Source organism: Mytilus californianus, unplaced genomic scaffold (assembly GCF_021869535.1).
Source record: "Mytilus californianus isolate M0D057914Y unplaced genomic scaffold, xbMytCali1.0.p SCAF_2, whole genome shotgun sequence".
Classification (NCBI taxonomy): Eukaryota; Metazoa; Mollusca; class Bivalvia; order Mytilida; family Mytilidae; genus Mytilus; species Mytilus californianus.
This window is the reverse complement of record NW_026262668.1, coordinates 88340783-88412871: the sequence shown is the minus strand read 5'-3', so window position 1 is coordinate 88412871 and position 72089 is coordinate 88340783. Positions and strand designations below refer to the sequence as shown.

Genomic DNA, 72089 nt, shown 5'->3' with positions numbered 1-72089 from the left:
TCAACTATTAGATTAGCTAGCACAGTAGCCTTTGTCCAATTTCTCAGGGTATTTTATAGATTATGTAAACTTTCATAATCTATAAATTAACCTTTTTTTTTGAAAAAAAATGGGGCTTCTTCTCTTCAGGTTGCTGTATCTGCTGCTTTACATATTTATAAACAAAGTATTGTATATTTTACCAGAATAATTGGATATTAATCTCAGAAATGAAAGTTGGTATGACAAATCTTGTGCATTTTACTTTAATAATGATCAATGATGATTAAATTTGACAAGAATTTGCCATTTGAATAAATTTAATTTTGTAAGTACACATCTCTATGGATTAATTTCTTGTTTGACTTGAAAAGCTAGTGTTTGCTCTCATTAATGTAGCTTACTCAGTAAAGAGATAATTAATAAGCAAGGTTTTTAACTTATAAAATATAAATATAATTAACTGACCTTCATTTCCTTTTTCATATGTTTTTTCCTCCAGAAATTTTCTTTGCAATGCATTTTCTATTGCTATGTTTGTGCTTTTGTTTATCCATAGGCCATCATTAATTTGTCATATTTGCTTCCAGTATAGATGAAATTTTCTTAGACCTATAGTTTCAAACGCCATAAAGAAGAAATTTGTTTGTTGTTTCACTTGTCCAATGTGTAAATTTTTACTATGCACATGACCCTGACACATATTTTGTAAACGTTATATGACGTATGTTGAAAAAGAAAACAATGTCACCGTCAATTTGTGTAGGGGATCAAAAAGGGTTTTAATTACTTTAAAATGGAGGTATCGTATGGAATTGTGAAAAACAGCAATTTTCAATCACAATTTCATTCATATCTATAATAAAATCAGTATTAAAGAGTATTTTGGAAACAGGTACAATGAAAAGAAGTTGAACTTTACTGTTTTGAAGTAGAAACGCAGCCAAAACCAGGTACAAATTGACATGACTGGTGGTCACCAAAATTGATGCATAATAGTAAAAAATGATGGCTTTAAAATTGTGTAGAAATTTGAAATAGTTTACCCGGTTTCATTTAAGGTTATTACCGTTCTCTTCCGTATTTGGATACGCAAACGTCAAGTTATGAAAAATCGATTTTTTTGGCGAACAAAAAAGATGGCTGAAATTTTTTAGAACGGACAGGATAAAGAAATAGCAATAACAAGCTATTTTTGATAATGTTTGTATGACGTATTGAATCTATATTGGTCGCAAAACCTACAAATTTTTAAATTCAATTATAATAAAAGCATGACAAGTTGAAATAAATACTTTAAACGTCAATCTTTTACCCGATTGATTTGGCGGACTATTTGACGTCACGGACGACTGTAGCGCCATCTAATTAATTCCCCCTGCTATTGTTGCTGATAGAGCTTGACGACAACGGACGTTTCCAAGGACTTGCTTTCCAACTGTGTCCGATTCCCCCAAACGTGTCCACATGACGTCACTGAACTGCAAAACATGTCTAAATGTAAAAGGGCGCCAAAGCGTGTCATTTGTCTAAACGCCCAAACGTGTCCATTTTTAATGAACACCCAAATGTGCCCAATCCCCCAAACGTGTCCATATCAAGCTTAATTTTTTTCTTTTACTGGAACTATCATTCGTGTCCATATTATAAATACGTCGGTTATTTGGTTATTGTTTTTTCAATAACGTATACTCATTTTACTATTTCATTAAAAAATAGAAATAAATTACTTTACTATAGTCTGGCTCAAGGGGTCCTGTCCGCCTAAAAAACAATACAACTTTTTTACTGCTATCATTTGATGTATTTGACCAAGAAATTACATTCGATAACTGTCCATCCATTCATTTTAACCTTATTTATTTATAGGTCTTTTTTTAACCAGCAGTATAACCTGGTTAAAAGTGGGGGCGTCCGTTCGGCTATGTTGGATGTAAATGTAAGCAGCCATGCTCAGTTAAATTGTAGATCTTAAATCAGATACCTCGTGTAGGGAGAATGTCCCATTTTCTGCGCATTAATAAAATACTTTGGTAGCAATTCACTCTTTGATGGTGCCTTCTGTTGTATTTTGGAAGGCAACATTTTTTTAAATTTCCGCAACTTTTATTTAAAACGGCCTCTATTACATAACGGAGATTGCAGTAGTTTCTTACTGAAGTCATTAAAAAATCGGTCTTCACACGCTCTTATTTTTTTTAAGATTATAATCCCAACTAGTGTTAATCCCGAATAACCGTCAAAATTTATGCCCAATCCGAAATTCCCGGTATGATAATAGAACATATATACAGTATTTATTGTTAACATGATGTCGTTCAAATAATGCATGAAATATTTGGCAAAGGACGTTATTTCTCTTGTTCGTGTGTCTTTAGTGATGCTCGAAACATAAAATTTATTAGAAACCCGGAAAACCAGTTTTTGATTTGAAGAGCTTTTAGAATATCAGAACTGTTGAAAAAAAGGGAAGTCAATTCTAAAGAAAACCCGCCGTCGGATTAATATAACAGGCATCATCAGAGTTTATTAGTAAGACATAATTTACATAGTAAGCGATTAATTCAACTGCACTAGAATTATTTGTATGTTCGCTCTAAATGAGCATGAAATACTTGCAACTGGACAATAAGCAATTTCAGTCAAAAATTAATTCATATGTTACATATTAAATTTGCAATTATGATAATCATTAACAACTGGCATTGAACAGACTAATGCTAATAAATGACCACTTCATCAACTGTTTCCCCCATCATAGAATTGCCGTAAACGTTATTGATTTCATTTAGGATATACATACATGTATTGGAGCTAAAAGACGTGAGACGTTCTGGCGTTAAATAGTAGACACGTTTTGGCGAATAACAATTATTGGACACGTTTGGGGGTTATGAAATCGGACACGTTTGGGTAACATTGAATATTATGGACACGTTTGGGGGGAATAGACACGTTTGGGGGAATCGGACACGTTTGGGGGGAAGGACACGTTTGGGAGTGTTACATATTTATTACATGACCGAAGTGGTACATGGCCGAAACGACCAAGGCCGAAACGTCTTGTTTCCATTTTGATGTACTAACATATTAGCTATAGACAAAGATACTTACCAGCTTGAATGTATGTTCAGAAGTTCCTTTAGAACAAAATCCGAATGTTTATATTGTATCATTGTTTGTCATTAAAAGCACTTACCACAATCATGTCCAACTTAACCAAACTATGACAAAATCACTGTACTAAACGCTAATCGATATGACGACGCTACTTCCCGTGCAATTTATAAATGAATTTTCAACATACTTTGAATAACTAGCTCAAAGTCGGGTCGCTACCACTATTTATTCCCAGAGGAAGTAGTTGATATTTCATTTTTGTAAACTCTCTTCTAAGTTTTGTAGTTTTTTCTCAAGTAAGTTTCCAATCCGTTCAAAATAATATAAGAAGAAGGGGACATAGTATGAAAACTAATCATCAAGAATGTAAATGTACAGGTTAGCGTACGCCTTTCCATCAATGAGATAAATCCATCCCGAATAGAAAACAATAAATGATCCTGGGACAAGAAAATGTAAGACAAGTCAAAACAAGACTAACTGCCTGATTTAAGCTAGTGACATGAAACAAAAAAAAAAGAAATAGCCGACGGCAACCAAAGACAACCACTGATCTACAAGCTTCCGCTTATAAATATAGTATGGAGAGTGGTTTGACATTTTTTTTTTTGGGGGGGGGGGGGCTCAATCGTTCTTTTTACCTTGTACAGTGATGTTGCAGCAAAACATTAGACCAAACTTTAAATCAGTTGGAAATGTCTCGACTTATCAGATCGACACTCACAACTAATAGATAATGTTTATCCGACAAAAAAAAAAATTGAACATTTAAAACGTTAACCTGAAATATTATTTTTTTATTTTTTATATACATCCTTTAACTTCAAATTTAATCTTCCTATGTTCATATACATATATCTTTGTTTTTCACACGTCCAACTGTTGGGTCTGGTGCTGTATGTATATTTAGGATTGCACGTTTGTCATAAAGTTGTCACATAGTTAGACGTTTATAATAAAATAATATTGATGAGTCTGCATGGTTATTATTATCATCCTTTACCTTAGACTAAACCTCTGATATGCAAGGCATTCCATACATCATGAACTGTGTTACAACTCTACATAAAGCCGACGAGGAAAGGCATTCATCGGCCAATGAAATTCATATTTGTATATCGCCTCGTTGGTCGAGTGGTCTAAGTCGCTGGACACCGTACATGAGCTGCTACAGCATTAGTTGAAAAACTGCAAAGGGAAGAACAAACGTTAGCTACCGCAAATGAGCAGATCTAACATTGTTGAGCCAAATTTAAGACGAGGTATATGTTATTTGTGGTGTTAGCAAAATGTATAACCCTTGGTTATCCGTTGGAAAACGTCTGTCGTAAAGGTGTAAAACATTGAATTATTCGTTTTATGACATCTTAAGGCGTATTAATATCACAAAAGACTCAAGTACACATTTTTTATTTACAGCTTTTGTGTATACTTCTTTATTTTTCACAGGATTTGCAAGAAGACAAGTCTTCCCTTTTAGAACGTCTAAAGGAACATGGCGAAAGTTCGAATGTTCATGGAATATCGCATATTCTGACAAGGAAATCTAGATTTCGCAAGTGTGTCTGGATAGTGTCGTTTCTGGGATTAGCAGCGTTTGCAGGGTACCAGTTGATGAATATTTATTTTCTTTATATGTCTTATCCTACACAAACCAATGTAAAAATCGATTTCAAGCCACTACCGTTCCCTATGGTCAGTATCTGTAATATGAATCCGATAAGGTTGTCACAAGTAGAAAATGTAAAGAGTTCCCTTCTAAAGGCTATTCTCCGTGGTGTAAGTATTGAGTGTCTTTTGATTTTACATTGACTTATTACCATTATGAGATAATATTATAGATATAGCACGTTGGCATTGTATTAAATGTTTGTCGAAAGGGTTGTGATCTGCATATCAATATTTAATTATGCGTAGTGAGTGTAATATGAATAAAAAACTTCATCTATCATTAAAAATGCATGAAAAATTGGCAGGGACATTACCAACATATATTCATATCTACTTAACATTAAACAATCAATTAAGGCTCGTTGTAACGGCCGGTTTCAACGAACAGAGACAACTAACATCGTGCCACATAGACAGTTGGGTTCAGTTCTATTACTTCAAACTTATAAAACAATAATCTGTCATATAATTGTTCTAAACTGTTCTAATACAGTTCTACCTTAGAGCTGTCGCAAAAAAAATGTGAATTTTAACGTGAAAATCTTTGATTTTGGGTACAACCTGAAACATTTTACTGAAATTTTCTCAAAATTGTATATTTGCATGTCCACAAAACTCTTGTGTAAAGTGGAGACAGGTCCGAGTAAAGGTCAGTCATTCAATAATAATACTAAAGTAAATGTATACACTGTGTATCATCGCCACCGGAAATTGGGTACTAACGAAGCGGAGAGAAATGGAAAAAAAAGTAAACAAGTTAAGAAATCATTCAATTTAAAGCATTTCTACTGATTTGACGAGGGTACCGCTTAAGAAATGGTTTTCTGATATATAATTCTTTAAATTATTAGGCCGATAAGTACAAAATTAAGACAAGATTTTGTGTTATACTCAAGAACTTGCCACTTAGTACCTGAAAATTACGAGGTCGATCGTCCTCTGTCGCCCCATTGGCAAGATATTCAACTGTTTTTCATTATTTTTCCAGACACGTTTTTAGATTATTATAGTGTGGCATCATATTCACTGAAATTTGTTGTCAAAATGATGGTTTTTAAAGAATATAGACCATAAAAAATAAAGTCTAGGGTACGGCAACTTGCTCATGTTGACAAATTTACTGTATGGCAACTTGTTTTCAACTGTATGGCAACTTGCTAATTTCAAAATATTTATTTGCCGTCTTTTTAAAGAAAATAAAGTATTAGGTTCAAATATTTAATTATGCATTTGATAAAAATACATTTCGCTTGATACCATTTAAGATGTATACACAATATAAGGCTTGAACACAGTCCTATTACATCTTTTACATACCTGATGTATACAATATGAATACGGCATATACAAAAGCTGGCAAATGTTGTAACTTTCGGAAAGGCATGTCACTGTTTTACTGACCTGTTGTTATGCCCCTGACGTAGCGTTAAATGTTACCCATGTCCGTCCGACCCGTCTCTCCCGTCCGTCCAGAAAGTCCCAATAATTGGTTTCCGTTCTCTAACTTTAGTATGCCTTAACCAAATGTTTTAAAACTTACACGAAATGCTTATCACCACAAAACACAGATCAAGTTATAAATTTAGTAGCGTCACTGTTACCGTTCTTGAGTTATGCCCTTTTATAAATGAAAAAAAGCTGTCGTTTCTGTTCTCAAACTTTAGATTGCCTCAACCAAATGTTTTAATCATACAACATTAGTCAGCATTTGCATATAAGTGATGAACATTTCGGGGATGGGTTGTGGGTGGAGGGAAGGAAGGAGGTAAGGGCAGGAGAATTTTTCAGCATTGAATATTCAGAACCATTAAGTGAATGAATTTTCTTTCAACTTTCAGATAAAATGAAATATAAATGAATTATCATTCTCTGCAAAAAAAAATGTTGTATTGCTACACCACGGCACCATGTTAAGGGAGGTTTGAGTGCTCACAAACATGTTTAAGCCCGCCTCAATATATATGTGTCTGTCCCTGGTCAGGAACATGTAATATAGCGGCTGTCGTAAGTTGCTGCCTGACATATTTGTTTATGATTTTGTCGTAAATCAGGCAATTTTGATACGGTATGGGTTTTGTTCATTGTGAAGTGTATAGTAACCAATAGTTGGTCAAATATATTTCATTTGGACTTTGTTTGAAAGTCCTCTCACTGAAAACCATTCAACGTCTCCTTTTTCAATTAATGTTATTGTCTAATTTGTAAAAGGCAGATACAGCCAATATATTAGAATAAAGAACATTAATTTTCTAAAAAAAACTTCATCTCTATATAGTAAGAAATGAACAAACTAGGTGGCTAACACTGTTTGAATTTAAAAAAAATATTAACCTTAGATTAATCATTTTTGGAAAGAATGAAAGAAGAATCCGATACAAGGGATACAAATCCGACTGTGGCTACGGCATAAACTACTTATATAAAATTTCTACTTGAGAATAAATATGACCTTGTATGAAGTTTTTTTGGTTGTCATCTTAATATTATATACTTATTAATACAATTCACAAAAGCTAGCATCTTCGACTTGTAAGTTTAAAGAATTATAATGAAATAACATCTAATAAGGACAGGTTGAAATATTTTTGAATCCTGATGGTGCATACTCATCAATTCTTTTGGAAAAATCCACGTAAATTTAAATGTTGATTTGAATTATAGCGTTCATTTATTTATTTGCCCTCGTAAACAGTTTTGTTAAAATACCGAAATCAGTAAATTCTTATCGTGAACGAATAAGTCGGGTACACCTTTTTACATTCAGGCGTGCTTAAGTTGCACTTTTTTCTTCTTATTAAGAAAAAATATTTTAATTTTAGCATCTATCTAAAGATTAGATTATTTACACACACACAAAAATAGGGCTTACAGTTGATTTTGAAACTCTATATGAATTCACATTTATATTCAACCAAACAGATAGGCCGAGATCCATACCTTTATAAGTTTCAAAACAGAGAAGGTGTGTTTGAAAACAAATAATCAAGTACTGCTATATCGTTTAAGGCAAATGCAAGTGTTACTTGTATTAATTATATAATTTTAATTGGCACAATATCACATTAAAATTTACTGAGAAATATTATACATAGTAATCATGAAAATGTACTACTGTAACAATGAAATTCGGACGAATACACTCCTTTTCACTACCCCTCCATCTACTCATTTAAGTTTAGGCCAAACAGCCTTAGCAACAGTCTTTTATTTTTTTCCCTGTAAATAAAAAGATTGATTGAATTTACTTAAACTAAAAAAAAAATACAATCTTATTTTCAATAAGAAACAAGAAAATTAATTCGAAACACAATTCATGATTTATTTCTCCTAATTTTCAATGAAAACAAAGTATTTTCTTCACTTTTCTTTTAACAAATTATTCTTTCAGAAATTTAAAAAATAAACAATAAACAATGTTGAAGACCGTACCTTGACCTATAATGGTTTACTTTTATAAATTGTGACTTGGATGGAGAGTATTCTCATTGGCACTCATACCACATCTTCCTATATCTATTTAACCCAGCACATTCTTTATGTGTCTGTCCGAAGTCACGAGCCTGTAGTTTGTCGTTGGTTCATCTCTATCATATTTGTTATTTTTCGTAAATTGTTTTGTTATGAGTTAGGCCGTTAGTTTTCTTGTTGAATCCTTCCACAATTTTCATGTCGGGGCTTTTTATAGCCGACTATAAGGTACGATTTTTCGTTGTTGAAGGCCAAACGATAGCATATAATTGCTTACATACACTTTATTTGACCCTGGTGGATAGTTATCTTATTTGCAATCATACAACATCTCCACTGTTTATATTTAAAAAAAACCCAGCACCAACAAAAGATGAATGGTCGGGTTTTTTTTATTGAACTTACAAAATTTCACACTGAAAACAAACAAGACAACAGTCGTTAGTATTATAACGATATATGAATGTATTTAGGATAATATGGTTGGAAAAAAAACACCTTTTTGTCTTTAAAAACACAAAGTCAAATAGACGCAACGACGACTTCTGAACGAAATTTTATAATAATTGATAAGTAGTTTATTGTGTATATTTGTAAGCCAGTTAAACTTTGATACAGCCAAAATATCGTCACTTGATATTATCTAAACAGTGATTAATTTCATCTTTAAATTACAATATATTGCAAGACGCCGTGCAGACGAAAGTTGTTATTTTGCAATTCGCCGTACAACGTCCTGCAATTCGCCGTACAATAACCAAACAATGTTTTGGTCCATATTCTTTAAAAACATCTTTATGACAGCAGATTTCAGTCAATATGATGTCACACTATCATAATCTAAAAACGTGTCTGGAAAAATAATGAAAAACAGTTGAAAATCTTGCAAATGGGGCGACAGAGGACAATCGACCTCGAAATTTTCAGGTACTAAGTGGCAAGTATTGGAGTATAACACAAAATATTGCCTTAATTTTGTACTTATCGGCCTAATAATTTAAAGAATTATATATCAGAAAATCATTTCTTAAGCGGTACCCTCGTCAAATCAGTAGAAATGCTTTAAATTGAATGATTTCTTAACTTGTTTACTTTTTTTTTCCATTTCTCTCCGCTTCGTTAGTACCCAATTTCCGGTGGCGATGATACACAGTGGTATAATGAATGCAAACATCATGTATGATAATAGAAGTGATATGATGTGATACTTAATATGGAACGCCAAAACATACCATAGTTTAATGTTAAACTGGCATTGATTCTTTGTATGTTTTTATAGGATGATATTTCGTTGGCCGTGAATACATTTAAAGCTGAATATGATGATTTATTTGGTGGCGATATGGATTATGACACGAGTGAAAACAAAACACAGAGCGATACCTATATCGCATATCAGTTGTTTTTGAATGAAATTGAACAGCAACCAGTGTAAGTTATATAACAATATTTAATAGTTGAACAACACCTGTAGAATATCAATTGTACGAGGATGACCAGTAAGCTTTAGTTTTAGCTGTAATGACAAATCTTGTAATTTATCTCAAGTTATTAGCAAAAGGGAATGTCGAAGTATTTCGAAAACATTTTTAAACATCTAATTAGCCTACCTCACTGCTCGACTGACGCGACGGGGGGACTAGGATGTCAGGCTAAATATTTAATGCGGTATTCAAAAGAGGTTTATATTCGAGAAACATACTTATGTCTGTGCAAAGTAGTCGCCTGGATTTTCACGATGTCTCATTTTTAATGCAAGTTGGGATAACTAAAACAATGGTTGATTATATATATACGCATACGAGTATTTCTTCTAGAGGATAATGATGAATTGTTAAGAAAATAAATACACCACCGTGCAGAGTCTTTGGATGATAACTGCCCAGATATGGGAAATATATGTTTATCATATACTTTCCATGTACGAACGCTTTCAGGTTTATAACTAATCACGACGCCAGGCCGGCTAGTATGTGTTGATAATCACAAGTACGTTTCTCGTTTCCCCTTGACAACATCTATGTTCGTTTCGACAATAAAGTTTATCGAAGAGACGATTTTTGTTCCTTATTGTTATTTCTGCAGACTGTTACCTTATAAACTACCATGCAAAAAATCCGACTCAGTGTGTCGGACAAATCTGGTTAATATTCATATAACAACAACTTTAACATGTTCTCGTCTTGAAAATATAATTGATTAGCCGCTGAACGTAAAACAGCTATTCATCGTCATCCTCTATCAAGGAATTACATCATGATAGAAAACAAGTCTTTGAATATCAAATCAACTGGGATCACGATGCAACCTATGAATATACTGCTGAAAATTTTTCTACATAAAAATGAAAGGTTCACAATGTTCACAGTGATAGATTCAAATAATCTCTCGTGTCGTAATGTATTCAACCGAATAGTCAATATTTTCCTTTTGTAAACTTTCTAATGTAACGTTATTTAGATCTTTGTAGGAAGATGTAGCACGAGTATCCGTAGACCCGCTAAATTTTAAATGCTTATTATCAAGAACCACACAGCTTTAACCCCTTAGGAAAGAATAGTAAAACTACGTATATACGGTTTGTCTATTGATTTGCATAATCCTCGACAACTATGTCGAGAATCCTCGACACCTATGCCGAGAATGAAGAGGGTGGTAAAGGGTTATTTTCGTGCAACGTGATCGCCGTTTTTTATTTCACGTTCATCGTGTTTTTACTTTTTTATTTGACGTTCAGTCGTGCAAGACAGGTGCCTCGTTAAACGTGCTCTGCTAATTTAATTTTACGTGCATCGTGATTTTCAAATGCTTATTTTGCGTGCTCGGTATTTTTCAAATAAAATTCAAACACTTGGCAGCCGGGATCGTCAAGAAAAAAATGGATTAAATTTTGTTTTTTGATAAAGCGGAAAGGCCTTTGGTGTTGGTCTTTATCGATTTTGGAGCTTCCAAAATATATGTACTGGTTTGGCATAACTTATTGTTCATTAAGTATTAAGTAACTTATATCACACTGACATTTTATTGTCTAAACAAATTTGTAACGGGCTATACCATGTATACATATATATTTTTGTCGTATTCTTTCGATTTGATTCAGTTTGCGATAAGTTCAAAATCGTTGTACCATATGCTACTATATAGTCCTCTGGTATGAATATGTTGATGGATTGCTGTATTGCCATATATGTCTCTAGTTCATGATTGTATAAATGTTGGAAAACATAAAAAAAATAAAAGGACTAATGAGACCTGCATGGTATGAATTACTAGGGAAAGCTGTAGGATTAGGGATATAGTACAATCAACTTGTGCTTCTGTTCGTCAATCCAACAAATATTTCCGTTATATTTATTTAAGAAACAACTTTACATAATGACTTCATATTAAGTTCAAATCTGATATGTTTTTAACTTGTGAACACTTTTCGGATCTCCTAGATACATGCTTCCTCATTGCCGATTCTTTGAATTTTTTTGGTAAAATGAAAAGAATGACTTTAAATAGGATCGACATCTTAACAGTGATGAGCTTTAACGTGTTTGCACTTTCCATCATCTGTCAGTTCAAACTTCCTATTTCTGATACTTTTAACCACGAGTCGTGGTAGGCATGGATAACATGACAACGTGTTTATTCTTGTTAATAAAGACAATGAAATAGATCAAGAATACACTTTCGTGTCTGCGGGATATTTGCATTTTAAAAGTTAAGAAGATCGTTATATACTTTTTTAAAAGCTGTAAACCATTTATATTATAAATGTGTATACTAAATCGGGAATATCAAGTAAAACAGAGAGTTTATATATACAAGAAGACAGTGACTCAGTCACAAAAGGTTCACATCAAAGTCTTTATTTTTCGTGCAACGTTCATGACAGAAATAATTTCACGTTCAACGTGAAATTATGTCTTATTTCACGTTTTTTCCGTGCAAGCACCCCCCTTTACCACCCTCAATGAATCTAGCCAATAGGTAAAACGTGATCTTTTCTTTGAATTTAAAGTTGTGTTTCTAGTTGATGGATTTAGGCTAACGGTATTTTGAACATTTGATAAACACATTTTGTGTAAAACTGTTGTTGACTATGTTAAAATCAGTTGTTATAATTTGGCAGGCCGTATTTTATATGAACGTGGAACTTGTAAAAGTGCAATCTGGGGGTATAGACTTGAAGTAGTGAATGCTGGCTAGCACAAAACCAGAACTTGTGTTCTGTGTAGTTATTTTGAACTGTTTGTTCGTCCTTTTGTTTTTTAATTTTTTGCCATGATGCTTCCTATCTTTTCTTGGATTAAACTTTTTCATTGCCAAGTTACTCAAACTTAAAGATTTACTTTTTACCTGACTCTAAGTCGAAGTTTTGATACACCTTAAATTAATTTATAAGGTCTTCGGGAACTTCAATAGGAGATTCTACATCCAAATTTCAGGAATCGTTTTCTTTCAACATGTTACACATTTTAAGAATGTTTGTACTACATTATTCTTTTTAGCTGTTGATTGCTATGTGTGTTAGTTGTCCATCAGTTCATCAATATTTTGTTTACCTTTTGTTATTCGTAGATGTTGTCCTATATTTTCAGAATAGACAGGGTCGACTTTGTACATCAAATCAACGATTTGCTTATGTCGTGTTCATTCAGAGGAACTACATATTCTTTGTAAGTTTCGCTATAAATAGATTTATCAACGAAAATATAGTATGAGACGAAACATAGAACAAATAGAAAGGATACATATGCATACTCGATACAATACTAGAAAACACGGTAATTTAAACTGTTAATTAAAGTCACAACGTTATATTTCGAAGCATAATGCAATTACATAAAACGAACAAACTGAACTTTTACGTCATTTTGGTCTCTGGTGGTGATTTGTCTCGTTGGCAATCACACCATATGTTCTTTCTTTTATAAACATACTCATGATGTATTAAAATATAAGTATCATATCCTTGATGGTTGTTGTTGCCATTATTTGTATTATTTTTAGCACCCGTTTCTTGGACTATTTTTCCTATTCTCCTTCAAGATGACATATGTTTTAAGAGTGGTATTGTCATAATTTCTTTTAATTTCTATTTGATTGGAGCTATCTGACTGATTATATGTAAAATGTTGATAAAAATACCAATTTTACATTTTGTAAAAACATATTTCCGGTACAAATTTTACCGCACTAAATGCACATCTAACATAATTGTCACTTAAAACCAAGGTCCACCTCAACTATTGTAACGAAGTCAGTAAGTGGATAAATAAATTTGATTATGTAATTACAAAGTTAAGACTGTTTCTAAAGTTCAAATGTTCGATTGTTCACAAACTGTCTTTAAAGTTTAATGTTCATATCGTCACACGGACACCTGATCGTATAGTGGTATAACTGTTCGGTCCTGACTGAGTAATTCGGATGGTTAGTGAATTAATTCCAGCCTACCAACAAGGGGGGTGGGGGAGACCTTGACGGAATCTCCTGTCGGAATCTTCTGTACGAGTCCAAAGCTGGGTCTTATATAGTTCAGAGGGGTCATCAATCAGCTTTCAACAATAGCCATAAATGTTAACAGTTTATAGAGTAGTCTAGCTATTAAATAATACATGTACTAGGTTGGGTAGTTGATTGCTATTAACATCTGCACAATGCAATTAACGTCGGCAGAATACATGTACGATAAATGTCTGCAAGGTACATGTACTTTTATTTACGACAATTCCTTATACTTAAATTTCCTTTTTTGGATCGTGAATATAAAAATAAGAAGATGTGGTATGATTACCAATGGGACAACTCTCCACAAGAGACCAAATGACGTAGAAGTTAGCAACTGTAGGTCACGTCACCGAACGGCCTTGGACAATGAGTAACACCCATACTGCATAGCTAGCTATAAAAGGCTCCAAAATTACAAATGTAAAATTAAATATACATCATGCAACACCATAAGTACTAGATAAACATGCAATATTGCAACGCCGACATTAAATTCGGAGGAAAGACTTCAAAATACAGAGAAAAACACGATAACAAAGGCAATTTTATTATATTTTAAAGCGGTACAAATACAATAAAGACATATTTATAGACTAAATACTGATGAAAAGATTAAAATTCAATAGTAAAACTATAAGTTTACCCTAATAGAAAGATCAAATCCTCCCAACTTGTTTACTTTATTAACGATTAGTAAGCATGTTTATTTCATATCGGTTAAGAATAAGTTCTCTTATTGGATAACAAGGGGCCACATGACATTCTTTATTCTTCAGTAAAAAATTCCATCGGTCTTTAGCAGAAAAAAACGGACCAGAAAACCGGTCGTTAACGGACTTTTACATGTTAATGAGCAGTGGGCGTGGTTTTTCTGTTTAGAGTGATGTCTCTTTAATAAAACGCAATCGCGATTCAGACGTTTGGAACATGGCTGAACTGGAAGGCTTGAAAGCATTCATATACTGAAAAATTGCACTTAAATTATAGTTATCACAATGACTGGTCTTCACTCTTTCCTATAGAAATCGTACAATAACTCGAGTTTGCTTTGAATAATTTGAATTTATGAGAATTTTTAAAAACATGGTTCCTCAATGAAATAAACATAATAGTTATTGAAAAAACTGGTCATTATCGTGATATATGGACTGCCCGTAGGACAGTGGTATTGACTGCGACAGCGATAATGACCTCGCCTACGGCTCAGTCATTATCGATGTCTTAGTCAACACCACTGTCCTGTGGGAAGTCCATATATCGCGATAATGACCAGATTTTCAATAACTATTATATAATTATCGATGTAAAGAATTTTTCCAACGTAATGATTATTGTGAATTTTTTTTACAGTTCATTGATTGGTATTTATATTACTATTTACAGCGAGCGTATAGTATTCTTCCTATCATCGTACTATGGTATATGCTACACAATAAATACAACAAATTTTATTGCCAGAACAGCAGGGCCTTCTAGTGGTAATTTATTTAAGAAATAGAAAACTAATGAATTATCAACAACTGTAAAGCCTTAAATTTGATAAACAGTTTATATCCTCAATGAGCCATCTTCGCTAGCCAAGGGTAACGATCCGACCCGCTCCCCTCGTAATCCTTGGCTAGCGGAGATGGCAATAAGCATGACCCTCCGAACATATTTTGTGGTTTTGTCTCTTCCATATCACCAAACAGGGTGAATATAATACTCAGGTTTCGTTCGCTTCAGCCGTTGTAGTTAATCTTTAGGTAAATCTTCAATTTTGATGTAGGTAGATATAAAAAAAAAATGATATCAACACGAAACATCTCATTAATAATAATGATACGATTGGCTTAAACCATTGTCGTATTGTAATAAACATGTATATACATTATAATTAGAAATCTACATGAGTGAAAATCCAGAGACCTTAAGCCATAGTATATAAACTCATCATAAATACAAGGCTAAACATTTTGTACGCCAGACGAGCGTTTTGTCTACAAATCAATGACACTGGAATACAAAAAATTAAAAGGCCAAATAAAGCACGAGGTTGAAGATCTTTCAGGACCCAATATCCGAATGGTTTAGCCAAATACTGCTAAGGTTATCTATTCCTGAGTAGATCTAAAAAGGGTAAGGCCGAATGCCGAATCCCCTATGGATTTTGATCACCCTCTTTCCCTTGCTTTCTAACAAATAAGGCTTACTGTTTGTGTTATGTATGTGCATATGTATGGAAACAGAATCTTCCATAGATTTTATTTCCAATAGTTAGAATGGTGAAATATAATCTGTTTTTGGTGTAACGATGGCAACAATCTGCAAAATATTGCAAAAAAGGGGATGAAAATGTCACAAAAGTCCCCCAAATTTGGTCCAAAGTAGAATTTCAATCCATTAGAGTGTTACCTTTTCTGAAACCATTGACATTTGACTTTTCATAGGTCAAATAAAAAATCATATGCATTTCACCTCATTTTTCCATAAAACTGAATTTAAAAGTTCGAGGGTCAAAAATATGTTGAAAAACACTACAATAATTTCTGGACCTATGGGCGGTACGGGATGTGAAAATACGGACTGTCAAACAGTAATTGGCCTATAAAACATGCACAAATCAATCTTGATGTTCATATAAACCAACTTTGAGATACTGTTGTCAGGTCATTAAAGATTGCATATTTTGGCGTTAATATTGATTCACTTATAGGGTCTTTGCATCGGCACTAAACACATTTATTTAAAAACCAGTTGTTGGCATGACACGGGTTATGTTCTTCTCATATATGTTATGATGGTATGATACTAAACCCCTAACGGGAAGGATTGTGCCTGATATTCATATGATGAAGACATAATCTTTCAATCAGTTTAATTGAAGTCTGGAGCTGGCATGTCAGTTAACTGCTAGTAGTCTGTTGTTATTTATGTATTATTGTCATTTTGTTTATTTTCTTTGGTTACATCTTCTGACATCAGACTCGGACTTCTCTTGAACTGAATTTTAATGTGCGTATTGTTATGCGTTTACTTTTCTACATTGGCTAGAGGTATAGGGGGAGGGTTGAGATCTCATAAACATGTTTAACCCCGCCGCATTTTTGCGCCTGTCCCAAGTCAGGAGCCTCTAGCCTTTGTTAGTCTTGTATTATTTTTAATTTTAGTTTCTTGTGTACAATTTGGAGTTTAGTATGGCGTTCATTATCACTGAACTAGTATATATATTTGTTTAGGGGCCAGCTGAAGGACGCCTCCGGGTGCGGGAATTTCTCGCTGCATTGAAGACCTGTTAGTGACCTTCTGCTGTTGTCTGTTCTATGGTCGGGTTGTTGTCTCTTTGACACATTCCCCATTTCCATTCTCAATTTTATTTGAAGGCTATTTTATTCTTCAGCTATCTAAAAATCAGTGTTGTTGCACAATAACTTTCATAGTTGAAAAATTTACAGGGACCAAAATGAGAAACTAAATTCCAAACTGCGTATTGCTACCAAAGAACCGTATTAAGAATTTATCGCACACGGGACTTATTCTGGCAAGTTTTATATAAAAATAAACTATGAAATACAATAACATAAATAGATGACGTCACCATTAATAGTAGACGTGTTGTCATGATACCCCTACGGAGACATATGGGTTACCATGTGACAGCGTTAAACCAATCACAATGTCGCTAATTTACCCTATGTGTGATTAATTATTTAATGGCGATAAAACGTGAAATTTTAAAGTGTTGTTGTAATTGCAAGGAGCCATACAAGCTGTTATTTTCATATTCTTATATCATTATAATATGCTTGTCTGCTGAATCATCAACGTTGTCTTAATATAATATTATACAATACTGTACTGTACGTATTTTCTAAATGGGAAGCGTCCACTGACTACCCTACTGATAGATAAATGTATACTTTTTCACTGATTATTTACAATTTAGTCAACTACTAACTAATTGTGTTCACTTGAAATATACATGTAGGTTTGGAGATGACTATTAACCTAGAAACGTACGAAGCTGTCCATTTATCTGAAGGCTACGGCTTGGTATTGGTGTTGCATGGAGAGAACCAATTGGTAGTTCCAGAGAATGACGGAATTGTTTTATCTGGTGGAACAGAAACTCACGTTAAAATGAAATTGGTAAGATATTGCAATTATATGAAGAAATGTAAGTAATATTAAGCCAAAACAAATCTCATTCATTTGTAATGTCGCATTATTACAAGTCATTCCTGTCCAAAACTTAAAACACCATGAAGGTCGAAATGATTAGGTTTGTCTCATATAAGGAAATTGACATTTGGCTAATTTGTAAGCTTTAAAGAATTATGTCGATGAGTATCAAATTGTCTTAACTAACCTGTTAATGTAATTGCTCCTCATTGTCCATTCGTTAATACTACAAGCAAACTTGTAGGAACAATTATGAACGAAAACAATGAATTAGAAATGCTTTGTAGAAGACAACGTCCTGACATCTGATGGATATTTTTACTGCGTTTTTTTCCTTTTTTTTTGAGGGGTGAAGGGGGAGGGGGACATGCGTAGGTTAAAGCAATCAGCAAACCTTGAATTTTATCTGTATTCGCTTACATTTCTACCATTATCATCAAGTAAACAATATAATCGATTGTCGCATGATGTGGTACAATAGTAAAGTGTGAACCAATGGTATTTAACTGTGCGGAGTACTCACAAAGTTATTTGTATTGGCATGTTCTTAGTCGGAAACTCGTTAAATCTTTTTGTCAACTATATCTTAAGATTTGTTTCTTATTTTATGGCACTACGGCTTCCTCCACCAATAAAAACTGACCGCCACGAAATACCGCAATAGTGCTAAAAATAGCGATAAGCACCAATCAATCAATCAATCAATTTTCTTTTATGTATTCAGTTTTGATGGCAGGTCATTGGTAGTAGCTGCTATTATTTCTTTGTTGTCACGATAAAAAGCGATAAACAGTTATTGTTTAATTAATATCAGCGTTGACGAGCCCATAACTTGGTGCGATCAGTTCATCAATTGACTGGGTTAGATGAGGTAACAGTTCGTCTCTTACGCCTACTGAATGCGTTGATTTTACAATGGACATTTAAATAAACTCATCATAGATACCAGGATTAAATTTGTACGCCAGACAACGTATAGGTCGCCGAATGTTTCTCAACGCCTTAAAAACAAATAACTCGAAAAATACTACTGGAATAACTCTTGTGTTTTGATTAACATTGAATATTTTGACATTCTTCACTGATAATCGATAATCAAATTATTTATGATATCGCACGTTCTCTAAATATTAAAATAAAATTTAACTAGCTTTAAAGTAGTAATGAATGTGCTAGTGTTAGCAATTACTTTTTTTTTGTCTTCAAAGCGATTTTACAAGCGTGGTTTTCCAAAATTTGTACGGACTCTTCGTATCATTCAACTTATATCTTCTATATAAAATATATAGAAGTATATAAGAGTGCTTTGAATACTCGACCAATCGTAAAATTCTTTTGAAAAATAATGTTATATAAAATTATTTGTAAGCACATGCCTATAATGCTATAAGTTCTACGACATTGATATTCTATAATTCAATGATATTAGCTCCGCATATTTATCATTCTTTCAAATGAAACTGTCGAGTGTGACGATAAAAAGAATATTTAAAACAAGTACCTTTTAGATTTTGTTTAAAGAAATTTTTATTGTATGTATCGAAATTTGAAACACGTGATTATTGACATCCCCACTGGAAGGCCTCTGGCAGACTATGTATGCTTAAATTAAAATCATTGTTATCGATCGCCGATGACAAAGAAGTTAAAGGTATACGATTCGGTATTCTTGAAATCATACGTAGTGTAGTCTGTCCACATCGTTATGGTTTCCCCTCTAGATACATGGCGATAACGATTGTTTTTCTGTTTGTTTGTTATTTTTTTTTTTTTTTTTTTTTTATGAGTTTTCTTTATGTTATTGTCTAATTGACATATACGTAAAATTTCTTTTTACCAATGTTTTGAAAGCATTGTAATGCGTTGCTTCTATATTTTTGTACACATCATACTATCTTAATAATTATTTTACAGACACAGATAAACCGACAAGGTTATCCTTACAGTGATTGTGCGAACACCTTAGAAAATGGAAAGCCGTATTCATTTCAAGTGAGTTTCTAATAGCAGTTATGTATTATACATATTTTATCAATTTTGTATAATTTAAGTTAAAGTAAATTCCGATCAAAATAGAACAAAAATATAATGCAGTAAAATGGAACCAGCTCTTAGACTAACTTTTCAGTGCATGTGTGTCAATTCTGACTTCTGTTTTATTTTAAAAGTCATACATTTATGTTGGATCGCCTTTACAGAATTTTATAATATACCCTAACAATTTGCTATTTTTAAAAATACAGTAAAAAGTTAAATCACAAAAATGCTGAACTCCGAACTTTCTGGTTACTAGTTGTGTGTTGCATAACAATTTCTGTACCTTCATCCTGGAACTGTCCTTGCATACTTAGCTATTTTTTTATGTTACATTATCCGATAACAAGTTCTTTGCTTGTATTTTTCGTGGAAGATTCTATTTAACCTATCCAGTCACTAAGAAGTGTTACAATTTATATCATATGCAACACACAACTAGTAACCAGAAAGGTACGGCTACTGCTCCAGAAATGCTAAAAAAATATATCTCAATGTTCAGTCATGACATAACTCAATGTATATATAATGACAAATTAATATGTTTTAAAACATATTGTATTAGTATTATTTACTATAATACTAACACAAGTGTACTAATACTATTAAATTTTGCAACTAAGATTTTTAAATGTAAAATATATTTAAACTTAAATAGGAACGACACTAGTGCATCTTCATCTTTCAAGAACCAGTAAAGACATCTTTGAAAACACTTTAAAAAAAATTGAAAACCAAGAATATTCTTACAAATGTGACGTAATAATCATAATGCTCAACCAACGTTATAAGAACATAAAAGAAATAACGTTAAAGATAGGTTGCTAAATAAAGTTTATTTTCAACATTATATTAATGTTATCAATTAACGTTTTTCAATAACATTATTTAGACGTTGTACTATGATATAAAATTCAATCAAATACAAACGTTAATAGAATAACGTTACCTTTACGTAAGTACAACATTGCAAATGTGACGTGATAATCATAATGTTCAACCAACGTTATAAGAACTTTAAAAAATAACGTTAAAGATTGGTTACTTCATAATATAACGTTTATTTTTAACGTTTTCCTACTGTTATTTTAACGTTACACGTAAACGTAACGTAAATATAACGACACCATAACGTTATGATTACGTTATGTGTTTGCTGGGAAGTCCCTAATCAAATAGCAAAATCAAAAGCACAAACACATTAAACGAATGGACAACAACTGTCATATTCCTGACTTGGTACAGGCATTTTCTTATGTAGAAAATGGTGGATTGAACCTGGTTTTATAGCGCTAAACCTCTCACTTGTATGACAGTCGCATCAAATTCCATTATATTGACAACGATGCGTGAATAAAACAAACAGACATAATAGGTAAAAATGTAAAATAGGGGTACAGCAGTCAACACCGTGTCACAATCTTAATCCCAACAAAAACAAACAAATATTTAACAAAGAAGCACCAAAAAGCATATATTACATTTAACAACCTCGTCCATTGCTTACTTATTTTTGTATTTTATTTATGTATGCCAAATCAACCCATAAAGGATCGAAGGATTTTAAGCTCTGGGACCGAATCGTTTTAACACTAACTCTGGCGTAGAATAGCGTGTTTCTAAGGTTTTATAAGAGCAGAGATCTTGACTTGAGCTGCGAATTTTGTTTAAAGCAGAGAGCTTTTTACATGACGAGTACATGTTTATCTTATGGCAATTAGAAATGCAATTAGTATAGGATTAAATTGTAGCTTTATGGTCAACACATAACAAAAACAATATGTACATTTTGAAAAATCGTGTGCAAGAAACTACTACTATGTTCCTGGCTATTTCAACTATTATATCGTAGAAAGATTAAACTAATTTATTTTAAATTTTTCAGGAATGTCTACAAACATGTTTCGCCAGTATGTACAAACAAATTTGCTTTTGTGTTTTATCAACAGTTGGATATGGGTTTGACAACAATTTTTCGTTTTATGGATATTGTCGAAACAGTGCTGAAGGCAAGACATGCCATATCAGTTATTTCAAATATTTCATTTAATTCAATTGTTGCTGTAACAATTATAAATAACTTAATTGGATAGACTTTCAATGAGCATTCCTAATATCTTGAAATTAGCAGTCAAAAAGTCTAAGGATTTGTTTCAGAGTGTTCAACCATCAAAACAGCAGTAAACAAACATACACCAGGCAATACTATGAAATGACAAAATAACAAAAGTATCTAGGGAACAGTGCTTTTACTGTTATTCTTCATCTTCATAATTACTGGAAGGTATTTTACGATTAACTTTAGAGCAATATAAAGACATTTCTTAGCGTTGACCAAATCGATGCTTTTTTACATTTATCGGCAACCTCTATAACATTTTACTAAGTAGGAATAATCAACACATTGAATATATATAAAAATATTGAAAGCCTTTAATCATAAAATTCATTAGTTCACCCATAAAAGATCACTGAAACATTAGTAAGCAAACAGTAAATTTCATGCCATCATCAAGGCATGTGAGGAAAACAAATAAACCAAATTTGAGAATGTGAAAGAATAGTATAACTCAATGCTAACATTTCATAATTGATAAAAAAGCATACATATCAAACAAGAAGACACGTTTTACATAGTAAAGTTAACATGTATCTTCCGCACAACCTCTTTAATCCTTTATAATCAAAAAGCATATGAATGGACGGGTCACATTTTCTAGACAATACAAGGACATTAACAAGTGTATCAAAAGGTGTGCGACCCTTATTTGCAGAAATGTAAGGTTTGACAGGTTTGCGTGAACAAATGGTATAATACGTTAGCGCTGATTTACCTGAAATTAACCTGATTTTTTATCTGCGTTTTAATCCTAGAAAAATGACATGAACTTTACGAAAATTTTGTTAATTTATTTATATTGATAAAAATATGTTTAGAGAAGTCTATATTGATTGATGTAATATTAAAAAGCACAACATGTTTCGTTAACTAAGTTGTGAATAAAGTGTGTATTTCCTTAAAAGGAACATTCTAAGTTTATAAAACTTAATCTTGAATAAACACAGTAGTTTGTTGTGGACAGAAACAGTATAGAATGCAGTCCTCGTCTGATACTTGTATCCCATCGATTAAATATATCTTTTAAAGTTTGAAATTTTAACAGACTGTTTAACGGTGAACTTAGTTTCCCTTACTATTGTTTTACATTAGATATATCGCTACCGTGCATCTTAATGTACCTACAGTATAGTCAGTATTCTGTGTTGTCTTTCTTATTTACTTTCATGATTGAGCTCATTTGTTCCCGTAAGCAAAACTTTACATGCACGATGCGTTTTTATCCTACATTTGGATATTTTCTAGATGCATCTGTAGGAAATGTCTCCATGTTTCTACACTCAGTTATCTACTCAGAAGGTATATCCATCGAATATCAAGTACTTTTTCGCTTTGTTTTCTTGCAGATAGAAAAATCATTTTGGATGTCGATTTTCGCCTTGTCATTTCAGTTTATCGATCTTTTAAAAATTGAAAACTATAATTTTGTTTTGGTTCAGAAAGGATACTTTTTATTTAATAATTTTACAATTTTTTAATTATTGTTGATTAGAAAATTTATGAATCCGGGCAAAAGTAGCATTTTTGTAACGGGTAAATTAATCCCAACGTAAAATGCGTTTCTCGCAAACGTAGGGGAAAATCGCGGAAATATAAGACACCACACAGGGGCTCCGAGATTTATGTATATTGGCCATCTAACTTTTTCAGAGTATATGAATTATCAAATATTATTGACTTGCTGGTCCTTCTTACATTTACGACATCACATTAAGAATTGCATCTCATCTGTTCTTCTAGCATAATGATAATTCAATAGACTCGGTGTTGTTTAAACATTTTACTTCCGATGTTACTGTTAACAAACTGAAATATGCATTTACAGAATAACAAGTCCGATGCAGGTTAAATGTGTTATTCATAAGATATGTGGCATGATAAGCTTTATCATACAGCTATTAACATTTGAAAGGTAAAGGAACATGCTTTTTGCATGCTTTTCGTTAAACACTATTTCATTGAGTGCAATTTTCACATTCCAATTTTACAGCCCTCAAATGTGCAACAGACATAAACCATGACATCCTCCAAGACACAAACAGATATTGCGGCTGCCCAGCTTCATGTAGGTAGGTCTTATTTCGAGTTGGTAATTATTGTAACGAACGGGATACTGTTATTCAATCTATATGTACATGTCTTAAACTAAACACAGAAGTTACAAATTGTGAACTCAAATGTTGTAAAGATATATATATATATATATGTCTCTGTGTGTGTGTGTTGCTGTGTGTGTGTGTGTTATCATCAGACAAACATCTTTCAAACCATTGATTATGAGGTGTATGATTATTTTTCAGTGAAAAAATTTACACAACATCTATTTCCTCCAGAAGATGGCCAAATGATAGGACTAGGGTATGTAGATAATGTTCTTGCAATGAAGTTGTCAGAAATTTATTCTTATATATATATATTAACTATAGAATGAAGAAATCCGATTTATGAGCAATCATTTATTATCCATATATAAATTTGAAACGCGGGTATGGTTTACAGTGCATGGAAGTCGATTACCTAGTTAATACGTCATCGCATTTCGAAATAACGTTCTAACTATGTCGAAGTAACAATATAATTATGTCGAATTAACGAGACATTTATGTCATATTAGCGAAATTGTTGGTCGGATTAAAATGATATTTATATATGTTTCAAACGGTTTATTTTCTCGTCACAATTCTAAATGAACCGATGAGAGCTTGTACATGTTATTGAACATAAATGAGATTTAAGACGTAATGAATTAAAAAGATACCAAAGGTAGTAAATAATCATGACGACAATAACTTGGTCAAACTTAAATAAGCAAAACAAGAATTGAATTTGTCATGAGAAACACGACGGGTGCCACCAGCGGAGTCGGAACGTTACCCCGTTCTTGAGCGCCTGCGCTCTCACAAGTTTTATGTGTTTTTCGAGTTGTTCAGTATTTAGTTTTCTGAGTAGGTTTTACTTACTTTTATCTGTTGGTCTGATGCTGTCTGTCCTTGATCGAATTGATTAATTTTCATTGTCTCCTTTGTTTCTTAACTTTTTAGCCTTCCATTTGCGGTGAACACAAACTAGCAAACTGCTATTTTTCGTGATGGAAACCCATTAGAGACACGCTTGCGCCCATATTTCGTTCATCATATTAAATTAATCAAATAGACTCATATAAACATGTTTGACAATTACTATATAATTGAAATTTTCTAATATTAATGTTTCTCGCACAAAAAAACTCTGATGAGCAAATTATCGCCGCTTTGGCGTTACTGCGGCCGAAACTAATGGTTTCAGGTAAAAATTTCTGTTTGCTTTGAAGTAAAACCTAAATTAGCTCTCTTGAACATTAAAAGCTATCATGAAATGTAGGTCGAGGTCGATTTTCATTGTTGTTGCAATTACTGTACAAAGTTATATCCCTTGTGACAACAATGAAATGATTACTTCCAGTGTATACCATTTATTGCAATGAGCTATGATAGCTTTGCTTTGCTTTTCCATCACTGCGCTGTTGGGGAGTGTCTGGACATACATAACACATAACAAGAATAATGGCATTTTATTTTTTGATACTGATTCATCAGCTCTAATATCAGCTCGCCCTAGCGGGCTCGTTTGATATTCTTGCTCATAAAGTCAGTATCAAAAATAAAAATGCCATTATTCTATATGTATTGCTGCGACCTTGTATTTTCTTTTTTTTTATTTTCCCTCTAACCATCGCCTCTGATGCACTATGATATCAATATACTAGTACATTTAATGATTTATGTTATACATATTTCGTATTCTGAATTATTGTAATTGAAGAAGTATTTCGCTCATGCAAGGATTTTACATGTTTCCCTCTGAAAAGGACGAGTTTCTCACACACTTTGATGATAATTACCCCAGTCTTCGTTTAAACGAAATGCATATACATGTATGATAGATTGACCATTGAATGAACCATTGAATGACGCAGTTAGTAAAAGAATGAAATAGTTCATTTGGCGAAATATATATTATAATTTGATTTTGTTAGGCAACCCTTGTATCAGAAGCTTGTATAGAAAAAGATTATTGTCCCTTACTGGATCCAGATTTCAACATAACACAACATCAAATTGAGTAAGTTGAAGCAATTAATCGAAAACGGGCATTGAACAAACATGCTCGTAAATGTATGTTGTCAAAATAGCGTGCTAGTATTAGTATTTCAATTCCTGAATTGAAAAGAATGAGTGGGATCTGTTAAATTAAGACGCAGTGTGGATGTTTGAGTACTTTTAAAAACTCTTTCTCAATTTAAGACGGTATTATTACACATCAGTAGGGTAAACATTTTGAGATTGCTAACATTTACTGTGAGCATTCTTTGATACGGTTGTTGTTTATTATTGTTGTGTTTGCATTGTTGTGTTTTATCTACATGTACTATGTCGAAGATTAGGAAGAATTCCTGTTCTGATTTATAGTCTTAAGAGGTTTTTTTTTCATGTACCTCTTCTTATTCGACTAATCGAGATTTATTTGAGGCCCCTATGAGCCTGCATCGCTCACATGAATTTATGATGCCCAACTAGCAAAAAAGCTTATCTTACGATCCAGGTAATAACATATAGAACATATCTAGCAAGTTTAGCTTCACTCGGTTCATTAGTTCTTGAGAAGACCTTTGACCCCTTGAAATCAACTACGGACTTTTCATCAGTACAAAAGCAACGGAACTTTGTACATCTAAATACCTTCTACATTGCTTCATAGTTTGTTTTCATTTATGTTCGTCTCTCCTTGAAAAAGAACAGCAAACTGTGTTATTTCATAGGATTTCAATGTAAAATTTTCGCCTACGTTGGCCGCACCCATTTTGAATCGTGCATATGCGCTTAAAAAGGGAGATAGTAGATATCTTTATCAAGCCAGTTTAACACCATCACGTGTTCAAATGTTTGTCCCTTTTCAGGAAATCCACCAGTGATTGTCTTTTATTATGTCGTTATGTTTTGATGATTAAAAGAGAGGCGAAAGCCACCAAATGGACATTCAAACTCATAAGTCGATAATAAACTGACTACGCCATGGCAAAAAGACCAAAAGACAAACAACTGTATACATAAAACACAACATAGAAAACTAAAGACTAGGCAACACGAACCCAACAAAAACGGGAGGGGGGATCTCAGGTGCTCCGGAAGGATAAGTAGATCCTGCTCCACATGTGGCACCCGCCATATTACTCATGTAAGTACAAATCCGGTAATAATACTTATTCGGTAGGTCACGTTCGATGAAAGAGAACGGGATTTGATTACGACAATTGGGACATATCCGTCGTCATCTGTGAAACAGATATTCGATAACGGTCAACCAACTCGTGTTGGCGTCCGTAAAATCTACGAAGGGATGATTTCAACTTCACCACTTCGAACTCTTGGATTGATAACTTCCTTGTGAGCAGCAACCCTTTGTCAAGGAACTCACGATAGAAAATGCAAGCCCTGGCTTATCGTATCAACTGGGAGATATATACTCCATATGCAGGCGCTGCTGGAATGTTGCATGTTAGAAACGAAAAGTTAACAATTCGGAAGCTCAAATAATGTCTTTTGTCGTAAAGTTTTGTTTTCAACCAACCCTCATTGTCCTTTTTCTAGATGCAAGTCAAGATATGAGGCAGACTTAACTGTAAAAGTTGTATCCTTTATCTAAAGTTCGATTGGACAGATGTGTTCAACATATTCACTAAACTTTGAATGATTTAGTGAGTGAGATGACATCATCTATAAAGCGCAAAGTGAAGTTTAAGGATAATGCTAACTGCTTTTCTTTCTTCCTAAGAAGCTCCTGTACAAAGTCAGCCTCATATGAATATAGGTACAAGTCGGCAGGAAGAGGAGCATACTTGGTTCCCATAGGAATGATGATTTTTTTTTTTTTTTGAAAAACACGTCCTCCAAACGTATAAAATATGTTGTCAATTAAGAAATCAAGCATCTTGATGTCAGTTTCAGTGAATTTTTTGTTTGAATCAGAGTGATTTTTCACAAAGTACGATTTATCCCTCCATAAGACAAGATACTTGTTTCTACGATGGCTCTTTCTTTTATGAAACAAAGCAGGACCAACTCTTTCAATTTGTCTTTTAGTTTGGAATTGGAAATATCTGTGTTAAGTGTAGAAAGTCAAATCTTTTAATGCTATTACAAGACGAAAGAGTCTTAGAGTTTATGTGCTCTTAAAGATCTTTGGATTGTTTAAGTATTCACATCTGGTTCATGCTACCCCTAGAATAGGTATTTTCACAAAAACTTTGAAGCCCGGCTTTGGTTGCTGATAAAATTGATGTTAATAATGAAAAAGAGGTTTCGTGGAGCACTTGAAAGACCCAGCAATATAATGTTGTTTGTAGGGACACTTACTAGTATGTAATTTAGGTATCTAATACAGAGAAGGAAGATCCAGTTCTTCATCTTTGGTTGAAATTCCAAAGGAACAGAGAACAGACCTATGATTATTCAGAATTTTCCATTTGGTAAGTGTCGTTGGTGTATTTGTAGAGTTTCTAAGTGAATTGTCAATACCTAATTCATTTACCAAGCAGTTTATGTAATGTGATTTACACGCATGACATGTTGTTTGTTTTGATGGCAGATCTTAAATAGTTTCTGTTAAATAATTTACAAGTATTTAGACTCGGTGCAATCAGAGATTAAAATATTGTACAGACATCGTCTTAATGTTCAATACCGTATATTGACCTTTAGGTTGCTTTTGCTTTGGTTTTTTGTTTGTGTCGTTTGAGACTTTGCTTGAAGTTCATTGATGTATTTCTGACTTTTTTCATACACATTGCCTACAAACTATTGACAAAACTCCAAGCAATTGTGGTTCTCCATCTCTGTTTTCATTTTATTAAAAATAGTTAATTTTTTACATTAGAATATCCACTGATTCAAAGATATATCTTGGTTGTCAGTAATCACTTATCGCGACTGTTTCTATTCAACGAGTTCCTTAATCTGGATAGAGAATTATTTCAACTATATGTATAAGTGTTGGTTCCTCGTTATTTTGAATATTTTCAATTAGATCCGTTTACGGAAAAGTTTTTCAAAATTGGTTGACAGGTCTTCTTAATCGTTGCATTTCTTATGTACATCTGTTTGAACTAAAGTTGTATGTTTTAGAACCAACTTTCTCAAGGTGATGTTGTATTTTGAGGACTTAAACCAACAGCTTATTGAAGAAACTCCAATTTATGACGTAAGTATTGGTTTTCAGCTTCACTTAACATCACATGCACGAGGACTGCAAGGTATATTTAGATAAAGAAGTATGGAATCGTTTTATTCGTCACAAGTCTTCAATGACTTAATTTACCGTGCGAGTCAATTTAAATTTCGTGTAAAATATTTCATCGATGAACATTGATAACCAAGATGATAGAGATTGTGTGTTGAAAGAAAATTCTTCCTTCCGGTATAATTTAGTTTTTGTTAAGAATATCCTTATCACATTTTTCATATAAACATTTGAAAAAAATACAGATCTATTCAATTTCTATTCAGTTTGGCTATTTGCACGTTTATTATTTTGAAATCAACACAATGATGTTTCATGCAACAAGGGAAGATGCTGTGATAATGTATATTTTAGCAAAGATTGAAACACTTTTTGAATATCGTCTCTGTATAGAATAATTTCAGATGAAATTTTTCCAATTTTTCTTTCAAACGAAAGATATAAATGAAGAAAATTATGATTGTTGTACATGACCGACTGAATCGTCCAAAATGTATAGACAGTAAACTCGAAACAATGGAAATACAGATAAAACTATACATATTCATTTTCATAATCATCCTGCACCAATCTCACCACACCCTTCAGAGTATCAAAAGGTTGTCTGGCTATTCTTCTAAATCTAAACAGTAAAATACTAAAGCAATTATAGAGATGGTTCAAACATGCAAGTTACAAATAAATCATGTCAATATATGATTCATATGAATAAAAGGAGTTGGTATATTTTTTTAACATTACCATTTCGATTTAATTTTCTTGCCTTATCAATCGTGTATTTGTCATTTTAGGCTACAAGATTGATGTCTGACGTGGGGGGCTCAGTTGGACTGTGTCTAGGTGTGTCACTTTTGTGTATTGTTGAACTGATAGAAGTGGTTCTGGAGTTATGTAAAGCAGGAGTAAAAAAGATTTTTAGACGATGAATTAGATATTTTTTATTTAATTCAGAATTCTGTTTACAGAAGGACATTCTGATTTTTTACACTCCCTAAAAGTTATTTAGTTTTCCTACAAAGGAGTTATAATTGCGAAATAAACAAAATTATTTGCGTGGACCTTAGTTGAGTCTCACGCCTAGTATATTCGTGACTAATTGATATAAACTATGGACCATTTAAATTCACTCGGCATTACGAAACTTTGTAATGCCTCGAATATAATTTGAGTTAACTAAAAGATCGTGTACCAATTCAAAATGATACTATATGCACCAGAATCACATTTTCATTGTTTTCCAAAAGGAAGTTCAATTTTGCAAACAAAGGGAGACAAGACATGTTAAAGGACATCATTTAGTTTAGTGGATCATTTATAAGATTTTTTTCCAAATCAAATTCTAATTCTAAAACAAGTTAACCCTATTAAGTAACCTTTCAACTGTTTATTTCTAAGGTTTATCAAATGAAGCAACAACAAAAAAATAAACTGTTAATACAGATATGTGTCTCGACTGCACGTAATTTTGATAGTTAAATGCAAACGTTGAAATTAAAATTGCAAAACTTAAAAATGTAAAACTAGGCAAATCATTCAAAGTCAACCAACCTAGATTGAAGGTCCAAGGCAAAATAATTTCCCTTGTTTTTATACATAGCAAGAAAGTGAACGTTTCAATATCTGTAGTTACCTTTTTCCCGGGCTCAGACGAATAAAGAAAAATAAGATGTGCCGCAATGCTTATACTACATACCAAATATCATTGACCTATCATGAGTGATTTCTTTTTATCTGATCTAAATCATCAACATACTATCATGACTATTACTTTAATAAATCAATGAAAATAACACTTTATTTGTTCCGTGCATCCGAAGTGCTTTTCTGGGTTTATCTTCCATCAGGTACGCTCAAACCTAAACATTTGAAAGCCAAGGATGTAGAAGACCTAAACATGTGGAAGAGCTTCATGACCAAATAGGACCTAAAAATAACCAAAGTCATGTATTTCAACTTATCCTGAGGGATTTTAAATATTTGTTTCTTAATAATTTCTTTATTTATCAGCACTGAAGTACCCTTGGGACTACTTATAACAGTCCACTAGCAGTGTAGTCGTATCGACTCAGAGCTATGATCAGCTTTTATAAAATGATTTATTTAATTTTGTGCGTCCAAGGCATTTTCTGGATTTTAGCTCATTATGAACGCTCAAACATAAACATTTGACCTAAACGGGTGAAGAGCTTATATAAATAACCAAAGGGAGATAAAATAGCAAAATTAAAAAAAATTATGCAAAAATCCAAATTCAATGAACCATGACAAAGCGGACAGGGTTATATAATCTCATTAGATGTGTCAATGCTAATACAACTGCATACCAAATATCATTGACCTACCACTAGTAATTCCCTTAAACTGACCCAATCACAAACTAATACTTTGTTGACGCTAACACTAGAAACAAAACGCCTAAGTCTCACCATCGGGACTTCATTGAGGCAAGATAAAACCTTGAAAAGGTGCTACTATGCAAGTTCTTTTTTACTAATGTTTATGGTTTCTAATTATCTTCTAACATTTTGTATATATACTTGAGTGTTGTGAACGTTAAATAACGCGGTAATATATTTGTGTGAACGTAATGTCGTTCCTGGAAATTTGACTGTTGCCAATTTTGCGTTACGAAATTCCGCCAACACGTGCAATGTGGCATTCGAATAACATCTTTGTTTTCTAGCTTGTTATTAATCCTACATTTCTTTAGTTCCTTCTGTTTACATGCTCTATATTGCTAAATCGGTGTCAAGATGGATGAAATCGTGCTTGCTTTCTATATAATCCAATAGTTATGTACTCGCTGACAATAGTACACATGATTATTGTAATAACCTTGAACGTTAGCGACCTATTTTCTTGCACGCAACGTTATTGTGTGATTTGGCATATAAAAATAGGATTTCCCATTGAAAACACGATTATGATTTGAATTTGAAATGAGCATCAGAGAATATTATATGTTATTCAGGTCTCAGACAGGGTATATAATGTGACATTCCCGGCTTAGAGTTTATATTCCCTGAGCCGAAGGTAAAGGGGATATAAACCCTAAGCCGGGAATGTCACATTATATACCCTGACTGAAACCTGAATTACACATATATTACGGATTACCCCTGCCTTAATGTTTTTTCCAGTACCAGGTATCTGTTAAATATTCACCATGCATTATATATATTCAGTATATGTTTATTGTTTCTTAGAAGTAATATTTTGAGTAATTCTTTTAAATAGAAGTTTTTCAACTTTACATATATTGTTATTTTCGTTAGGTCAATAAAGTTTTAGATTTCATGTATACTATTTGTTTGTTTGTGACTTTTTATGTATTATGATTATTTTTGATAACAAAAATATTGAAAAAACCAACCTGATATTTTTCGCATACGTGAAGGATTTTGTTATTTGCTGTGAAAATAAGTTTATCGTGTATGCAATGATTTGTAATAACACTTTGAGACATTACTTAAGTATTTGATGTGAAAATCGAGTGATTTTAGATTAAATAGTTATTATTGACGGATACACGTCATTATTTTCCCTCTATGAGCCTCTGACATTCTTTCGTTGTTCTATATAGCTTAAGACTACGTCACATAGTAACGGTCGTTATAATGACGTTGTTGTATGTCGTATATACCCCGGTAGTTTCCTGAATATACACTGACATCTATGTATTGTTATCGAATCACAAAACTCAACACATTTGTAATCCGCAATATAGGTAAATACTTTGACAAAGAAATACAAATACAGAAAACCGTTAAAAACATATTAATTGTACTTTTATTTATTGTATTAATTTAATGATAATATAATTTCTATTTCCTGAAGATAGTTTAGTAATTATTTTGTAAGAAAATACTGGCAAAGGTATTTATGCATTGATTGAATATATATAAAAACTATTGTTGTCCAAATAAAAGCAACAATTATAACATTGGTGGCAGCGTACTTAATTTTCTTTTTCAAGAAAGTTTTAAGAATCTACGACACAATTTTCTTGGTACGCATTTACAGAAGAAAACATATCTTAAAAAAAAATTATTACTGTCCATTTTTTCATAATATTTGGTTACACATATAAAAAAAATGAACATATAAAAAAGGACAGTTCAACAAACGCTGAAAGGAAAGGAAAGTACGGTTGGTGAGATTACTTTAGCTTATAGTATACATTTAAGTAGTTTTATATTCAACAAGGATAAATTTTAATCCAAGTTGGAGAGAAATAATTTCAAGTTGAGTTTTAAATTTAGGAGTCTATTTTCAGCAAGGATAAATTTGAATCCAAGTTGATTGTTAAATTAAATAGTGATTTTTCAATAGGCTTAAAGTTGAAAAATTTATAGTCTATTTCAAACTTGTAAAATAAATATTCCGCTTCACATGCTTATTTGTTTACAACAAGGATTAATATAAATCTAAGTTGTAGTAATTTTCCAATAAGGTCAAAGTTGAATGTCTATATTCTGTTTTAAATTTGTAATTTATATAGTCTATTTCGCAAAGTAAGGATAGATTCATAACCCAAATTGTTTACTCTTTTAAGTGTGTTCAACAAGGTACATTTAAATCTAAGTTGATTTAAAAGTAAGGCATAGGAAATTCTTACCAATTTCAGCAAGGATAATCAAAGTACTGAAGTACTGAACATCGGATGACCGCAAGTTCTTGTGGATGGTCAAAAGCACTTGTCCCAGAAAAAAAATCACATCTCTATACCTGAAAGTGAGTTAATGTACAGAGATATATTTTTTTCTGAGACAAGTTCATGCGTGGATGATGAATAAATGACAGGGAATTCAACCTCACCGTAATAACTATTATATTGAAGTGATACAAATCAGTATACTCTGGTTTGTTGTTATATATTATATTAGTTTTAGTATTTGTATATCATTCTATTCTACTATTCTAATAATAGTGCAGTGCAAGTGCACGGTGGACACTCTTCTGTAATAATTCGATTTTTCTAATAGATTGGATTCGAGTAGGCATTCATATTTTCCCGCAAAACGTTCTTGTGATATTCTTCAGCATGCGTTAACACAATTTTTCTGTACGTGTGCATAGATATTAATGATTTTTTACTTATATATATATTTCTAACGACAAAACATTTTCATATTATTAATTTATGTTCTAAAAAGAATATTTTTATGAGTATTCATTGAAGAAATGAATTTATAAAAAGCAAAAAGGAATGTTATTTTGCACTCGATAATATCCGCGTATTTATACGATCGGTTACCAGTCAAAAACGAAAACTAACTGTGGCAACAATACATCGGAATGCCCTCATGGTCATCGCGATGTAAAAATTGATTGAAGTTGAATAATTCTGAAAAAGTACAAGATTAATAAGGATAAACTTTAATCCAAGTTGATTAGTAAATTGAAACTCTTGACTCTAATCATCAGTCAAAATTAAGATGTATAATTTGAGAAATAGACAACCTAGTATTTCTACGGGATCAATGATTGTAGGAAGGAGAAGGGGATCTGGAATAAACCCACCAAGTAGTTTAGCCATTCCCAATCATGCTATATCATCTGGGAATATTGAGACCCATTTTTCAGGGGACCCTAGAAACTCTCATGATTATTTTACTGCAAGATTTGTTCCTGATTTTAATCAAGGGGAGACAATAAATAAGTACCCAAATATATTGCCTACTTCAATTAATGAAGGAAACGGGAGGTAACTCATTTGACTGATCAAAGTTTTCCTACAATGGATCATTCTGTCAACTTACCTGCTATAAGTCAAGGAATTGAGAATAACTCCAATCCATTCCTAGTTCCAACCGAAAGTAGAAGTGATAGCGCTTTAATATCAATATAAACAAACTCTGATAGTGATGAGCTCACACAAATAAGAAAACAATTAGATGCCTTAGAAAATGAAAATTTTGAGTTAAAGAAAACAGCCCAACAAAACAGCCTCTCTATACCAAGTGCAAGTCAAACTAACCCTGGTCAAAATCTGGTCAACACAATTACCCAGTCAACAGGGTATATAGAGACGAATGCATATGCTGGTACCCATAGTCATGTAAACCAGGATATTGTTAGCATCAACATTTCAAAGAATCCAGTTCTTAACAATACCGTGTATACTCAGAGTCAATTTTTGAGCAACACATATCCTCATTATACAATGCAACGACGTAACTATTCGCAAAAAACAGTACAGAATAGCAGTGTTATGCAGAGTCAAGACCCCAGCAGTAATTTTCAACAATATTAAGTACCAAATAGGGATTTTTCATTGTATCGTCCAATCACAGAGTCAAACTTGTTACCAATCCAGCATTCCAGTGGTCCACATTGTTTTAATACGCAACAGAAGTTCCAAGATTTAATGACAATGGACGCAAAACAAGAGTGCTATTCTATAACGGAAAGGATCCATGGAACGCATATGTGATGCAATTTGAGCTGATTACTGAAATGAACAATTGGACTCAATCAACCAAAGCCATAGAACTGGTTAGAGTCTTCAAAGATGAAGCAATGGTCTATGCCTCATTCCTTACACCAGAGACAACATGATCATTTTCAGCATTTTGTGCAGCCATGTCAAATAGATTCGGAGATCATGGGTATTCTGAAACATACAGACAAGAGCTCCATACTTTGAAAAAGAAAAATAGAGAGACAATCCAAGAGTATACTTCAAGGGTCGAGATGTTAGTCATGCAGTCTTTCCCAAACATTGACACAGCAACCCAAAGTACACTGAGTGTGGAGTATATGTAAAGAGGACTTTCGGATCAGAGTATTGCTATTGATTTGTTGACAAAAAGGACTACCAGCATAACAGAGGCAATACACCAAGTTACCCTGTATGAAACATATGAGAGGTACCAGAGATAGAAACATCCGTCAGCTTGGTACAACAGAGGAAAGTTAAAGGGATGATCGAGGATCCGAAGACATAGAGGTCAGGAAAGTTGGTGGAAAGAAATATGTTAGAGGAGAGACTTACCCAATTTGAAAGAGGGATGAAAGATTCCATCTCCCTGCAGTCCATCACCCAGTCAGTAGGGGAGATAATTCAGAAAGAGATGACAAAATATCATAAACCTGATGTAAAACAATGTCATAGACCAACAGTATAATAAAGACAACAGAACCAAAACAAGAACAACTAGATGTTTTAACTGCAATAAAGAAGGTCATTACACAAAAGACTGTCAAAAACCAAGACAAATGCAAAGTAGCACATAAAACAGATGGTTTACCAAGGAAAATGATTCTCAGTAGGGTACACAACAGAATCCTATAAACTATCAAGGGTTGAGACTGTTGGCCAAGTAACAGCCCCCTGTAAAAGTTGATAAATTGATTATTAGTAACTGTTAACACGAGTGAAATTAAGGATACAATGACAATGAAGTACATGTATGATGATGATGAATTTGATATATTTAATCAGGACCTGAGCATAAATTTATTGTTTGAGGAAGAGGTAATAAAGAAGAGTGCACTATATGAAGTAAGTGGTAGTGTCAAACCGAGTCGTGAAATAGAGGAAAACATTATCATTGATCGGCTTAGGGTAGCTACCATTACTGTTCCTTTGGTCAATAACGAGGTTAAAGCCGAGTTCGTTATTGGCAATGGAGTTGGGGTGACACCTGTAAGGGAAAAATTGTATTTGAAGAAAGTCAATACAATACCAGTCAATGCAGGGATAGTCATTGCTGGAGAGGGAGAAAATGGTGAAAGAGAACTAGATATCTAGCCTGACCATGAACATAAGGGAGAAATCATTATTCCTGAGTCATGGATCCACAGTTCATAAATAGTACAGAAGACGATGAGTGAAGGAGTAAATCATGGTTATCCAATGAATAAGCCCAATAATCAGAAGATCCTGGAAATACTGGAAGATCAGTACATGTACGTAAGAAGCTCACAGAATTTTGTTATAATCAATGAAGCACAAAGACAGAAATCAAGAAAATTATTGCTGATAGCTATAGACTATGATGAAATTGTAGCACCTAAAATAGAACTAGACCAAAAAATGAAGGGAATACTGGAAAATAAAAGGCAAAAATTATAACATTGAGCAACAAGTTATTATTGCTGAAAATCATTGTCTGCAATATTATTTTACTGTGTCATATAAACATAAATTCTTTACTACATGTACTATACAAACAACAGTAAATGACTCAATCAACAGCAAACAAAGCTATTTATAAGGCTACTCAAATAAAAGAACAGAGTTCCAATGTCCCCCCCCCCCCCGCGTTGCACATATTTTATCTATTCAAGGTACAAGGGCAATAACTAAAAAAACATTTGTTCTTTAAAACAATTTACAAATATCTTATAGAAATGAAGGCTTCAGAGCAAATTCAATGCGATTTTCATTATAATTAATATTTCCAAGGGCATAACTCGTTTAAAATAATTGATCAGCACTAATCGAAAGTGTCAAAGACATTGCTGATTTAAACCTATGATATAAGTTTTGTAAAATTCTGGCATTAATTGTACACATGAGAGCGCTAACGATGCAATTTTCCATATGATCAATATTTCCAAGGGGCATAACTCTTTCAAAAATAATTGATCGGCATTGATTTTCTAATTTGTCTGAAACATTGATGATGTAAACCTATAATATAAATTTCATTAAAATCTGGCAAGAGTTCTACACATGAGAGCAGTCTAGCAATACAATTTTCCAATATTTCCAAGGGCATAACTTTTTATAATAATTGATCGGCACTAATTTTCGAACTCGTCAAAATCATTGATAATATAAATAATATAAATTTCATAATAATCTGGCAAGAATTGAACACATTAGAACGCTCATAATGCAACTTTCCATACAGTTAATATTTCTAAGGGGCATAACTCTTTTAAAAATAATTGATCAGCACTAATTTTCGAAGTCGTCAAAGACATTGCTGATATAAACCTATGATATAACTCTCATAAAAATCTGACAAGAATTGTACACATGAGAGCCTAACAATGCAATTTTCCATATGATCAATACATGTACATGTATTTCCAAGGAGCATAACTCTTTTAAAAATAATTGATTGGCACTGATTTTAGAATTTGTCTGAGACACTGATGATATAAACCTATAATATAATTTCATTCAAATCTGGCAAGAATTGTACTCATGAGAGCAGTCTAGCAATGCAATTTTCCAATATTTCTAAGGGGCACAAATGTTTAAAAAATAATTGATGAGCACTGATTTTCGAACTCGTCCAAGACATAGCCAGTATGAAACTCTGATACAAGTTTCATAAAAATCTTGCAAGAATTGAATATATGAGAGCGCCAACAATGCAATTTTCCATATAATCAATATTTCCAAGGGGCATAACTCTTTTAAAACTAAAATACTTCGCTGAGCGCAGCCTGATACGACCGCAGAGGTCGAACCCTGAATATTCAAGCTTGAGACTGTCTGAATTTGGATGGTGATCAAATGTTTGACATAATATAGGTTTCTGACACAAAATAAATGTGGTCAAAGATCTTATAAAACCATTGCGCAATACTGTGCAATTGAAGATTTCTTCTTGAAACTTTTCAAAAATTCGAAATTTGAAAAAAAAATAGAAAAAAAATATGAATCCCTTAAAAAAATTGGGAAAAAATACCCCCCCCCCCCCCCAACTCTTTGAAACCCCCCTTGAAGCAATAATCCCAAAACTCAATCCCAGCCTTTCCTTTGTAGTATGGAACCTTGTAGTACAATTTCAGAGAGAACCATACACTTACATATAAGTTATTGTCTGGAAACTAGAAAAATGCTTGTTTTTTGGCCCCTTTTTGTCCCTTAATTCCTAAACTGTTGGCCCCCATAACCCCTAAAATGAATCCCAACCTTCTACTTGTGGTATTAAACATTGTGGTACAATTTCAGAGCAATCGAAATACTTATACACAAGTTATTATCCTGAAACTAAAAAAATGCTTGTTTTGGAACCATTTTGGGGCCCCTAATTCCTAAACGGTTGGGACTATCATCCCCAAACTTCCTTTTATGGTATTGAACCTTCTTAAAAAATTTCATAGAGATCCATTCACTTAAACTAAAGTTATTGTCCGGAAACCAATGTGTCTTCGGACGACGACGCAGACGCAGACGCAGACGACGACGACATCATACCATTATACGATCCCAAAAAAAAATTTGCGGTCGTATAATAATTGATCAGCACTGATTTTCAAACTCGTCAAAAACATTGATGATATAAAACTATAATATAAATTTCAAAAAAATCTGGCAAGAATTGTACACATTAGAGCGCTCATAAAGCAATTTTCCATATAATTTATATATTATATTTCCAAGGGGCAAAACACTTTTTAAAATAATTGATGGGCACTGATTTTCGAACTTATCAAAGACATTGCTGATATAAACCTGATATAAGTTTCATAAAATATGGCAAGAATTTTAACCATTAGAGTGCTAACGATGCAATTTTCCATATGATTAATGTTTCCAAGAAGCATAACTCTTTTAAAAATAATTGATCAGCGCTGATTTTCAAACTCGTCCAAGACATTGTTAATATAAACCTATTATATAAGTTTCATAAAATTCTGCCAAGAATTGTACAAATGAAAGCACTAACGGTGCAATTTTCCATAAAAGTAATGTTTCCAAGGGGGATAACTCTTTCAAAAATGATTGATTGGCACTGATTTTCTAACGTGTCCCAGATATTGCTAATATAAACCTACGATATAAGTTACATAAAAATCTGACAAGAATTGACCAAATGAAAGCGCTAACAGTGCAATTTTCAGTATAATTAATATTTCCAAGGGGCATTACTCTTTTAAAATGATTTTCGAACTTGTCCAAGACATTGCTGATATAAACCTATGATATAGGTTTCATACAAATCTGGCAAGAACTGTACAGATGAGAGAGCTGAAAAGACAGGAAGGACGTATGCCTGGTTTTTCTATGTCCCCCACAATGCATTGTGCGGGGGACAACAAATACCCTAGCCTTGTAGTGATATAATGTGCAGTCCTACAATTGAGACAGGTCAACTGGGACAATCTTAATCAGTTAATTTTTATGAGCTTTTCCGTCCTAAATTCTTATCTAAATAAGGTTCCAGATTAGTTTTAGTTTGTGGTCTTTCTCATGGTAGTTGGATTGAGTAGTGGAATGATGACAATCAATAAATAACTAATTGTGTACACACACCCCTGGGCATGACTTACTAGAATAGGTATGTTGTCTGTTCCATTTGTTTACAAAATGATGTCTATGTTTTAATTTCAATTTTCCTTTCATTAATAAAGTTAAGATCCATATCTTTTGTCTTTGTTGCAGGTTTTTTGTGCTTTAAAATATCTGATGATTAAGCCCTTTTTAACTGATTTTTATCACGGTAGGTATAGTGTCCGGCTAGGATCGTGGTTTTCCGAGTGTAGATCGGGTTTTTTCGAGTGATAAAACATTAGTCCGAGATTACTCTGACGTCCAACGGCTGTTTTGCCAGATAAGCTGGGGCCGTGGGACGTCAGAGCTCGTCCCATATCAAAAAGTGGATATTTGCCCGTCCAAAATAGATGCGCTGCTTCGTCGCTTCTGGTGCCAACGGACGGCCTTGGAATTATATAAATCGGGTATCAATTTGTTCATTTTTCATTTATCTCTTCATTTATGTAAGTTTCACCTACCTGCCACCCTTTATTTTCTCATATTTAGACAGTTTTCACAGTGACCCATCGATTCAGACAAAGTTAAAGTGCGAAAACCAATGTGTCTTCAGACGACGGCAGACGAGAACGACGACTAAGCCAACGTCATACCAATGTACGACCGCAAAAATTTTTTTCGGTCGTATAAAAATATTCTACTAAAAGAGGCCTGCACCAAAAAACCTGGACATATAGAAATAAATTTAGTCTCAAAATGTCGTTTTCAATGCAATAGCAAGAATTTTTGTAAAGTGTCTGTATATCTATGGATATATAGATTCCATGTATGCATTTCCGTCGACATTTGCATTGGTATGTGTATAAAAATGGCTTTATTCTGTATTTTGGAATAAAAGCATTGTAAGGCTAAATTTAACTTTTTTAACGAAAAATATTGTCGGATTGATAATATCTTTTTATCTCAAATACTAACACACCTTGTATAACCTTGTATATTAAGCTCAAGCTTCTATATCACGTCTTGTTAGAAAGGAAGTCTGTTTGTTTACATTTTTTATCATATTCACTCGAAAAAAGTGGTCACACTCGAAAAAACCCGATCAAATCACTCGAAAAACTACGATCCTAGCCGAACACTATACCTACCGTGTTTATAGTTTGTTTTTATGTTGTACTGTTACATCACTATCCCAGGTTAGGGGAGGGTTTGGTGCTAGCAAACATATTTAACCCTGCCACATTCTGTAAGTGTCTGTCCGAAGTTAGGAGCCTGTTAATCAGTGGTTGTCCTTTGTTGCTGTATATCATATTTGTTTTTCTTTGGTTTTGTACATAAGTCAGGCCGTTAGTTTTCTCATTTGAATTGTTTTACATTTGTCATTTCTGATAATAATTTTTGTGTCTTTTTCTTGCCTGAGAAACATATGAAAATAAGTTGGATTTTAAGAATTATTATTGGTTCAATTTATCATTTGAGTACTTCCAATGCCTTTTTAACTGATAATGCACAATGTCTTCACTCTGAAATCTGGAATAAAGTTTTAACACCATCTGATATCAAATGCATTGTAATATTCCTTTAAATATAAAATTTTATTAAGAAAAAATTACAAAGACAAATCAATTTCGCTTCATGTAAGTTGTTACAGCAAATAGTTACTGAGAAGTGATTTTGGAAGTACTATTTGAGTCCATGAACTATCGAATGAGCAACAGTGAACTACTGTTGTCTTCTGTCAAGTTACTTACTCTTTTAAGTGCATCTCTACACAAATCTAATGTCCAAGCAACACATGTTTACATGATTTATACATGTTTTATATAGTTATTGAGATGAGACCCCAGATATATCCTTCGACATAAGCACTAGGACACCAATATTTGCCGATGGTAACCATTTTGTCCTTTAACTTTGTTGAGATGAACTGATCAACTTAGCTTTGGCTTTATGCACAGTGAATCACTTTTTGTTTTAATTGATCAAGTGCTTTCAGCTGGAAGATGAGTTAGCACAACATTTGTCTGAAAGTCTGAAAAATATTCTGTACAACATCTTTCTGTCTTCTGGATAGAATATGTCAAATGGTCTTGAATAAGTTATGTTCACTGAATTATCATCAGGCAGTTTACCGTTTTGTTTTATTTCATTATAGTCATCTTCATGTAGCTTCAAACAAGTAACAATTATCTGAAATAAAAAGTAAATAATAAACCATTGTTGTAATATCAGATAACGTTTTGGTCTCCAACAGTGTTATGTAGTTTCAAAGTGGAGCTTGTTCATTATCATTTCACTGAATATACATCTGCTATAAGCTTAAGTGTTAAGTAGCAGGAAGTATGTGTCTTACAAAGCTCACACTTTTTTTTAAAAAGTTTGGTTTTAAGCATTTTCAAGCAGGATCATGTGGAGCACCTGATATCACCCCCAGTTTTAGGTGGGGTTCGTGTTCCTAAGTCCTTTGTTTTCTATGTTGTGTACTGCTGTTGGCTCTACATTTCTACACTTTTGGTTTATTTTTTTATCTGTCTGTACACATCCATCATGTCAACCATTATTACAAGATCTCAATAAAATGCTTCACTGAGCGCAGCCTGATATGACCGCAGAGGTCAAACCCTGAAGTTGGAGCAAGTTTGGACACAATATTCAAGCTTGATACTGTCTGATTTGTTTGGATTGTGATCAAATTTTTGACATAATATAGGTTTCTGACACAAAATAAATGTGTCAAAGATCTTAAAAATCTATTGCGCAATACTGTGCAATTGAAGATTTCTTCTTGAAACTTTTCAAAAAATTTGAAATTTCAAAATTTTGAAGAAAAAAATATGAACTCCCTATAAAAATTGGAACCTACCCCCCCCCCCCCCCCCTTTGAAGTAATTACCCCCAAACTCAATCTCAGCCTTCCCTTTGTGATATGGAACCTTGTAGTACAATTTTAGAGAGACACAAGTTATTGTCTGGAAACTTGAAAAATGCTTCTTTTTGGCCCCTTTTTGGCCCCTAATTCCTGCATGTTTGGGGCAATTACTCCCATACTCAATCCAAGCCTTCCCTTTGTGATATGGAACCTTGTGGTACAATTTCAGAGAGATCCATACACTTACACCTAAGTTATTGTCTGGAAACTACAAAAAATGCTTGTTTTTGGTCCCTTTTTTACCCTAATTCCTAAACTGTTGGTACCACAACCCCCAAATCAATCCCAACCTTCCTTTTGTGGTATTGAACCTTCTTGTAAAATTTCATAGAGACCCATGCACTTTAACTAAAGTTATTGTCTGGAAACCAAATGTGTCTTCGGACGACAACGCTGACGACAACATCATAGCATTATACGAACCAAAAAAAATTTTTGCGGTCATATAAAAATATAAATTCCATATTTTTAAAGAAATGCATACAAAGACTTTAAAAGTAACAAATTACTCAAATCTTTTTAAAAATTTCAAAATGGAACACTAAAAAAATATAACGAAAAAAATAAATTGCTTCGACGAGCGCAGCTGGATACGACCGCGGAGGTCCAACCCTGAACATTTTGGGAAAAAAAGGACGCAATATTCGCGCTTGATACAGGTCTGAATTTGGATTGTAATTAAATACTTGACACATAAAAGGTTTCTGACACAGAATAACTGTAGTCAAAGAACTTAGAATTGGTTATATGATTTGAATCTATATTCAATTTTTTGCTTTTGTGCAAAACACTCTGCTGTTGTGTATTAACCACCCCCCACCCCCCACACACTTTTTTTTTGCAAAAAATTTGAAGAATTTTTCATTGTAATTGTTGAAATCTGAAATGAGAAAAAAATTAACCCCCCCCCCCCCCCCCCCCCACAATTTCTTTTTATCCCCCTCCCCCTTTTCTCCCAAAAAAATTCTTTCCCTAAAGATATATGGTCATAATCTCAATTCAAATTTCCAATGGAGTTTGCAACCATAATAACCCATTTAAATTTACCATAGTGCTAACTTAATCTATTTTATTATAGAATTTAAAATATGGTGTCAAATCTTTCATATGGATTTTTTGTAAAAAAAAAAAAAAAAAAAAGATGCAACATTTGCAGATATTTTTAATGGTCTTCCTTTATAAATATGCATTTCTTTATACAGAATTTAAAAGCAGTGTAATGGAGGTAATCAAAACGTTGTATTTGGATTACCTCCATTACACTGTTTTTAAATTGTCGTTATTGTTCATTAACCATTACTTTATACATAATTTAAAAGCAGTGTAAGGGAGGTAATTCAAATGATGTATTTGAATTACCTCCCTTACACTGCTTTAAATTATGTTTTGTACTAAAGTATTTGTCCGCTAACCAGGACACCCTTGTTTTTCCCCCTTTTTTGCCCCTAATTCCTAAACGGTTTGAGCCATTACCCCCCAAAGCAAATACTAACCATCCCTTTCTGGTATGGAAACTTGTGGTATAATTTCAGAGGGATCCATACACCGTTCCACCAGTTATTGTCTGGAAACTAGAAAAATGCTAATTTTGGCCCCTAATTCCTTAACTGTTGGGACCATAACCCCCAAAATCAATCCCAACCTTCCTTTTGTGGTATTGAACCTTATGGTAAAATTTCATAGAGATCCATTCACTTAAACTAAAGTTATTGTGCGAAAACCAATGTGTCTTCAACGACAATGACGACGACAACGTCATACCAATATATGATTTGCAGTCGTATAAAAACCTGCAAAAATAATATTTAGAAACATTTCACATTTATATGCAAGAAGATTTGTGATTATACATTTAACATGAGTAATAAATAGATCATTTGTACTAAACTGCATAAGACTAAAGTCCAATAATACCTTTGATCCATGCACAATCATTCCAATAACATATGGACGGGTAGCAACAATTTCATATTCTGCCAAAAGTCCTCCACCATGCTCTCCTAGTATTGTTGGATCAAGTGTATTTATATTGAAATCACTCATTCTGGAAGAGGAGGAACCAAGTACTACACTTTCTGTGGAGCTAACAGTTGAGGAAACTGTTGTAGTTGTTGAGAACTGACAACTTCTTAACACTAATGATGTTGAAGCTGTATCACTTTCTTTAGGGATGAATGATGGCTCTGTATGATCTGATGTTGTAGATTGATCATTAACACAGTTTAAAGTTCCATGAGATATTGATTCTGGATGATTTACACAGTTGCTCATCTTTTTCACCTATCAAAGGAAAAACTAAGAGAAATTAAATAATTAAATTCTTATCAAAAGATAATGATTGCAAAACATTTACATTTCTAATTACAAAATGTTCTTAAAGATGTACACCTCTGAGGAGCCAAAAATTTCTAGAATTAAACTTTTTTTCTTAACCTGATTTTTGGGTTTGTATGACTGTAAAAAAGTAACTGATGAAGAAAAAATCATATAATGGTGCACTTCTTGTTTTGCTACGGCCATTTTTCATCAATTTTTACCCATTTTTGAGCTATTATCATGAAAAAAATCACAATTTCACAATTAAACTTTTTTTCATACTTTCACTAAAGATGAATGGGACCAAACTGAATAAATTTAACTTGAATAAACTGTTAACACAGAGATATGTCTCGCCTATTTGTTATTTTGATAATGCAAATGTTGAAATTAAAATAGCAATACTTTTAACATGTAAGTTATGCAAATATTCAAAGTCAATGAACCATGACTGAAGGTACAAGGCTAAACAATCTCCAAGGAAATGAGATGTGCCAATGCTAATACAACTGCAAACCAAATACCATTGACTTTTCATAAGTCGTTCCCTTTAAACAAACCTAAACACAAACATTAACTTGTAAACTATGTAAAAGTTTCAAAGTCAATGAACCATAATTAGGGGGTGGGGTTATATAATCTCCATGGAAATGAAACTTGCAAATGCCAATACATTTGCATACCAAATATCATTGATTTGACATTAGTGGTTCATCTTAAACTGACCTAATCACAAACTAATACATGTAAACTAAGTAAAAGTTTCAAAGTCAATAGACCATGACTGAGGGGTGAGGACCAAATATTCTCCATGGAAATGAGATGTGCTAATGCTTATACAACTGCATACCAATTATCATTGACCTACCACTAACAGTTCCCCTTAAACTGACCTAATCACAAACTAATACATGAAAACTAAGCAAGAGTTTCAAAGTCAAAAAACCATGAATGAGGGGGCGGGGCCAAATAATCTCCATGGAAATGCAGACCAAATATCACTGACCTACCACTAGTGGTTCACCATGAACTAGACCCAATCACAAACTAATAAATTGTTGACGCCGCCGCCGCCGGAAACAGCATACCTATGTCTAGCGTTTTTACTCCGTCAAGGCGAGACAAATAACTATAGGTAGGTGTTAATATAAGAAAGTTTTATAAAATTTTGTTGCTTTTTTGTGTCTAATTGACCATTCTGTCAATTTTGTTAATTTGGGATTTTTCTCATTTGTTTTAGAACAAAAAGCATATTATTTTAACTTCTTTGTTATAAATGGTTGAAAAAATACATATCTAAGAATTTCGAAGAAAAGAAAAAAATTACATAGGATGTACATATCTTTGGTAAAATCATTTCTTTGCACCCTCACCTATTTTCTCAACATTTTGGCTGATGACACTTACCAGATTGGTCATAAAATTTGAAAATTTTATTACTCAAAAACTACTTATTATAATTACACAATTTTTTCATAGAGTTTAGTTGGATTATAATATTTTTTATATTCATTGATATTTTCCACTTGTATCACATGCTTTGGAAATAATTCCCGAACGACATTTCAAAGAGACTGAAACCTCAGAAGAATACATCCTTAATATTTAAAAGGTGAATTTTTTTGTTGTTGGCTTTACCCTCACTACAGTAAAGTTGGAGTCTGTTGTTTTATCCTGCCCAATGGAGAGAGATTGGCATACACACACCAAAACCTCTACAAATGTCCTGTAAAAGATCATTTCAATGGAATTGCTCACAGGAATTGCTTGAGCGAACTTCCAGATCTGCTTTGAGAAAAAATGTACAGAACAAAGTATTTGAGCTTTGTTGGTATGACTGAAAACATTACACTTTTACACAACCTTTGATTATATAAAGCAAAAACTATGTATGAACTTTTTGGTGGATATAACCCTATTGATATTTACATGTTTTGACACTGTGATGGAACAGGTTGTCCAAATAGGCATTACTGTATATGTACTTTTTTTACAAGTGCTTATTTTCACGAATTTGGTATTGCCTATGAATTCACATGTACTTAATTTAGATTTAAGAAAATATCAAAACGTTAATAACTGACTATATATAATAAAATGTTCATTAATTCAGTCTTTGTGGTTCATAAGTGTTTCTCGTTTCTCGTTTTTTATATAGATTAGACCGTTGGTTTTCCTGTTTGAATGGTTTTACACTAGTCATTTTTGGGGCCCTTTATAGCTTCCTGTTTGGTGTGAGCCTAGGCTCCGTGTTGAAGTCCGTACTTTTACCTATAATGGTTTACTTTTACAAATTGTGACATGGATGGAGAGTTGTCTCATTGGCACTCATATCACATCTTCTTATATCTATTTATTTGTTTAACAATTATATGAAACAAAATAAACAAAGATTATTCAATCACAAATTAGTTGTCTGTTCATTAGGTTATTATTCGATTGAGTGTGTTACACAGCTGTTGTATTTGGATTAGGGTATAATCTATTACCATTTATCCTTAATTGAATTTCTGTATGGATCACTGGTGTCAGTTTAACATTTTCACAGTTAGTTAGAGGTTATGTAAGGTAAAGAAAGTAATCATGCATGTGCAGTTGTAAATTCGTTGATATTTATGAAATCGTATTTATTATGCATGTAAGCTGCATTTGTATTCGTGTGTATTTATTTTCATGAAAATATACAGATGCAGATCCAGGATTTTGAAAGGGGGGCCAAAAACTAAGACAAAATTTGTAGTGGAACTTGTAAAAGTCCCCCCACCCCCCTAAATCCGCCTCTGATATACCTACCTCGAAATTTGTGAAAATAAATAAAATAAATACACTGCAAAAAAAAGTACATGTAGATGCACTTGTTTTATTTGTTTATCTTTTCAAAAGAATATTAAACACACAAAAAGATGCATTGTTCGAATTTGATTTAAAGAAAGACTATCAAATTAAGATTATGTTATTGAGCCAAAGCTATGGTTGCAGTTCTTAACCGAAATGTTGATTATCTGACATCATAGACTTACATTGTAGTTATATTTATAGTCTCATTTCAATGTTTTTGGTTATCTATCAAATCAATAGGTGTTGATTGCAGATCTTTGGTAGTCTCTGTTTAATTTTCACAACTTTTCTAGACTCCAGGCAATTCAAACATGGTTTAATTTATATCACATATCTTTGTAGCTCTCTAAATGTCTTTTTGTTTTTGTTGTAAATGTGTGTTGTTAGGTTGGTTTCTCATTGTCTATGAAGTTCTCTTGATGTCTTTTTGTTTTTGTTGTCAATGTGTGTTGTTAGGTTGGTTTCTCATTGTCTATGCAGTTCTGTGGATGTCTTTTTGTTTTTGTTGTCAATGTGTGTTGTTAGGTTGGTTTCTCATTGTCTATGCAGTTCTGTGGATGTCTTTTTGTTTTTGTTGTCAATGTGTGTTGTTAGGTTGGTTTCTCATTGTCTATACATGTACAGTTCTCTGGATGTCTTTTTGTTTATGCAGTTCTCTGGATGTCGTTTTGTTTTTATTGACTATATGTGTTGGGGTCTAATCAATTGATGTGTACCCAATGTCTCTTTCTATTCATACTTATTTACAGTTATGGCTGTTCTGTTTGGATAGTTTATGTTGTTTCAAAACTTTTGGTCTTGAGCATACCAAAGAAGGTTATGATTTGATTAAGATGCTGGATTTCATCTTCACTTATTTTTATTTTGACATTCAGCAAATCACATGTGTTAAGTTACATGTCACATACCTCATTGGTGAAACTTGTGAAATAAAAACAACATAGAAAGTACCAATTAGATTGTTACAAGTTGTATATTTCTAAAAAGGCAACACATACATCCTCAGCCATGCACTGAAATTGTGTTGTTCCTGAGAAATTAGTTTTCTGTGAAATATCATTTTGCAGACTAAATTTTATGATTTTTATATTGATCACCCCTTCGTATTTTATTCTTTAAAATGAATAAATACAGTGTTTATAACAGTCTGATTAAAATCAGCCCCAAGTGGATAGTGGGGGCTGGTTTTAATCAGACTGTGTTTATAAAATACTGGTCAATATAATAAATACAAAAATTAAATATACTGCCTCCTTCATCCATTTTTCAAAAGACTCAAGTTTATATTGTCTGAGAACCAAAAAATTTATTTGGCATGGCCTAATGGTATATGAAAAGCTGTCATTGAGTCTGACATCTGTAGACCACTTGGTTTCCACTTGATAATGGTATATGACATGCTGTCATTGAGTCTGACATCTGTAGACCACTTGGTTTCCACTTGATAATGATATATGACTTGCTATCATTGAGTCTGACATCTGTAGACCACTTGGTTTCCACTTGATAATGGTATATGACATGCTGTCATTGAGTCTGATATCTGTAGACCACTTGGTTTCCACTTGATAATGGTATATGACAAGCTGTCATTGAGTCTGACATCTGTAGACCACTTGGTTTCCACTTGATAATGGTATATGACAAGCTGTCATTGAGTCTGACATCTGTAGACCACTTGGTTTCCACTTGATAATGATATATGACATGCTGTCATTGAGTCTGATATCTGTAGACCACTTGGTTTCCACTTGATAATGGTATATGACAAGCTGTCATTGAGTCTGACATCTGTAGACCACTTGGTTTCCACTTGATAATGATATATGACTTGCTATCATTGAGTCTGACATCTGTAGACCACTTGGTTTCCACTTGATAATGGTATATGACATGCTGTCATTGTCACAGGTCAATGATTCATTTACAGGTTCATTATTTATACTGTCTATTGCTAAAAATATCTTCAGGTTTTATCCATAAATTCACTCTATTCACAGGACTTACCTTAACAACAGAAGCAACAGCTACTGTTTGAAAGGGAAGATCTCTTAAATCAATTAAACTGTAACGAATATCAGGAACAGATGTCACCATTATGTCACCAACTTGATAAAACCTTTGTTTTGAACCACCAGAACTAAAAAAAAAATCGGAAAATTATCAGTGCAGTGCATCCATTAATATAATTTGAATATTCATACATTCAAATTATTATATTAAACTTTTCATTTCTTCGTGAATATGAATATATATTCTCGGCATTTACTTGAAGCTCTTGTTTGCAAATGTTCAAATGGATAGATAGACATTTTAACACTTTATTTCATTAGAATTTTTCTATATAAAGGAGGCATTATCAACTGTTACTTATTAAATGCATGTAAAAGAAAACTTTTGTGGACAGTTTTCTAATTTCCAACCATACAACATCTCCTTATTTTTGAATTGTAAATGTCAACTGTTCTTCATATTGGATATCTGAGATTGCATTGTCAACCTTAAACCATAATGTGTCATTAGTTTACTATTAATAAATGATCACAGAGTTACTTTCATACACCTTATCGCTATTCACGCTTGACCCGAGAATCTGTCCCGCTCGAACTTTTGAAGTCATACAACAATCACTTTTCCATTGAGGCGTCAGATATTTTCTATTATGACGTCAAAATTTTACGGGAACTTGTGTGATGTCCAGTAATGGCGGACAAATAGCGATAAGGTGTATTGTTAAGAAGTACCTCTTTAGACTCTTGATATTCTGAGAATAAAAGGTTGATGCCTTCTGCAGTACTTTTGACTAAACAGGAGTCAGATATATATTGCAGAGACTGGCGGAATTTAAAAAAAAAATCCTTGGCTGCTTTATTCATGGTATTTGCTACCAATATAGACATGATAGAATTAATCAAAATACTCAGATTCTAAGCATACTTAGAGAAGGTGACATTAGAGGTGGGATGTTATTAAAGGCTTCTAAAGCTTGATGGGAAAGAAAAAACTATGAAAACATCCAGGTTGATTACTCTGTGTGAAATCCGAAGCCAATTTCTAAATCATAAATTGCCATATCCTGATAAAATAATACAATTTTACATATCTAAATAATTACCTGTAAAGACTTTATGATTTTATATATTTTTTTTCTTTTTGAATAGTTATATCACTATAACTACTGGTAAAGACTTTATGATTTTATATACTTTTTCTGTTTTTTAATACTACCTATAGTCATGATAGTAGTCTTAACTGTCAATTTTATAGAAGGAAAAAAATAGAACAGGGGATAATTATGCAAGCTTCTTTTAACATGTTTAAATGGGTTTAATATATAATTGAGACCACATATTTAAGAAAAGATAAAACAATTAAAAAGTCTTTCCCACCATAAATATGATCAACAAAAATCACTTTACTTGAAATGCTTTATCCCTATTCAACAGATTATTTATCATGAAAGGTACATGTACATGACAGTCATGTTGCAATTTTAAAATAAAATGCTCAGCCGGGCGCAGCTTGATACGACTGCAAAGGTCGAACCCTGAACAGTTGGGACAAGTATGGACACAACATTCAAGCTTGATACAGCACTGAATTTGGATTGTGATTAAATATTTGACACAACATAGGTTTCCGACACAGAATGAATGTGGTCTAAGAACTTAAAAATTTTTAATTTACCTATTCAAACCATATCATTATTATTTGCTTTTATATATAAATCAGAAATAACCAATTCAAAATGGAAAATTAAAAAAAAAAAAAAAATCCCTCCCCCAAATTTTTTGAACCCCCTTATGATTCATCACCCCCAAACTCAATCCCAGCCTTCCCTTTGTGGTATGGTACCTTGCACAAAAATTTCAGAGAGATCCATACCCTAACACACAAGTTATTGTCCTGAAACTAGAAAAATGCTTGTTTTTTGCCCCTTTTTGGCCCCTAATTCCTAAACGTTTAGGGCAATTACCCCCAAACTCAATCCCAGCTTTCCCTTTGTGATATGGAACCTTGTAGTACAATTTCATAAAGATCCATAACTTCGTACAAGTTATTGTCCTGAAACTAGAAAAAAGCTTGTTTTTTGCCCCTTTTTGGCACCTAATTCCTAAAATTTTGAGGCAATTACCCCCAAAATCAATCCCAGCCTTTCCTTTGTGGTATGGTACCTTGCAGTACAATTTCAGAGAGATCCATCTTGAACACAAGTTATTGTCTGGAAACTAGAAAAATGCTTGTTTTTTGCCCCTTTTTTGGACCCTAATTCCTAAAATTTTGAGGCAATTACCCCCAAAATCAATCCCATCATTCCCTTTGTGATATGGAACCTTGTGGTACAAGGTCAGAGAGATCCATATACTAACACACAAGTTATGTCTGGAAGTTACAAAAATGCTTATTTTTGGCCCTTTTTTGGCCCCTAATTCCTAAACTGTTGGTACCATAACCCCAAAAATCAATCCCAGTTTTCCATTTGTGGTATTGAACCTTATGGTAAAATTTCATAGAGATTCATTCACTTAAACTAAAGTTAGAGTGCGAAAACCAATGTGTCTTTGGACGAGGATGACGACGACGCCAATGTCATACCAATATACGACCACAAAATTTTTTTGCGGTCGTATAAAAAGAGATAGGGGATAACAGTCAATAAGACAGCAACCAAAAGATACCAAAAAGATGTAAACCTCACACTTCCCGAGTTTCTCAGCCTCATACAAAAAAAGTTTTATATCTTTCTGACATTGACCTAATATTGTTTTTATACTGCAACTTAAATCAATACATCGATAGCTATTTAAATTGTGACACAAATTTCAAACTTATTTTCATCCCTTTATGAACCCCTGATTGTGGAAAAAATCATTCATGATGAAATTGACAATGCATATAATATAGCTGTGTATACTATATTTAGTAAATAAACATAACTAGTTGCAGTATAAAATAAAATGCTTCGCCAAGCGCAGCCTGATACTACCGCAGAGGTCGAACCCTGAACAGTTGGGGTAAGTTTGGACACAATATTTAAGCTTGATACTGTCTGAATTTAAATTGTGATCAAATTTTTGACATAATATAGGTTTCTGACACAAAATAAATGTGGTCAAAGATCTTAAAAATTTTAAATGGGACATTTAGTTTACCTAGTTTGGTCTGATATCCAAAATCTAACAACATGGTTAGATTCAGCATATAAAAAAAATACAAAAAATTTAATTTTAGTTGAAATCAAACAAAGTTTAAATTTGGACCCTTCAAACCTTAATATAGACTAATTTAAAAAAAAACAGGGCCCCAAATAAAAAAATCTAAATGCACAATAAGATTCAGCATATCACAGAGAGGCAATAATTAAGTTTTTGATGAAATCAAAGTTTTATTTTGGACCTTAATGTAGACCAATTTAAAAATGGGGCCCAATATCCATATAGTAATACAAGGTTAGAAAACCCAAAAATTAAAGACTTAATTTAATCCCATTGAAATTTGTTAAAAAGATTTGTATTTATTTTCAATTGAAGATTTCTTGCTATTGGGCAATACTGTGCTGTTGCACAATACTTAGTTAATCTGTTATATATAATAATTTACACACCCTGTTTGGTGGGTATCTCCTGCCATATCAGTATTAGTTGCTGATTCAGAAATAATCAATGAAAAAATGAAAAAAACTTTTGGAAAAAAAAATCCCCCCAAAAAATTTGTCCCCCCCACCAAAATTTTTTTTTTAAATCCCCTCCCCCCAAAAAAAAATTTTTCAAAAAATTTGAAATTTCAAAAATTTTGAAGAAAAAAAATATGAACCCCTAAAAAAATCCCCCCCCCCAATTTTTTTAAAAATTTTGAATGAAAAATGTACAATTTCAGAGAATTCCATAAACTTGAACACAAGTTATTGCCTGGAAACTAGAAAAATGCTTGTTATTGGCCCCTTTTTTGCCCCTAATTTCTAAAAATTTGGAGCAATTACCCCCAAACTCTATCCCAGCCTTCCCTTTGTGGTATGGAACATTGTAGTACAATTTCAGAGAGATCCATACACTTAAACACAAGTTATCATGGTTATTGTCTGGAAACTAGAAAAATGCTTGTTCTTGGCCCCTTTTTTTCCCCCTAATTTCTAATCGTTTGGGGCAATTACCCCCAAACTCAATCCCAGCCTTCCCTTTGTGGTATGGAACATTGTAGTACAATTTCAGAGAGATCCATACACTTAAACACAAGTTATCATGGTTATTGTCTGGAAACTAGAAAAATGCTTATTTTTGGCCCCTTTTTTGCCCCTAATTCCTGAATGTTTGGGGCAATTACCCCCAAACTCAATCCCAGCCTTCCCTTTGTGATATGGAACCTTGTGGTACAATTTCAGAGAGATCCATACACTTACACATAAGTTATTGTCCGGAAACTACAAAAATGCTTGTTTTTGTGGTATTGAACCTTCTGGTAAAATTTCATAGAGATCCATTCACTTACATTATTGTCCGGAAACCAAATGTGTCTTCGGACGACGACGACATGATGGCATTATATGAACGCAAATTTTTTGCGGTCGTATAAAAATTGCTCACAGTTTACAACTCATCACTATCAAGATGCTGACCAAAACTAAAGTCACTCTGTTCACTCCGTTCAGTAGTTTCTGAGAAAAGTGTGATGAACAAACGGATCGAAAAGTACAAGATGATCAACATGATATACATTGTAACCCAACTTCTAGAGTGGGGATTAGGAGTGCGGATATAATATACATCTTTCATATATCTTTAGATGTGCATCCTTTTGGGTTTTTTTTATGTTCAACTTCTTCCAATTGTACTTGTATGATAAAAATATTTCAAATAAACCTTTTTAAAACATAAGAATGAAACTAGGCATCTTATTTCCTAGGTTAGCATTTTGCTGTCATGTGTATTTGTCACAAACTTTTCTTTGGCAGGTAGACAAATCCCCTCCCCCCAAAAAAAAAATTTTCAAAAAATTTGAAATTTCAAAAATTTTGAAGAAAAAAAATATGAACCCCTAAAAAAATCCCCCCCCCCCCCCAATTTTTTTAAAAATTTTGAATGAAAAATGTACAATTTCAGAGAATTCCATAAACTTGAACACAAGTTATTGCCTGGAAACTAGAAAAATGCTTGTTATTGGCCCCTTTTTTGCCCCTAATTTCTAAAAATTTGGAGCAATTACCCCCAAACTCTATCCCAGCCTTCCCTTTGTGGTATGGAACATTGTAGTACAATTTCAGAGAGATCCATACACTTAAACACAAGTTATCATGGTTATTGTCTGGAAACTAGAAAAATGCTTGTTCTTGGCCCCTTTTTTTCCCCCTAATTTCTAATCGTTTGGGGCAATTACCCCCAAACTCAATCCCAGCCTTCCCTTTGTGGTATGGAACATTGTAGTACAATTTCAGAGAGATCCATACACTTAAACACAAGTTATCATGGTTATTGTCTGGAAACTAGAAAAATGCTTATTTTTGGCCCCTTTTTTGCCCCTAATTCCTGAATGTTTGGGGCAATTACCCCCAAACTCAATCCCAGCCTTCCCTTTGTGATATGGAACCTTGTGGTACAATTTCAGAGAGATCCATACACTTACACATAAGTTATTGTCCGGAAACTACAAAAATGCTTGTTTTTGTGGTATTGAACCTTCTGGTAAGATTTCATAGAGATCCATTCACTTACATTATTGTCCGGAAACCAAATGTGTCTTCGGACGACGACGACATGATGGCATTATATGAACGCAAATTTTTTGCGGTCGTATAAAAATTGCTCACAGTTTACAACTCATCACTGTCAAGATGCTGACCAAAACTAAAGTCACTCTGTTCACTCCGTTCAGTAGTTTCTGAGAAAAGTGTGATGAACAAACGGATCGAAAAGTACAAGATGATCAACATGATATACATTGTAACCCAACTTCTAGAGTGGGGATTAGGAGTGCGGATATAATATACATCTTTCATATATCTTTAGATGTGCATCCTTTTGGGTTTTTTTTATGTTCAACTTCTTCCAATTGTACTTGTATGATAAAAATATTTCAAATAAACCTTTTTAAAACATAAGAATGAAACTAGGCATCTAATTTCCTAGGTTAACATTTTGCTGTCATGTGTATTTGTCACAAACTTTTCTTTGGCAGGTAGACATTGGTAGAAATATTTGAAATGTGAGCATGCTACTGAAACAGTTAACAAATGGTTCACAATAATCAGTAAAGCAAGAAAACAGTCTTTTAAAATATATTTTCATACTTACTCAGAAATTAAACAAAACATCTCTCCAAATTTTAACATCAAATCTGTAAAGAAATGCTCATCTACATTATCCCCTTTGAATGTTCTAACAACAAATTCTCTAACTCGAAGAATAAAGTGGATTGCTGCTGCATAAACCAACGGTATATTTTCTCTACAAATATCAATATAATCATAGTGGAATTCCTTTAACAAAAATAACTTGTAATTTTTTTAATTTACAGTTTTATATTTACATAGGTCATTTGTAGGTACTACATACATGACATATGTTGATTCATGTTTATAATATATATTATCAAATATTTCATGTAGATTTCTTTGTAAAATACAAATGCATAAGAATTGAAGAAAACTATTTCCAAACTTATGTTCAAGTAAAATTCAAACATTTCTGCATCTGACTTTCACCAGGTAATTTACAAGTTAGAAGTTGTGAAATTTTACTGATTATTTCAAGTGAATAACTGATAATTGTGACCCTATTATTGATTAATCATAGTTCAATACTGTCATGACTGTATACAGCACAGATTTTACAAGTAAAATAGACCAGTTTGCATTCTTTTCATTTATGCAGATTTTATTTTTCATCTTATAAAGTCAAAATAAAATTACATCTACATTTGACAGAATAATTTTATGTAGTGTAGATCAAAAGTTAGAATGTTAGAATAACGTGTAAATGCATGCAAGGGTAATGGATCTGTTTGTCCTAAATGCATGTTTGCCCTGGGTTCATTCTGTGACTGTTCACTCTATTCTTTTTAAATATATAAATATAAATATAAATATATACAAGTCTAAATTGAAAATAACGTTCAAACCTATGATTGCATTGGATAATAAAATGCTTCGCTGGGGCGCAGCTTGATACGACCGCAGAGGTCGAACCCTGAACAGTTGGGGCAAGTATGGACACAACATTCAAGCTTGATACAGCTCTGAATTTGGATTGTTATTAAATATTTGACACAGCATAGGTTTCTGACACAGAAAGAATGTGGTCTAAGAACTTGAATTTTTTTAATTTACCTATTATGGTCCAATGTCCAAAATCAAAATACATGGTTAGATTCAGCATATCAAAGAACCCCATATATTCAATTTTTGTTAAAATCAAACAAAGTTTAATTTTGGACCCCAACTTGGACAAACTTGAAAACTGGGCCCATAATCAAAAATCTAAACACATGTTTAGATTCAGCATATCAAAGAACCCCAAGAATTCAATTTTTGCTAAAATCAAACTAAGTTTAATTTTGGACCCTTTGGACCTTAATGTAGACCAATTTAAAAAACGGGACTTAAAATTAAAAATCTAAATACACGGTTAGATTGGGAATATCAAAGAACCCCAATAATTCAATTTTTGATGAAATCAAACAAAGTTTAATTTTGGACCCTTTTGACCTCAATATGAACCAATTTGATAGCGGTGCCCACAAATAAAAATTCTAAATTCATGGTTAGATTCAGCATATCAAAGAACCCCATATATTCAATTTTTGTTGAAATCAAAAAAAGTTTAATTTTGGACCCTTTGGACCTCAATGAAGACCAATTTAAAAAACGGGACCCAAATTAAAAATCAAAAAACACGGTTAGATTTGGCATATCAAAGAACCCCAATAATTCAATTTTCGATGAAATCAAACAAAGTTTAATTTTGGACCCTTTTGACCTAAATATGAACCAATTTGATAGCGGGGCCTACAAATAAAAAATCTAAATACATGGTTAGATTCAGCATATCAAAGAACCTCATATATTCAATTTTTGTTGAAATCAAACAAAGTTTAATTTTGGACCCCAATTTGGACCAACTTGAAAACTGGGCCCATAATCAAAAATCTAAATACATGTTTAGATTCAGCATATCAAAGAACCCCATATATTCAATTTTTGTTGAAATCAAACAAAGTTTAAATACTGGACCCTATCTTGGACCAACTTGAAAACTGGGCCCATAATCAAAAATCTAAACACATGTTTAGATTCAGCAAATCAAAGAACCCCAAGAATTCAATTTTTGTTAAAATCAAACTAAGTTTAATTTTGGACCCTTTGGACCTCAATGTAGACCAATTTAAAAAACAGGACCCAAAATTAAAAACCTAAATACACAGTTAGATTTGGAATATCAAAGAACCCCAATAATTCAATTTTAGATGAAATCAAACAAAGTTTAATTTTGGACCCTTTTGACCTCAATATGAACCAATTAGATAACGGGGTCCACAAATAAAAAATCTAAATACATGGTTAGATTCAGCATATCAAAGAACCCCATATATTCAATTTTTGTTGAAATCAAACAAAGTTTAATTTTGGACCCCAATTTGGACCAACTTGAAAACTGGGCCAAAAATCAAAAATCTAAATACATGTTTAGATTCAGCATATCAAAGAACCTCATATATTCAATTTTTGCTAAAATCAAACAAAGTTTAATTTTGGACCCTTTGGACATTAATGTAGACCAATTTGAAAACTGGACCCAAAATTAAAAATCTAAATACACTGTTAGATTCGGCATAACAAATAAATAAATGTGATCAAAGATTTTACAAATCTAATGCGCCATACTGTGCAATTAAAGATTACTTCTTGAAATTTTTCAATATTTGAAATTTGAAAAAAAAAAAAAAAATATTTGAAGAATAATTCTTTTTAATTTCTGAAATCTGAAATGAGAAAAAATTGGCCCCCCACAATTTCTTTTTATCCCCCCCCCCCTTTTTTCCCCCAAAAAAATTCTTTCCCTCAAGATATGGTCATAATCTCAATTCAAATTTCCAATGGAGATGGCAACCATAATTACCCATTTAAATTTACCATAGTGCTAACTTAATCTATGTTATAATAGAATTAATAAAAATATAGTGTCAAATCTTTCATATGGATTTTTTTGTAAAAAAAAAAGATGAAAACATTTGCAGATATTTTTACTGGTCTTCCTTTATAAATATGCATTTCTTTAAAAATATGCATTTCTTTAAACATAATTTAAAAGCAGTGTAAGGGAAGTAACCAAAACGTTGTATTTGGATTACCTCCCTGACACTGTTTTAGATTATCTTTATTGTTCATTAACCATTACTTTATACATAATTTAAAAGCAGTGTAAGGGAGATAATTTCATTGATGTATTTGATTTATCTCCCTTACACTGCTTTAAATTATGTTTTGTACTAAAGTATTTGTCCATTAACCAGGACAACCTTGTTTTTCCCCCTTTTTTGCCCCTAATTCCTAAACGGTTTGAGCCATAACCCCCCAAAGCAAATCCTAACCATCCCTTTGTGGTATGGAAACTTGTAGTATAATTTCAGAGAGATCCATACACCGTTCCACAGTTATTGTCTGGAAACTAGAAAATGCTCATTTTTGGCCCCTTTTTGGCCCCTAATTCCTTAACTGTTGGTACCATAACCCCCAAAATCAATCCCAACCTTCCTTTTGTGGTATTTAACCTTATGGTCAAATTTCAAAAAGATCCATTCACTTAAACTAAAGTTAGAGTGCGAAAACTAATATGTATTCGGACGACGACGCCGGACGACGACGACGACGACGACGACGCCAACGTCATACCAATATACGACCACAAAATTTTTTTGCGGTCGTATAAAAACCGCAATTTTTATACGTGTGCATGCAAAACAAATTTCTTGGTAGAGGGGTCTAAATACAGCACAAACAACATTTTCTGAAAGACCAAAAAAGTGAAAAAGTATATTTTAACAAAACACATTTGACTAGCAGGTCGAACAACGGATGTTCTTAAACCCTGCTGACTGCCATTGGTGATTGCCAAATAAACGGATCACCAGATGTAACAAAATGGATCTTAACTATTAATTTAATACTGAACAGAAAACAATAAACTTGTGTAAAAAGATGGTTTTCCGCAAACAAAAGGTGCAATCAAAGCACCAGGGTGCTATAAGCAGTTAATTAAAAAAAACCAAGGCAAACGTGGCAGACGCTTAAGTTAAGATGAATATTGTGGAAGAATTGGTTTAATTAGTGATCTCCGCTATTTCAAGTTAAAAAAAACCTGATTCCTAAACGTTTTGGTCAATTACCCCAAAACTCAATTCCAGCTTTTCCTTTGTGATATGGAACCTTGTCGTACAATTTCAGAAAGATCCATACACTTACACACAAGTTATTATCATGAAACTAGAAAAATGCTTGTTTTTTGCCCCTTTTTTTGCCCCTAATTCCTAAAATTTTGAGGCAATTACCCCCAAAATCAATCCCAGCATTCCCTTTGTGATATGGAACCTTGTGGTACAATGTCAGAGAGATCCATAAACTAACACACAAGTAATGTCTGGAAGTTACAAAAATGCTTATTTTTGGCCCCTTTTTGGCCCCTAATTCCTTAACTGTTGGTACCATAACCCCCAAAATCAATCCCAACCTTCCTTTTGTGATTGAACCTTATGGTAAAATTTCATAGAGATCCATTCACTTAAACTAAAGTTAAAGTGCGAAAACCAATGTGTCTTCGGACGACGACGATGATGACGCCAACGTCATACCAATATACGACCGCAAAATTTTTTGCTGTCGTATAAAATTTAGCAATTTTTCTATTTGTAAACACGCATAACTCTAGAACGGTTGTGTATAAGTTTTATAATATTTGGTTGAGACTAACTAAAGTTAGAGAACGGAAACGAAATATTCAGCAATTTTTATGTTTATAAAGGGACATAACTCAAGAATGGTAAAAGTGTTGCCACCAAATTTCGCACTTAATCTGTATTATGTAGTAATAAGAATTGTGTATAAGTTTCATAACATTTGGTTGAGGCAAACTAAAGTTAGAAAACGGAAACAAAAAATTTGTACTTGATCTTAGTTTTGTGGTAATGAATATTGTGTATAGGTTTCATAATGTTTGGTTGGGGCAAACTTAAGTTACAGAATGGAAACTAAAAATTTTGCAATCTTTCGATTTATAAAGGGGCATAACTCAATAATGGTTAAAGTGACACTAACCAAATTCAACTTGATCTGTGTTTTATCAGTGGAAGTCAAAATTAAACATGGCATTGTATAAAGCATTGATTGTAGTTGATTCAACTATAATCATGGAAAAAGAAAGATAACTCCAATTTAAAAAAAAACTTGATATTTAGAAGAAAATAAAAATTTAGCAATTTTTCCATTTCTAAAGGGGCATAACTCTAGAACGGTAAAAGTGACGCCACCAAAATTCAAACTTAATCTGTGTTTTGTGGTAATAAGCATTGTGTATAAGTTTCATAACATTTGGTTAAGACAAAACTAAAGTTAGGAAATGGAAACCAGTTTTGGGACGTACGTATGTACGGACGTACGTTCGTACAGACGGACAAGGGTAAAACTTAATGCCCCCTCCGCTAAAGCGGGGGCATAATAATTAAAGTAAATTCAACCTAGACTTATTTCTTGCATCAATTAAATTCTATAATAAACAAGAAATAATTGTAACAGGATACTGTTACGAAGTCTTCCAAACAAAGCTATAATTCGTCATTCCCATGTTCGCCTGACATTGGGCCCAGTCCAGTACAAATTGGTTTGGTCAAGTAAAGTGATATGCATATGTGACGCCTAGGAGATTGACCCTGTATGTCATTCAAACATTCTTGAGTTGACGAACAGGAATATATATGGTTTAGGGGTGGGGATCTCAACCGTTTTCAAGTTCTCAAACGGTGGGGGTTGATCCCCAGGGGACTCTCCCTTTATTTCATTTGATTTGTTTTAATGTCCCATACAAGAATATATATGGTTTCGGGGAAGTGATCTCGACCGTTGGCAAATTTTCAAAATGAAGAGGGGTGGGGTGACCCCCATGAACTAATCCTCTATATTTTATTTTATTTGTTTTATTGTCCCATACAAGCATATATGGTGTAGGGGTGGGGATCTCAACCGTTTACAAGTTCTCAAACAGGAGGGATGGGGTGACCCCCCAGGGGCTCCCCTATATTTAAAATTTGATTTGTTTTATTGTTCCATACAAGAATATGTATGGTTTAGGGTGGGGATTTCGACTGTTAACAAGTTCTCAAACAGGAGGGGGTGGGGTTGACCCCTGTGGACTCCTCCTATACTGTAAATTCAGAAATTATTGCGTGCATTTATCATTGCGATTTTTGAAGAATTGGAAAAAATGCGAGATTAATTATTGCGATTTCAGGAAAACTGCATATAGACATATACACCGAATTCAGAATGCGAGTTTTTATTTTTGCGATACTCACCTAGTCGCATTATTCGCAATAATAAAAACCTCGCAATAATTTCTGAATTTACAGTATTTCACTTTATTTGTTTTATTGTACCATACAAGACTACAATGTATGTATGGTTTAGGGGTGGGGATCTCAACCGTTAACAAGTTCTTAACAGAAGGGGATGGGGTTGACCCCCAGGGACTCCCCCTATATTTCATTTGATTTGTAATATTGTCCCATACATGAATATATATGGTTTAGGGGTGGGGATCTCCACCATTTACAAGTTCTCAAACAGAAGGGTGGGGGTGACACCTGGGACTCCCCCAAATTATTTTCATTTGATTTGTTTTATTGTCCCATACAAGTATATATATGGTTTAGGGGTGGGGATTGCGACCGTTTACAAGATAAAAACACATTTTCAAATTGAAGGGGGTGGGATGACCCCCAGGGACTCACCCTATATTTTATTTGATTTGTTCTATTGTCCTGTTATCATTACTGAAGATCGTGTGTGCCTATCACTTACTGTTTTCAAGTAATAGTCATTTGAAAATTGAAAAAAATAAAATCCCATAGGGTTCTATATTAAACCCCTCCCTTATTTAGGCCACCAAAATACCCCTAAATAGACCCCAATGCACAAACGAAAGATTGATAAATCCGCTAGACATGTTAGTCTAACATTTTATGAAACCCTAAGTAAATCTGACAAGCTGTCCGAGTTGTCTTCTAAGACGGTCAGAGTGGACTCAGTCCAACTTGTCTCTGGGAAAAGTTGTCCACATTTCTTAAAACATCCCATCAACATCGATTTTTGGAATCTTTTTCATTCATAAAAACAACAACAACTGCCAAGGTTAGTGATAAACGGGATGATATAATAAAAGAAAGGAATTTAAAAGTGCATACATTTAATTGAAATAAATAAAATAATCACAATCTTCTTAAACGAAAAGAACATCATTATTAACAAAACTTACTTTAAAACATCAGAATACATAAATTATTTTATGTTTTTTGTAAGTTAAAATTATTGCCAACTTAGACTACTACATATAACTTTATTTCCTCTATCATAGAGATTTGGTGTACATGAACAATATTCATGCGCCTTTGGCCATTTGGGAAATGTAAACGACTTGTAATTAGAGATTTTCGGCGATGAAATATTTCATACAATTGTTCTTTGACATCTTAGCCAAAAGCACATGGGATGATAAACTACGTACGGATTTCTATTGAGCACTACTTCCTATGTGCAACTTCAAAAGTTTTGGGTAGTTCGACAGTCATTTAAGGTTTTCTGGTCATATTTTTTGTATTCCAGAATTGAAAGTATGAAAAAAGTGCCCAATTAGTTATTAATAACATATTAGCCAGCTAGCTAATAACAATAGCACTTTTTACACCATTTAGTGGGAAGAACACAAATCTAGGGTGGAAGCATAAGGCAGCTTAACTGCCTAAAAATTAGTACACCATATCTGGATTTTGACAATTAATGTCTCTTCTGTGATAAATATTTATATACACCAATTCAGATATTTATTTGGTAAATATAATAAATAAAATATATTCATATTATAATAAATTGCTTCGCTGAGCGCAGCTGGATACGACCGCAGATGTCCAACCCTGAAAAGTTGGGCCAAAATGGACACAATATTCACGCTTGATACAGGTCTGAATTTGGATTGTAACTAAATTTTGACACATAATAGGTTTCTGACACAGAATAACTGTAGTCAAAGAACTTCAAATTGGTTATATGATTTGAATTTATATTCAATTTATTGCTTTTGTGCAATACACTATGCTGTAGCGAATTGACCCCCCCCCCTACCAAAATTTTTTTATTTTACCCCGGTTTTTTGCTTTTGTGCAATACACTATGCTGTTGAATATTAACCCCCCAAAAAAAATATTTGAAGAAATTTTCTTTTAATTTCTGAAATCTGAAATGAGAAAAATTGTCCCCCCTCCAATTTTTTTCACCTCCCCCATTTCCCTTATTCCCCAAAAAAATTCTTTCCCTCAAGATATGGTCAGTATGTCAATTCAAATTTCTAATGCAGTTTGCAACCAAAATTACCAATTTAAATACATCATAAAAGTTTTAAAATATAAAATGACATACATAGTCATGGCTAAAATTAATATTAATTAATAGTAACTGCTGAAAATAAATTGACAGCTAATCACCTCAAGACAATCATCATTGCTTAATACATAATTTACAAGCAGTGTAAGGGAGGTAATCAAACAGTGTTCTTTAATTTGAATTGGATTACCTCCCTTACACTGCTTTTAAATTGCCTCTATTGTCCTTTAACCAGAAAAACCCTTGTTTTTCCCCTTTTTTGGCCCCTTATTACTAAATGGTTTGAGCCATAACTCCCCAAAGTCAATCCTAACCATCCCTTTGTTGTATGGAAGTTTGTGATATAATTTCAGAGAGATTCATACACTTTAACACAAGTTATTGTCTGAAAACTACAAAAATGCTTATTTGGGCCTCTTTTTTGGCCCCTAATTCCTAAACAGTTGGGACCATAACCCCCAAAATCAATCCCAACCTTCCTTTAGTGGTTATAAACCTTGTGTTAAAATTCTATTGATTTCTATTTACTTATACTAAAGTTATTATCCGGAAACCATCTGTCTTCGGACGACGCTGACGACGACAACGCTGGACGACGACAACGTGATACCAATATACGACCAAAATTTTTTTAATTTTTGCGGTCGTATAAAAATTCCTGGAAAAAACATAGTTCTAATTATTAATATATTAAACATATTTAGAATATTTCAGTGTCAAGTCCTTTCGTGTACAAGTATCATGTGTATGAATCAGTCCATGGTCATGATGGTAGCAATTTACATTAAAGAAAAAAAATAAAATTTACCCTCATAAATTCAATTTAACCATCCTCTTTTCTTTGCTTTCTTACAAAATAGCTTTTCTTAGTTTAGTATGACGTCCATTTTCACTGAACTAGTACACATTTTTGTTTATGTGACAGCTGATTTTCTCGCTGTGTTGAAGACCCATTGGTGGCCTTTGACTGATTTTTACTCTTTGGTCGGGTTGTGGTCTCTTTGACACATTCCCCATTTCCATTCTCTATTTTATTTCTGTTTATGCCATACAGACAGAAGTAATACCTGGGAATAGTATACTAACTATAGTATGTCCCAAGTAATACACTTAAACAAGTGGTTTTTTTATTTCAATACTTGTACACTGCAAGTTATTTCAATGGTTGAGTTATATCCCTTAGACCTCAACTTTTTTTGTTGACTTATATAATTAAAATGTCAGATTTTCTTCTCGTCTCAAATTTCTCTTGACAAAATGTAGACTGCTGTAATTGAGTGTTTAACTGTCTGTCATTAATAGTTGTCTTGACTATTCATAATAGTGATTTCATGAACAATTAAATTTCACTTGTCCATGTTGTCTGTTATCTTCAAAATACTGCTAATTAACTATCCTCTAGGGAGCAATTTTTGAAAGCCCTATGCAGTTACTTGACATCTGTGCCAGTAGCTTCGTGTGTTTAGTAGGTTGAACTTTAGTTTATAAATTATTAGCAAACTAGATATTTTTTTTATATTTTAAAGAGATGTTTCTGTCTGCCAATTAAGGTTTGAAAAAAAATTACAAGTATATTATTCAAAAATTTTTGGAGAAATAAAGGGGAGATTATCCAAATCTTGAAATGAATATCAAAATCTTACACATTTTCTCCTACAAGTTAATCTATAAGTAAATATAATTTTCATCTTCCAGTAAATAAACATGACTTGTAAAACCAATCACATTCAATTTTGAATCCTGTTCCTTATTTGAAAGAAGAAGCAGTGTTACCACTGAATCCATGACAACTTGCCCCATTGCCAAATTGCCCCAGACCAATTCTGAACTCACCACAACTTTCTTCCATCTGTCCCAATTTCTACCAACTTGCCCAACTAATGAAAAGGGATAAATCCCACTGAATTTAGGCCTGCCATCTCGCCCCACTTATGAAAATAAAATTTCATCTCTTTGAATAAAGTTCTGCCATCTCGTCCCTCTTATAAAATAAATGGTGAATGTCTCCATAGGACACAAATGATGCCCCCCTGCTTGCATATCATATAAAGTTATAAAGGGACATAACCGAAGAACGGTACTTGTACTTGATCTGAGTTTTGTGGTAATAAGTATTGTGTATAAGTTTCATAACATTTGGTTGAGGCAAACTTAAGTTAGAGAACGGAACGAAAAATTCAGCAATTTTTCCGTTTGTAAATGGGCATAACATTAGAACAGTAAAAGTGACACCACCAAAATTCAAACTTGATCTGTATTTTGTGGTAATAAGCATTGTGTATAAGTTTCATACAGTCAGGGGTACTACTTGTACAAGTAATTTTTATTTACTTGAAGAAGTAAATATTAATATACTTATATAAGTAAATTTGTAGGATACTTATAATACAAGTGTATTTTATTTACTTGTATAGGTAAAGAAAAATTGGGCTTAGTTATGTCCCTTAGACATTCAGATTTTTTTACTTATACAAGTAAAAAAGTCATCCTATTTTCTTTTCTGGAATTCTTAGGAATTCGTATATGTAAGAGAATGATAATCCCTTTCTTCATGATTAAGTACGAGTGTTAGCGAGTACTTATCATGAAGTAAGGGATTATCATTCTCTTACAAACTTAGAATATTGTAAAGTGCTCAAGGCTCAAATGATCTCTTGATTGGTTTTACTCAGAATTAGTTTCATTGTCAGTGCAATGTTTATAATTTATGCATGACTTCCTTTTTAGGCATTTCATTTATGGATTAGTTTTAGTGATGTCAGGACTTTCTTATAATTTGGGAGTATTAAATAAAAATGCATTTTAGACATTAGGTGACACAACAATACAAAGAAAAAGGTAGGAATTGTATATGTTTCCTGATTGTGAGTATGAATGTAAATCATGTAATATTTTAGTGAGGAATTATCCTTTTTTTATTTACAGTTTAAATCAACAAATACATTTGAGTTACAACTAATTTTATTTCACAGCCAATATTTTGGTCCGGCTTTTTAAATCAAATACTATTTCATTATGTCAGGGGAATGTTCAAATAAAATGATTTTAAAAGTTTTAAATATATTCAAAAATTAAATTCCTGTTTTATTTTATTTTATCGGAACATTGGAAATAACTCTTTTTTCCCAACCGCTGGTCCAGTAATCAGAGTTTTGGGAAGCTAAAGATTTTGGTTGTTTTTGATTTTAAAACTTTTTTTTTTGTATTGCTTTGATATTGTTTAATTTTTAGTAATTTGAAGTTATTAATATTTTCATAATTAATTAAAGCTACCAATTTTACTGCACCAGTAAACTTCAACTTATTTTGATTTTTTTGTTTGTTTCACAATTCAACTTTTAGTCAGTTTTAATCACTGTGTGATAAATCCTTTCAATCTGATAAATGTGCTTTGGGGCAGTTGTTACTAATTTATAGAAACTCTTTGTTTTGAACTGAAAATAGACCCAAACAATAGGATAATCCTTTACTAAGAACATGATTTACATTCATTCTTCACAATTAAGACATCAAATCCTACAATTTCATTGGTCGAGAGCACTTTGCTATATTCTAATCTGCTCTAGTAGAAATTTTAATTGTCTGTCCTTTGCAGATGTCTTTACTAATCATTTAAGTGTAATTTCATGGACAATGAAAATCTCATTTGCCTGTTATCTTCAGAACACTGCTCATTTACAAGCCCCCAAGGGGCAATTTTTGAAGGCCTTGGGCAAATACTTAAGATCTTTGCGCAATCAGTTTTTTTGTTGAATTAATGAGATGAAACATTGAACTCTAATCAAAAATTGAGAGCTAACCTGAGAAAAATTGTTAAAGGCATGTTTTTACATCTCAAAACTTGAGAATTTTTGTGGGATTGTAAAAAAAAATTACTTTAATATACAAGTAAATTTTTTAGAAAATTAAGGGGAGATTATTCAAACATTATAATTAACTTATATAAGTATATTTTATTTACTTCTTCGAGTTAATAAAGATTACTTGTACAAGAAGTACCCCTGACTGTCATAACATTTGGTTGAGGCTAACTTAAGTTAGAGAACGGAACCGAAAAATTCAGCAATTTTTCCATTTGTAAAAGGGCATAACTCTAGAATGGTTAAAGTGACGCCCCAAAATTTCAAAATTGATCTGTGTTTTGTGGTAATAAGCATTTTGTATAAGTTTCATAACATTTGGTTGAGGCAAACTAAAGTTAGAGAACGGAAACCAACTTTGGGATGTACGCACGTCAGACGGACGAGGGTAAAACTTAATGCCCCCTCCGCTACGGCGGGGGCGTAAAAAGAGTTCAATCCCAATGAATAAACCCCTGCCAACTATCTCCACTAGTAAAAAGAAGTTTATTCCCGCTGAACTGAGATCACATTGTACCAACTTGCTGATGAATAAAATTAAAGGTCTGTCAACTCATCCAACTTATCATGCTTATGAAAAGTTAAATTCGGCTGAATTTAGACCTGCCTATATTCACCCCACTACCTAGTTGCGGAACTGTAGCTTTAGGTCTTTTTGATAGTTTTTGACAATTTGTGGACCATATGGTAAAATCAAAAAAGGACCATAAGAGTTACGGTTCCGCAGCTACCCACTACCATGACTACAAGTCTAGTCAGCATGCTACCATTGAAGTTTTTATTTATTCTAAAATTAGACACTGTCAATACAATTTGTTGTAGTGTACCTAGAAATTGATCCTGCTTCTTCAAAAGTGGAGTAATTTAATTTCAACTTATTCAAATTCTGGTCAATTGTTTCAACCATTCTTCTCGCAACATCAGATCTGTACTCTCGTCTTCTTGTAAAATGTTCGTCTTGAGATTCCTCAAATATAATACCATGCTTATTTGTTGATATCGTAAAATCAATGCAGTCTGTAAGGTAATTAATTAAACTTTCGCAATCGTCTGAAACATCTTTACAAATAAACGGGACGCTATCTAAAACTTCTAACGGAGAGGTAAAACTATTTTTGGAATATGAAATACCTAAAGATTTTAAGTTTTGTAAATGCCAACACGAAACATTAGTAGGCAAGCCTTCGCTTTTACAATTGGATGTTAGCGCACCTTCAAAGTCGTGTTTTCTTTTGAGAGCTGCCATTTTTAAAGTGCTTAATATCATGTTTGTTCGCCCTAAATACTGTCGCCCTAATTCTGCCTCGTCCTCTTCTGTGTTCACATGCAGTTCGTCAGTGAGTTTTTTTGAAATACTTCCATAATATAAATAACACATAGCCGTGAGGTGAGGGCGATAGATCAGATTATTACTCCGAGAAAACATTGTCAACCGAGGCGAAGCCAAGGTTGAAAATGTTGGGTTTTTTCCTCGATGGGTGACAAATCTGCCTTATCACCCGGCCCCTCTAAGCTATGTGTTAATTGATTTATTATTTATAGAATAACTAATCGAAGAATTCAAATAGAGAAAAATATTCAACGAGTGACCGAACAACACATTAATTCACGAATGCGCGTAGCGCATGAGTTAATTATCAGTGTTGTTCGGTCACGAGTTGAATATTTTTCGATATTTGAATTCTTTGATTAGTTATTCTTTTCATTACATTGGCAAATGGCTTTTTTAATGAAATTAATGTAGAAAATGTAAGGAACTTTATCTTTTTTCTACGCATTCACAATTTGTTTTGATCCGACGTTATCGACGTCTTGACAACGCCTATTGGTGAATGACGTCAGAGAGTGAAATAACCACGTTTATTTCACATGTGAAATTATCGGTTTTTATTTAACTGGGAAATCAATGTAATTCATTGCTACCAATGTAATAAACTGATTTATCTGTTAGCGTTGTCTTTTAAATTTTATATGAAAGTGATAAAACTATAACTTCATGTACATAACGTTATGTTGACAGTCTATGAAAAAAAACCTTAGCCATCATGACCCTAAAAAAGTTATTAAAAATATACGCAAGCACGGAGATAGATATTTCATTTTTCATTGATTTTAAAATAAGGAGTAAAATGAAATGGATGATGCTATTATTAGTGTTTTTCTTGATTGTTAATAAGCAATGCACCAGTTTCGTTGATAATCAATATACGCGGGTGTATGACAAACATCTTTTTTTGTGTTTCGTGCCAGTCTGATGAGTTAAGCCATTTCGATTCCAACTAATTTTTACAGTTTGTCATATTAGTTTTTTGTTTTGTCATAAACCAGGCCTTTTGTGGTTTTTTTTTCCCGTTTGAACTGTTTCACATTTTGTCATGATTGGACCTTGTGTAAAAGACGATACGATATGGGTTTTGTTCAATGTTGAAGACCGTATGGTGACCTAAAGTTTTTGAACTCTGGTGGATAGTTGTCTCATTTGTAATCATACACCATATCTTTTTTCATATTAGAGATACACACATTTCTTATAATAAGACCACTATTAACAAGATATGATTACAACGTTCTTTCTTTTTCTTTTACAACGTGAATTCAAGTACGATTTCCAGTTTGATGGCAAGTCTAACAATACTTAATTTTTAGGAAAACGTATTTTTACAGTTTGTCATATTAGTTTTTTGTTTTGTCATAAACCAGGCCTTTTGTGTTTTTTTTCCGTTTGAACTGTTTCACATTTTGTCATGATTGGACCTTTTGTAAAAGACGATACGATATGGGTTTTGTTCCCATAGTGAAGAGAGTCCCTGTGACCGTTGATACTTGGTGCGTTGCCAACGGGCAAGACTCTGTTCATCTACCAGACGCACTTGCCTCGAAACATTTTTGGCTTCCTTAATGAGCGCTGGAACCATCTTGTACAAGTGGAGTTTGATGGCATTTGAGAAGTTTTAAGAACTTAAAACAAAAACAAAGTTTGTATGTATCAGCTTGGGGATCGG

General features: G+C 33.0%; 1 protein-coding gene and 2 long non-coding RNA genes across 5 annotated transcripts; 2 read left to right on the top strand and 1 right to left on the bottom strand.

Annotated features, from left to right (window-relative positions):
• Window positions 1-15129: 15129 nt before the first annotated feature.
• Window positions 15130-21938, top strand: LOC127728431 (uncharacterized). The gene is made up of 4 exons (XR_007994121.1): window positions 15130-15218; window positions 17708-17868; window positions 19816-19893; window positions 21821-21938. It is a non-coding gene; the product is annotated as an uncharacterized LOC127728431 (long non-coding RNA).
• Window positions 21939-26089: 4151 nt separating this feature from the next.
• On the top strand, window positions 26090-32626 carry LOC127728435 (uncharacterized). Its single transcript, XR_007994126.1, has 3 exons — window positions 26090-26155; window positions 29215-29290; window positions 30121-32626. It is a non-coding gene; the product is annotated as an uncharacterized LOC127728435 (long non-coding RNA).
• Window positions 32627-42085: 9459 nt separating this feature from the next.
• On the bottom strand, window positions 42086-70340 carry LOC127728397 (uncharacterized). 3 transcript variants are annotated; one of them, XM_052235755.1, is made up of 5 exons: window positions 69915-70340; window positions 56880-57032; window positions 50602-50734; window positions 45355-45720; window positions 42086-42701 (listed from the first exon to the last, which is right to left on the bottom strand). In XM_052235755.1, the coding sequence occupies exons 1-5, from the start codon at window positions 70331-70333 to the stop codon at window positions 42504-42506; spliced, it is 1269 nt and encodes a 422-aa protein (XP_052091715.1). In that variant the 5' UTR covers window positions 70334-70340; the 3' UTR covers window positions 42086-42503. The 3 variants fall into 3 exon arrangements, with proteins under 3 accessions (XP_052091715.1, XP_052091716.1, XP_052091718.1); XM_052235756.1 differs by having other exon boundaries at window positions 70219-70340; XM_052235758.1 differs by having other exon boundaries at window positions 70300-70340.
• Between the last annotated feature and the right edge of the window lie 1749 nt (window positions 70341-72089).

Excerpts from the sequence above, each read along its gene's own strand:
- LOC127728397 (XM_052235755.1), bottom strand. The coding sequence starts at position 70,333 with ATGGCAGCTCTCAAAAGAAAACACGACTTTGAAGGTGCGCTAACATCC. Across the intron at positions 57,033-69,914 it reads GAAGCAGGATCAATTTCTAG|AGAAAATATACCGTTGGTTT; the intron begins GTACACTACAAC and ends TGATATTTGTAG. Across the intron at positions 45,721-50,601 it reads CTGTTGCTTCTGTTGTTAAG|GTGAAAAAGATGAGCAACTG; the intron begins GTAAGTCCTGTG and ends TTCCTTTGATAG.